At 38.3% G+C, this 72089-nt stretch overlaps 1 protein-coding gene across 2 annotated transcripts; it reads left to right on the top strand.

Annotated features, from left to right (window-relative positions):
- The first annotated feature begins 34713 nt into the window (after positions 1-34713).
- Positions 34714-37734, top strand: LOC122005608. Of its 2 annotated transcripts, none has more exons than XM_042560715.1 (9): positions 34714-35006; positions 35111-35177; positions 35342-35752; positions 35838-36241; positions 36335-36434; positions 36511-36570; positions 36645-36731; positions 36919-37047; positions 37255-37734. In XM_042560715.1, the coding sequence occupies exons 1-9, from the start codon at positions 34729-34731 to the stop codon at positions 37537-37539; spliced, it is 1821 nt and encodes a 606-aa protein (XP_042416649.1). In that variant the 5' UTR covers positions 34714-34728; the 3' UTR covers positions 37540-37734. The 2 variants fall into 2 exon arrangements, with proteins under 2 accessions (XP_042416649.1, XP_042416650.1); XM_042560716.1 differs by having other exon boundaries at positions 34880-35019.
- Positions 37735-72089: the final 34355 nt, after the last annotated feature.

Raw genomic sequence — 72089 nt, 5'->3', positions numbered from 1 at the left:
TGCACTGTAAGCCGTTAATATTAAGTTTTAACATAACATTCTGTACGCCATAGAAAAGTTTATTAACAGTATATTTTTTTCTACATGTTGTCATTTGTATAAACATTATACTATTCACAGTGCAATTAATTAGACGCACCATAAAAAACTATTATTAATAGTGCACCCTAATTGTGCGCTGCTGATAACATGCTGTAGAAAGTCATGTTTGTTGTAGTGCGGAGTGAGCATTCATCCACTGAAGTTTGAGGGGGATTTCAGGAGTCCCCAGGGCGTAACATAGCTGGGGGTGCATGATTTCGTGGTCGAAGGTCTATGGTTCGATTCTCGGAGTGTCATTGCTTGGGGTTAGCTGTTAGAGTGTATATTAAAAGTCTAGCTTTTTGTATAAGCATATAAGAATCACATTGGTCAAATGTCTACATTTATGCTAAGTGTAGTTGTCCATTTAATTTATATTGTAGATAACATGGTGTGAGGAGATACACAGAACATCATGTTATCAGATCCTTATAAATTATAAATAGTTGCTCACAACCAGGATGGAATGGGACAAACCATTGGAGTGGTTGTAGTGTAATTAGGTATTAGTTTATCTTGACTAATAAATTACACTAGTACACTATGAATGCATTAAGCAGGATCAATTGAGGTAGTATCTTTTTATACTGACTATATAAAAGAACAATACCTCTGTTATTATGGAAGTGTGTACTCTTAATCATGATATAATAACAAGCACATATACTTAATATTTATTTTTTTGATTTATCAAAGGGTGCGATTTAGCTCGTTAAATCAATAGGCCCGATAAGTTGGGAAATGATACTATTTATATGGTGTGTTGTTGATTATAGAATGAAACTGTGCCCTAGTAATCTAGGTTGATGATGTCCCCTTGAGGAGCTCATAAGGATTGTCATGTAAACCCTGCAGGTGGACTTAGTCCGACATGATAATAAGGTTGAGTGACACTACTCTTGGAGCAAGATATTAATTAAGTGAGTTGTCAGTGACTCATTTAATTAGTGGGTATTCAATATCTTAAACACAGGGAGACTAACACACTCATGATAAGAAGGAGCCTATATAGTAATATGGGATTGGTGCGGTGGTGCAATAATAACTCTTTAGTGGAATGAGATATTATTGATAAACTTGAGTTGGGTGTTCGGGGCGAACATGAGAAGCTCAAGCTCATCGGGAGACCAAAACCAATTCCTTCTCTCGGTCCCTATTATAGCCTCTTATTTATAAAGTCGTATATCCACCCAAACCCAATTTCTTACCCACCTTAAGGTGGTCGGCCAAGCCAAGCTTGGAGCCCAAGCTAGGGTCGACCAAACCAAGGTTAGATGGGTTTAAGTTGTGGTCGGCCCTAGCTTGGAGCCCAAGCAAGGGTGGTCGGCCACATTGAATTCAAAAGGAAGTTTTATTTTGTAAAATCTTTCCTTTTATAGAGATCCATTAAAAGGATTTAAAAGGATGATTTTAATATAAAACTTTCCTTTTTTAGATCGGTCATAAAAGGAAATAAAATGAAGTTTTTATTTTGAAAACTTTCCTTTTATGTTGGTTTTAAAAGAGATTTGTAAATTTTAAAATCTTTCCTTTTATAGCTTTCTATAAAGGAATAAAAGAAAGATTTGAAATCTTTCCTTATTTGTAGTTATCTATAATGTGAAAGAAATATTTTAATTTTTTGATAAAACTTTCCTTTCTTGAAACCATGTTTTATTTTAAATCTTATCTTTTATAGATATCCATAAAAGGATTTAAAAGAGAGAGATTTTAATTTATAAAACATTCCTTTTAGAACTATCTACAAAAGGGATTTTTAAAAGAGAGATTTTAATTTTTGTTTAAAATCTTTCCATGCTTGGAGAACAAGTTTGTGACTGACCATGATAAGAAGAAAAGGAAGTTTTAATTTTTTTGTTTTAAAACTTTCCTTTTTAGTCATTGGCCAGGAATATAATGAAGTTTTAATTATGTTTAAAACTTTTCTTATTTGCTAAAACCAAGGAATATAAAAGAGAGGGTAGAGGTGCCTCACCTCACAACAATACATCTTCTATTTCTCTCCTCTCTTCCTTGGTGGTGGTCGGCCCTTACACTTTCTCTCTTCTCCTTTGTTTTCCCTCTTGGTGGCTGGCGGCTTATTGGTGTGGAGATCCATTGATGGCTGGTTGCTTGAAGGAGAAGAAGAAGAGAAGGAGGTTCTCTTGTCTAGCATCCCTTGGAGGAAAGTTGGTGGCCGAACTTCATCATCTCTTGGAGAAAGTAGGTGGCCGAAACTTAAAAGGAAGAAGAAGGCTTGGGTGGATTCTCGTCTTGGTAGATCGTCGCCCACACGACACCCGAGATAAGAAGAGGAATACAATAGAAGATCAAGAGGTCTATAAGTTACAAGAGGTATAACTAGTTATTAGTTTTAGCATCATAACTAGTTCATCTTTTGTATAGATCTTGAAAAACCAGACACAAGAGGTTATCGATTTTAATTATCGTTTTTGTTTTCGATATTTATTTCGATTTCATGTTTCGATAATGTGTTTCTATTGAGGTCTCTATTATTAAACCTAGTTTACTGTGAGAAGTTTAAATATCTGATTTCTTTGAAAAGCTTTGTCTAGGCAGTGGTGGATGATCCCATACCCAAGAAGGCCTAGTGCCTCGCCACGTTTGACTTGGAAGTCGATCATTAAAATAGATATTTGATCAACTTCTGTAATATGGTTTAACTTAGGAAGATCACTGATAAGGCGAATCTGTCACATCCGCTAATCAAATTGTACAAATATATTTTCCACTGAACCCCTTAATTAAACAATAATGTTGTAGTAACGAGCCCAGGATCGATCCGAGGAACCAACGGTAGAATGTAATTTAGGATTGTATTTTTATTTTTATTTTTATGGTTTTAAACATATAAATGGAATTTGGGGAGTTTTGCAAATAAATGGGGGGTTTAAGCTTGAATCTAAATCTACAAAAGTAAAGCACATCAAATAAAAACTAATCTAATGCAAGAGTGAAACCTAACTATATGTCAATGAATACTTGTGTGCCAACAATCAAACTCAAACGCATTGCCACTCTACGTTTTGATTAAATTATTAACACACACTTAAACTAGAAATGAAATACAAAAACACAAGTAAATATGATCTACAGCAAAATGTAAACCCTAACTTAACACTTAAATACTAAACAATTAACCAAACATCAAATAAACACAAATTAAGCTTCAACTATGAAATGAAATGCTAGATTACTTGCTAAAACATAACAATCATTAAAAGAAACAAGTTCTAAGCTATAAAACAGTAGCAAAAAGAAATAAACCCTAACCAATCTAATCCCTCAACCAATCTCACCAAACTTCACACTCAAGTCGTCACACAAGAGTGCCAAAATCGAAACCACCCAATTTTGGACCTCAGTGGAGATTCTAAGCTACAAATCAATTCGAGGAATGCTCACAAGTGCCGACGGACCACCCCCAGCGAGCTAAGAACATCCCGGAACCCATAAATGCCTAAAATCTGGAAATCTGGTCTCTGGATCTGATGGGAAGCTGTGGAACGCGGATGAACGTCGGATGGAGTTCAGCAACGCCGGAGGACCACCGCCGAACGCTTCTGATGAGAATCGGAGCTCAGATTTGGAGGACCACCTCCAAATCTAAGGTGAAACGGGGAGATGCCGCGAGCCAAATTCCACCGGAGAGAACACCCGCCGATGGCTCCAGATGATCGGGATGTGCTGCCGTGAAGCTCTACAATGAAGGTTGAAGCTCGGGAGAATGATCGAAGAAGAGAAAGGGGTTGAAATCCGGAAGATTGCCGTGAGGACGAGGCTGCTGCGCGCTGTGGAGTCGACGAAGAAGAAAGGGAACTGTAGCTTCTGTTTTAAATCTTATCCAGATTTGAACGGACGGCTAGGAGCAATTTGGAGCTAAATCAATGGTGAAAGCTGCCCAAAATCCGATCCGAAGGTACTGATCTTGATCTAGAGTCTGGATCTACCCTCCCTTAGGTCGGATCGATCTGATCATCACTGGATGGCCCAGATCTGTCGATCTTCAATGAACGACCCAGATTAATTAAGCTGGATCAATGGCTGGATGAACTCAAATCTGGATCAAAAATTCTGGATCTTCATCAATGGCTTAGATCTGCTCCCCATTAAGTTGGATATCCATATCTTCAACGGATGGTCCAGATCTGTCCTATTCTTGATGAACGACCCATAATGCTTCAAAGCTTGATCTTCTTGTTTGAATTCCGATTCGAGCCCAATTTCGGTCCAAATAGATCCAAATCTAAGATTCTTTGATGCCTACAAAATAAGAATCAAATATTAGCATCAAATAATACCAAAAATAAGATAATTTATAATTAGATCCAAAAATACACACTATGTACAAAATGTGATGTAACCATGATTTAAACCTATAAAATCAACATCAAACCATGCATATGTGAATCAAAATAATGCAGTAAAATCATGGTTATCAATCACATTGGTTGAACTTAAAGTAAGAATGTTAAGTTTCGTTCCCAATTCAAGTTTAACTTCTAAAGGAAAATTTTTGATTAATAATGTTAAGCATCGTTTGCAATCCAAATTTAACTTTAGTAGAACACATGGGTAGCTAGGATAGTTCTATACTTGTACAAATTTTTATACAGGGGAACTAGGACAGTATTCTGAGTAGCAACCAACATTAGTGTCCTGGTCATACACTTTCAGCTGTGTACCTATATTTACCTCTCTCCATATCTGTGGGACCTGCTCTAGGGGGGCCGCTGATGTGGCGGTTCCACATTTTTTGAGGGGGATTTCAGGAACTGATGACCTGGGGTTTACCCCACCATACGCCTGACGCCTGTGTACCTGCATGTACCTCCCTCCATATTCGTGGGGTTGACACTAGAGGGCCATTAATGTAGCAGATATACATTTGAGGGGGTTTTTATGATCTGGAAAAAGAAAATGAAAGTATTCTTTAAAACAAATTTTGATATATTACCTACTATTAAATATGATTTTGTAGCACCCATAGATTATCACGGAATTGAAAAAGAAGAGCACTTGTGAAGCAAGAAGGAGAAAGTTGACTTCGTGGCATACAACAAAGCAGAGTTCCATTTATTGAGCATTCTTCCATCGCAAGAAGTCAATCAGATCGGCAGCTACAACTCAGGTAAAGAACTTTGAGAGAAGTTCCTAAAGTTGCACGAAGGGATCTTGGAGGTTAAACTAGCAAGATGAGACCTGCTTCGAAACCAACTCAACAACCTCCAGATGGAAAAGGAAGAGACATTGGCTCATCTACACACATGAATCAAAGAGTTGATTACCAGACTCATGAATCTCAAAGAAATGGTGACAAATCAATATTCCCTAAGGTATGCGTTAAATGCGTTCCAGAGAACACCAGAATGAATGTCTATAGTGGACTTCTTCTACATCTCCAAGGATCTTGAGGAATGTACTTTAGAGGATTTGTTTTCTACTTTTGAATAACACAAATCAAGATGCGCAGATCTAAGAAAAGAAAAACAGCCAAGTCAAAACCTAGCAATGAAAGCTAACTAGAAAGATGAATCGGATTCCGACACATCACTTGATGAAGACGAAGCAGCTTTTATAGTAAGGAAATTTTCAATGTTCTTTAAGTCTAATAACTTCAATAAGAGACAGGCCAACAAGACTCTATGGGCAAAGAGGAAAATTAGATGCTACAATTGCCAAGAAGAACACATTAAGTGTCACGCCCTGGGTAGTCCCTGCCAGAAGAAATTTCGACAGCATCTCCCCTGTACGGGTGACAATCTGAAACTTCTTACAACAATCCAGATACCTCGGCCAACACGACCGGAAATATATATATATATATATAATAGAAAAAAAAAACTAAACCTAAGCGGAAACAACGATAAGGAAAAACCATCTCAAAAATCCTACTCAACTACACCCATAAAGCTCAAAACACAACGACGCAAATAAAATCAACTCACCTTTTCTGCCGTCTAGGCAGGCATGTAGCAGAACATATCCAAATAAATATAAAAAGAAAACTTATCGACAAATAAAAGACCATACAGTAATCCATAGAACAAAACTAGTACAAATCTAAAACGTAGTCTATATAACATCATAAGAAAACCAAATGACCAAATAAATATCCTCGTGATCTACACGGGAACTAGCAATTGGAACTCTCCGGACAGCCTCAGCCTGAAAATAGTAATAACAATGAGGTGAGCCAACTCCTCACCGGGTAACTACTGACATGCATAGTAAAAATAACTAATAGCAATAATTATGCGTACAGTCTCCTGATATAGGAATGATAAATGCAAACTGAAATAAACAGGAGAAAAACAATACTAACCAGGACTTGGTGTACGGATAATAGACCGAGAGGTATCGAAATCCTGTATGCATGTCAAATATATGCATCCACCAAATATGCAGCATATAAGTGTAGCAAACACAAGCAATAAATGCATTAATGCGTATGATGCCAATGACATGTCCTGGTCACCCTAGTTGCCAGTCAGCCGTCTCACACACGATGGTGAGACCAAGTGGGTAGGGCTGTGATAACCGTGCACTCTGTCATCATTGCTCCTGAGTGATCGAGTGGACGGGATGATGTCGGAGTACACCTATCCTCCTTACCCCAAATCATAAGTGGGGGAGCTCAATGCTCTCATCTCCCTGAGCAAATCTAGAGAGGGATCTCTGTCGGCTACCACGCTGCATCACACTACCCATGAGTGGACCAACGAAGCTAAACAGAGCAAAACTATCTGCCGGCTACCACGCTGCGTCACCAGACCAGCGGAGCCTAACAGAGCAGAACTGTCTGCCGGCTACCACGCTAAGTCACCGGACCAGTGAAGCCTAACAGCAGAACTGCCACACACCTTGCCTAACATACCACTAACCCATGAGTGGTGGTGTGTGCAGATCTATGTAATTGGCGATGTAATCAACAATAATGGAGCCGACTATCGCACAACATGCAATCATGCGAGATGGTGCATGCCACTAAGCATGGAAATATTCTGATCCTGTCCATCTCTACATAATGTGTACCATAAGACAAATGGATCAAATCAATGGTCTAGGTACACAAGTCAGATAAGGTATAAAAACCTAAGTCCTGAACATAATAAGGTATGGTTATGTGACTACTTCTATAAGCATATAAAATCAGGTGGGTACTAACATAGATGGAATGCATAACAAGTAAGCAAAACAAGCATGTAATAGGTATTCGGTAGTGACAAACCGATGCAGATAAGAAACATAATTATTACTACTTGTTAAAAACTACTAAGCATATCAAATGACATATCAAAATAGATAAGTTAAGGTACCCGCCTCCAATAAGAGGATCCAATCCGATCCAAATCCGAAGTCGAGATACTCGTCTCGCGTCAAAGTCCTGTGTCACTAATATATATACATTTTTATTTAGCTACAACTCAAATGAATAGCTAAATAAAAATCCTTAAGAACAATTTAGGGAAACCCCCTAAACCATAAACATCAACCTACCTAAATTAAATCCAATAGTTAATTAGGGTTAGTTACTTAATCCCCAATCAACCCATTAGATTAATAATCCAAACCTAAATCAATTATACTAATCATGAAGTCTACCTCATACCTAATTCAACACATAAACCTAATTCATCAACATCATGTATCAAAATTACTACACCATACCTCAAGCTCAGCCAACAAGATTGCTGTCGGAAGGAGGTCCTGCCGAAACCAAGGTGAGCTGCTAGATCAAAGAGCAACCCACAACACAATTTCAAATCCACAGAACACTATACCTTATTGGAATCAATCGGATCAAGCAGGAGGTCACTGATCAAGCATCAACCCCTCTAGTCTCTGCCCGACAACCCAAGCACAACTCACTGATCCCCAACGTCTCCAATCCGTGACCTAATTTGGTCACAAAGAAAATGAGGATCAAAAATAGAGAAGGATCGGTGAACCGAGAAGAGGATTGAACAAAAACAGTGAAGACAAGGCTGTTACCTCACCACACCGCCGTCACTGGACAGATCCGACTAGGGCACAGCGCCGCTAGAGGAAGACAAGAAGGATCAGGAGAAAGGTTCGGCGCTGAGGCTTACGGGAACACCACTGGCTGAGGAGGACAACCCGGCAATCGTACCCCTAGTCGGCGGTGAAGACGCGACGGTGTGGATCGGCGCCGGTGACGAACGGAAAAGAAGTTTCGTCGAGTCGTCTGCGAGAACAGAGAGAAGAAGAAGGGAAGGAAGTTCTCATCGGGGCAGAGAGGAGAAAGAGGAAGGAGTGATCGGGCACGGGTTTTGTACGATCGGGAAGAAGAAATGGTCGTGTGCGGTTATGGCAGAGATCAGCGTGAGAGGAGGCTCAGCGCGAGGGAGGAGGGGGGACGACGTTAAGGACTAGGGTACGAGTTCAGGGAAGGAAAAATAAGAAAAATAAAAGGAAAATAAAAAGGAAAAAAATCAAACATTTCCTCGCTTAAATGGGGTAGCCTAAACAGGCTTTCCCGGGGCCCAATTTTTATTCCCGTAACCTAAGCCATATGGTCTCCGAAATTTTTTTAAAAAATTCTGGAAAATTCCCTTATGGCAATTCACCCTTTTTCGATATTTTACATTCTCCCCCACTAATAAAAATTTGGTCCCCAAATTTTCGTTATCTACCATAAGCAAATACTAACAACATATAAAAAATATAAATGTTGAACGGTAAATAACCCACATACCTCAAGTGAAATGGTGGGGGTATCGAGCTTGGATCGTATCCTTGAGCTCCCAGGTGGCCTCCTCGTCTGAATGATGCTGCCATCTGACTTTAACCAGTCGGATAGTCTTGTTCCACAACCGACGCTCTTTCTGGTCCAGAACCCGTATCGGAACTTCCTCGTAGGTAGCGTCAGGCTGAAGGGGAACTGGTATATCAGATAGCATATGTGCTAGGTCGGCAACGTATCTCCTTAGCATAGACATGTGGAATATGTCGTGAACGCCTGCCAGGGACGGTGGTAGTGCCAGACGATAAGCTACCGCTCCAATCCTTTCCAAGATCTGGAAAGGTCTAATGTATCACGAGCTAGTTTACCTCTGAGGCCAAATCTCTTCACCCTTTTCGTGAGTGAAACATGTAGAAAAATATGGTCGCTAGTAGAGAACTCCAGGGGTCTCCGTCTCCGATTAGCATAACTTTTTTGGCGGTCCTGCGCCTCTGACATCCTCCGTCTGATAGTATGAACCAACTCTGCCTCCTACTAAGCTCTATAAGGCCCTAGCAACTGGGCCTCCCCAATCTCATCCCAGAGGGTGGGTGTCCGACAAGGCCTACCATACAACATTTCAAACGGTACCATTTGGATAGCCGAATGAAAGCTGTTGTTGTAGGCGAACTCTACCAATAGCAAATGGTCCTCCCAATTGCCTTCGAAATCCAATACACAAGATCTCAGCAAGTCCTCTAGAGTCTGAATGGTCCGCTCTGACTGTCCATCAGTCTGTGGATGGAAAGTTGTACTGAAACGGAGCTGAGTGCCCAAGGCCTGCTGCAGACTCTACCAGAATCTGGACGTGAACCGAGGGTCTCTATCCGAAATAATACTCAAAGGAACTCTATGAAATCTGATGATCTCTCGGCAATACAGATTTGCCAATCGATCCAGGGAATCAGTCTTCCGGGTCGCTAAGAAGTGCACGGATTTGGTTAATCGATCAATGATTACCCAAATCGGGTCATGGCCTCGTCGTATCCTAGGCAAACCCACCATAAAATTCATGGTAATGTGTTCCCATTTCCACTCAGGAATAGGAATCCGCTGAAGTAATCCGGCAGGTCTCTGGTGCTCAGCCTTCACCTGCTGACAGACAAGACATCTAGCTACGAATTCTGCGATGTCTTTCTTCATGTCGTCCACCAGTAGGAACGCCTCAAATCTCGATACATGCGGGTCCCGCCTGGGTGGATAGCAAATCGGGAGAGATGAGACTCCTGAAGTAACTCCTCCCTGACCGAGTGAGATAGAGGTATGCATAATCGGCCTCGAAAATATATAATACCCGCATCATCTCAGGTGAACTCTGTCTGATGCCCGGAAGCTATCTGACTGGCAATGAACTGAAAATGCTGATCATCGGCCTGGGCCTCTCGGATCCTTGTCCTGATCAATGATTAAGCAACCATAGTAACCAAAACACCTCGCTCTGTCTGTCCCTGCTCCTCAAGGCCCAATTCGGAGAACCCCTGAATCAAGCCCATGACTGAAGCTTGGTCGCAAGACAAAGTCCCTCTGGACTTCCTGCTGAGTGCATCGGCAACCACATTAGTTTTCCCTGGGTGATAGCTAATGGTACAATCATAATCCTTTAGAAACTCCATCCATCTCCTCTATTGGAGATTAAGTTCCTTCTAAGTGAAAATATATTTGAGACTCTTATGATCCGTGAGAATCTCAAAGGTAATGTCGTACAGATGATGCCGCCAAATCTTCAAAGCAAAGATGATGGCGGCTAGCTCCAGATCATGTACTGGGTAGTTCTTCTCAAGTTCCTTCAACTAACGAGAAGCATAGGAGACTACCCTGCCGTGCTGCATCAGAATAACACCCAAACTCTGAAGAGATGTGTCGGTATAGAGCACGAATCCGTCCTCTTCAGAGGGTAAAACCAAAACCGGAGCTGACACTAATCTCCGCCTCAGCTCCTAGAAGCTGGTCTCACAATCTTCTGTCCAAGTGAACTTCACACCTTTCCTGGTCAGGCGTGTCAGCGGCATAACAATCCAGAAGAAACCCTTGACGAACCGTCTGTAATATCTAGCTAGTCCCAAAAAACTACGGATCTCCTGTACTGATTTCGGCTGCTCCCAACTGGTGACAGCCTTGATCTTCTAAGGGTCTACTGAAATACCTCGGCTAGAAACCACGTGACCCAGAAAATCGACTGAAGATAGCCAAAAGGCACACTTGCTGAACTTCGCATATAGCTGATGTCGTCGAAGAGTCTCCAAGACTGTGCGAAGATGCTGTGCATGTTCCTCCTTGGAACACGAGTAGACCAATATGTCATCGATGAAAACGATAACAAACTAATCAAGATACTCCAGGAAGACACGATTCATCAAATCCATAAATATCGCTGGAGCATTGGTAAGCCCAAATGACATTATCAAAAACTCATAATGGTCGTATCTGGTATGGAATGTTATCTTCTAAATATCAGATTCTTTAACTCTCAACTGATGATATTCAGACCGCAGATCAATCTTATAATACACTAAGGTACCTCTGAACTGATGATAAGGAGCTTTCGATGTCGGCGCGGTTCCCGGAATCAACTCAATAGCAAACTCCACTTGCCTTCTGGGAGACAAACCTGGTAGCTCCTCTAAAAATACATCCGGATACTCTTGGACTACTAGAACGTCGGAGAGTTGAGAACTACTGTCGTCTTCAGTATGAATCAAAGATAACAGAAAATCCTGACAACCATGTGACAGCTGCTTCTGAGTCTGAATCGCTGAAATAGTCGATATGTCGTTGTCTCTTATGCCAGTGAAATCTCACGAGGGTTGGTTCGAAGGTCGGAATGTGACCACCCTCGTCTGGCAATCAACAGTGTAATGATATGCTGACAAACAATCCATGCCAAGAATAATATCAAAGTCGACCATTTCTAATACTAAAAGATGTACCGTAAGTATCATGTTGCCAAAGTCTAACGGGCAACCTTTTACCTCCTAGGTGACATCTAGAGCATCACCGGGCGGTAGAGAGATTGTTAGTCGCTGCGGTCTAATAGTGGGTAATCTACCAATCTCCCTCATAAAGGTACGGGATATAAAAGAATACGAACTACCAGTATCTATTAGCATATCAGCAGATAAGGTATAAATGGAAATCGTACCATGGAAAATGAATCCGTCGGCCCGCTGCGCATCCTCTCTGGTGACCGCATGAATCTGTCAAGTCTCTAGTGGAGGTGGAGGTGGAGGTGGTAGCGCTGCCAGCGGCAGTTGCATCTGAGCAGGAGCCGGCCACTGAGGCAGTGTTGGATATGGGGCGAGAGGTGGAAGAGAGGACTGCGATTGATACTGTACTAGTGGCTGTGGCTGTGTCTAGTACTGAACCAGAGGCTAGGGCTGCCAATACTGGACTAAGCGCTGAGGCTGTAGTTGATATGGAGATCCCACAATAGAACTCTATGGTACTATAAAGGCACTGGGGTGCTCCTGTCCATGCATGCCATATGCAGCTGCTGCAGGGGGAGTCGCCCTTGGGCTCTGTGCCCGCCTCGCTGAGTCCCTGTTTGACTGAGTTGAACTCCATGACCAGAAACTTCAGAAGCAATATGCTGAGCCTTCAACAAACAATCTCGACTCAGGTGCCCAGGCAGTTTACAATAATAGCAAACTGAATGTCCCAGGGAGCAGGCTGAGGTGATGTGGTCTCTGGACCCATATCTGGTGCAGCGAATGTCACTGGCGGGTTATTTCCAGTTCTGCTGAGAAGATTGGAAACATCTTGATATAGATTGCCCTGACTTTTAAGGCTGACCTGATGCCCCAGAAGTACCCTGACCTGGTCAACCGCGACCACTCTACTGCTGTTCGGTAGCCTGTGGCAACTGAATCTGTCCTGATGCCCAATCAGTCTGTTTCTTTTTCTTGTCCGAGTACGCTCTCTGGTGAGCTGACTCTATCATCAGGGCTCTGTCCAGTGTCTCTATGTAAGATGAGTTCCCAAAATTGGCAAGCTTTGCTTGTAGATGTCCATCCAGACCCTAAATAAACTGTTGCATATGGGAACTGTCCTCAGCAACTAGTTCTGGACAAAATCTGGCTAACCGATTAAACTCGGCATTGTACTCTGTCACCGAGCGATTGTTCTGTCATAGACTCACAAAATCCTGACGGCGAGTAATCTGATATGCCCGTGGGAAGTAGTGGCTCTCAAAAGTCTCTCTGAATCTGGCCCAGGTGATGTTCTGCTCGCCTATGATGGAACGTTGTGTAACCCACCAGGTGTCGCCCATATCCCGTAAATGGAAAGCAGCTAGCTCTGCTTTCTCCCACTCGGAGCAAGCCATGTAGAAGAAAGTCCTGTCCATAATCTCAATCTAGGACTAGGCCACACTCGGATCAGTCTCTCCTCAGAATAGTGTGAATAGACTTTTCATCGACTCTGCCAATGCTAGAATCCGGGCTCGTGTCGTGACAATATTAGTGAGGTGGGTAGGGATCGTCGCGGGAACTGGCGGAATTCCTGGAGCTGGTGCTACAGGTAGTACCGCTGGATAGATCGAAGGAGGTACTCCCGGTGCTGCTGCATAAGCTGGGGCATATACCATTGGTGGTACTGCAGGGTCGATATGAGTGGCCACGACTGGAGGTACGGTAGGTGGTGGTACCGGAAATTGAGCAACCGGTACCGCTGGTGCGAGTGCTGGGTGTTAGGATCTCTTCGTACGGCTAGAGAGGGGGGGTGTGAATAGCCGCCCCAAATTGCTCGTTTCTTCCTACAATTCGTTAGCGCAGCGGAAAAATAAACTAGAAACGAAAAGAAGAATATCAAACCTTAACACAGCGATGTACGAGGTTCGGAGATGATGCTCCTACTCCTCGGCGTGTCCGTAAGGTGGACGAACCCAATCAATCCGTCGGTGGATGAGTCCCCAGAAAACCGGCTAATAAAAACACTCCTTATGGGTGGAGAAACCTCGCCACAGAAACTTCTTGCAACAGCAAGAAAAGAGTACAAGGAAAACAAGAAATAAAGTACAATACAAATGTAAACTTTCTTGCCTTCTCTTCGACTGGAAGAAACAGCAGCTTCCAAGCGCCTACAACAGCAGGTGACCCAGTCGAAGAAACCCACACGAAGCTTCGGAACTCAACAAAGCTCAAGAGCACAGCAGCAGCTCAGTAGCAAGAAGAGGAACAAGAAACAGGAGGCTCGCAGCAGCAGCCCTCCTTTTATAATCTGCGAAGAAAACGAAGAAACACAGAAGAAATCTAGCCGTTGGTACTGAATCGGATGCGTGGACCGATCAGTTTATGGATCGGTCCACGCACCGATCCATTCCTCCTCCTTTGCCATTCGTCCCGATCGGTCCATGGACCGATCAGAACTGGTCTCCCGATCGGTCAGTAGGCTGATCGGTCCCCGGACCGATCAGCCCCTCTTGCGCCCGCCTGTTCGCTTCGATCGACTCGATCGGTCACCGATCGATCGGTTAACACTGAGATGCTACTCGATGTGTTCGATCGGTCACCGCATCGATCAGAATATTCTATCACCGGATCGATCACCGATCGATCCAGCTCATGGTTTTCGCCCAAACCAAGTCCAAACCAACATCCGATCAATCTTGACCTGTTGGTACATTGCGCCTAGCATCCGGTCACTCCTTGACCTGCTAGGACTTCCCGCTAAGTGTCCGGTCAATCCTTTGACCCACTTAGACTTTTCTCTCCGTACCAAGTATCCGTCACTCCTATGACCTACTTGGACTTCCCATCACCGATATCCGATCACCCTTGATCCATCTGGATTTTCCTTGCCCGGCTTCACTTACCGTGACTTTCACCTAGCTTCACTCACTAGGTTTTCACCGCTTCACTCACCGTGATTTCCACAATCGGCTTCACTCACCGGGACTTTCCAACCGCCTAACATCCCAGTTAGGACTTTCTCATTCACCTAGCTTCACTCACTAGATTTTCACCGGCTTCACTCACGATTTTCCAATGCCCGGCTTCACTCACCAGGACTTTAACCTTCACCTAGCTTCACTCACTAGGATTTTTCCCGCCAAGCCTCCATACTTGAACTTTCCGCGTGCCTGCTTTGACTTTTCCCGTGCCAAGTCTCCGTACTTTGCCAAGACTCCATACTTGGACTTTTTCCCGAATTAGGTCAACCAGGTCAACCTTGACCTATGGTTGCCCCAATAATCTCCCAAACATCTATTCTTGTCCCATATCAAGAATACAACTCTTCCACGAGTGTCAAACATCAAAATACAACTCAACTAGGTCAACCTTGACCTAAGGTTGCACCAACAATCTTCCTAAGTCAAACATCAAAATACAACTCGAGTCAGGTCAACTCGAGTCGGGTCAACCAGGTCAACCTTGACCTAAGATTGCACCAACAATCTCCCCCTTTTTGATGTTTGACAAAACCCATAATCAAGTTAGGTTAACCCGATAACCTAACTTAGGTTTTCCAACCATCTTCCAATGTCCAATGTTCTTTCCTTGAACATTCTCGGTTCTCCCGTTAACCTAACCCTAACTTGGGTTCTCCAATAATTCTCCCCCTTTTTGACACACATCAAAAAGAATTCCAATGTTCTTCCTCGAACATTCCTTGACATTCTTCCCCTAGCTTAGGTTAACCCGATAACCTAACTTGGGTTTCTCCAATAATTCTCCAATGAACACTCTCCCCTTTTTGACATACATCAAAACGAAAAAGGAGTGTATCAAGGTCAAGAGTTTCTTCCTAATGAAAGTTCCATACCTTTCATTGAAACTCTTAATTTCCCCCTTGATACTAAACTCAACAATCAACTTAGTGATAATCCCATATCACTAATCCTCAAAAGTCTTAAGGAGTAAAAACTCCCCCTAAGAGTCAACTCCCCCTTGACAATTAGGTAAAACTCCCCCTAAAGGTCAACTCCCCCTTGACCATTGCACCAACAATGTCTTTGTGAGTTCCAAACCTTTAGAAATCCAAAACACCATTTCCATAACTGAAATTTCAGACAACAGCTGAAAATCAGAAATTGGCACGCCCGATCGGTCCCCAGACCGATCGAAACCCCATGGATCGGTCCCCAGACCGATCAGCCTTCACCGGATCGCACCAGACGCTCCACGGTTTCCTGGATCGGTCCTGCGACCGATCCACACTTTCCTGGACCGATCAGAATCCTCTCTGATCGGTCCCCAAGACTGATAGCAAATTTCAAATTTCCTTCCGAAATTCAGAAACTCCTAGAAAATTCCAGAAAATTCGAAAAATTGTGAAATTTTGAGGATACATTCCTCATAACATATACTATCATGGAAAAATAGTTTTCTATGAAAATAACTTCCATTTTTCAATCTTGATACAAAGTTCAAAAACTTTGAAATAGTTCAAGTTTAACTCAACTTTGTATCACAATGTTCAATGATGAATGCTATCACTAGGAAAGCTTCATCAAGGTTTTTCAAATCAATTTTAAAATGCTTTTAAAACCATTTGAATTTGGGACCATAATCTTAGGGCTAGATGTACATGACTTGTATACAAGCTTTCCCTATGATCCTCAATTTCTTGAATTAGGGTCATCTAGGTACAAGGACAATGCACCTTGATCCTAACTCATGATCCTAATATCTCACACACATCTAAGGTGTATCAAACCACATTCAAGTCAATTTGATGTGAGATATGGGTTAAGGTCAACTTAGGCTAAGTTCTCATGCATTTTCTAAACACCAATTTGATCTCAATATCAAATTATATGTTTGTCCTTAAATCAATTTCATTGATTATAATGCAAGAGATGATGACATGGCATATAATGATATCATAAGTAAAAACATGTGCCAATGTCATGATGTCATGGCATAAAGTTTGAAAACTTAAATAAAGCATGACATATAAACTAGCCTAAGCATTATCATGACATTTCAAATGATAATAAAATAAATATGATGTCATGGCATGGCATATGGCAACCAATCATGGCAAGTTAGCACAAATAAAATACCTAAATTCCCTATCTAAGTATCCTTAGCCTTAGCTAACTTAAAATCTAACCCTAGATTGCCCATATATCCCTAAGAGAAAACCAAAATCCCAATTATGGTATTTCTCTAGGTTTTCTTAAATTGTGCCAAATAAGATTAAAATTGATATTTTTCAAATATGGCACAATTTACTCTTCAAGGAGTCAATACTAATTCCTTCTAATTTTCAAAGGTTATCAAAACCTTGAAAATGCTCCTTGAGTGTCAATTTCCTCAAAGTTGGGTTAACTACCCTTCTAATTGGAGTTGACACTCTCTAACCCATCTATGGGATAGAGAAGATGCTCCTAGGAACCCAATATCTATGTGAGCTCATTGGGTTCACTAAATATTCACTAGGGATGACTTCCCTAGCAACCCTCCTAATGACCCTCTTAGGCTTTGAAGCCTTGGTCATTTGGGACTCATCAAGATCAACTCTAGGGGTGACTCCCCTTGTGACCTTGGTGGTGGTCTTCCTAGCCCTAGGTTTTGTTCCATAATTGAATGGAACACTATGATAAGTGGGCTTGACCACTTGGGACTTAGGTTTGTGACCCAAACCTTTCTTGTCCTTGGACTTGGGTTTTTGACTCTTAAACCCTAGAGTCAAATCCTCAAGAGCCTTTTCTAGAGAGTCAAGTCTTGACCTCAAGACTTGATTTTCTTTCTCTAATATCTCAAGCTTTAATTTATCATTTTTCTTTGAGGTATTCCTAGGCATGTGTCTAGTTGATTTGGGATTTCTACCTAGATTCTCCTTAGCCTTAGATGAGTTAATTCTAGGGTTAACATTTCTAGAATTGTCCTTATCTAGGCTAACATGTTTAGCACCTAAGCATGTGTATCGATTTCTAATGTTATCATGCTTATCATTCTTGACAATAGCAATAAGGCTACTAGCATGCATCCTACTAGAATTGCAAGAATGTGCCTTAGAGATTACCTTAGGGTTTGCCCTAGCTCCCCCTATACATGTGCTCGATCTCTTGTCCTTGTGAGATTGCCTCCCCCTCGGACATTGATTCCTATAGTGTCCCCTTCGCTTGCATTGGAAGCACACCACGTGCTCCTTGCCCTTGCGTATCGGGACTCCGGCTTCCTTGATCTTTGGCGCCGGTGGAGTCTTCCTAACCCTCTTTGGACACTTACTCTTGTAATGTCCAAATTCCCTACACTCAAAGCATAATATATGCAATTTATTTGAAATTGAAATGCTTGAGTTACCTAGGTTTGAGGGTGGATGAGAGCTCTCTTCTTCATCCCTTCCGGAGGTAGACGCTTCTTCTTCTTGTTCCGAACTTGAAGAAGAGCTCTTCTCCTCTTCTTCTTTAGATGTTGAGTAGCCCTCAACTTCTAATTCCTCTTCTCCATGATGTGAGCTACTTGGCTCACTTGACTCCTCTTCATGACTTGAAGTGGAGCTCTCCTCATGAAACTTGGCCAAGTTATTCCACAACTCCTTGGCGTTGTTGTATCCTCCTATCTTACACAAGATATCACTAGGTAATGAAAATTCAAGGATTTTCGTTACCTCGTCGTAGATTGTGGATTGTTGGATTTGTTCTTTCGTCCACTTCTCCTTCTTGATAGATTTTCCTTCCTCATCCATCGGAGAAATAAAACCTTCTTGTACACAAAACCAATTCATTATGTTAGTCATAAGAAAGTACTTCATCCTTACCTTCCAATACGCGAAGTCGCCGCATTCGTAGAAGGGTGGAATGGTGATGTCTTCTCCATAGAGATCCATTCTCTAGCTTTGCTCCCACGGGTGTTGATCCGATGAAGAGCGACCTCGCTCTGATACCACTTGTTAGGATCTCTTCGTACGGCTAGAGAGGGGGGTGTGAATAGCCGCCCCAAATTGCTCGTTTCTTCCTACAATTCGTTAGCGCAGCGGAAAAATAAACTAGAAACGAAAGGAAGAATATCAAACCTTAACACAGCGATGTACGAGGTTCGGAGATGATGCTCCTACTCCTCGGCGTGTCCGTAAGGTGGACGAACCCAATCAATCCGTCGGTGGATGAGTCCCCGGAAAACCGGCTAATAAAAACACTCCTTATGGGTGGAGAAACCTCGCCACAGAAACTTCTTGCAACAGCAAGAAAAGAGTACAAGGAAAACAAGAAATAAAGTACAATACAAATGTAAACTTTCTTGCCTTCTCTTCGACTGGAAGAAACAGCAGCTTCCAAGCGCCTACAACAGCAGGTGACCCAGTCGAAGAAACCCACACGAAGCTTCGGAACTCAACAAAGCTCAAGAGCACAGCAGCAGCTCAGTAGCAAGAAGAGGAACAAGAAACAGGAGGCTCGCAGCAGCAGCCCTCCTTTTATAATCTGCGAAGAAAACGAAGAAACACAGAAGAAATCTAGCCGTTGCGTCGCAACGGCTAGTGCCTGGATCGGTCTGTGGACCGATCAGGCTCCATGTGGATCGGTCCACAGACCGATCCATTCCCTCCTCCTTTGCTTCTGTTCCGTCCCTGATCGGTCCATGGACCGATCAGGGAACCTCCTGATCGGTCCGGGGACCGATCAGACTTTGTGCTGATCGGTCCCCAGATCGATCAGTCCCTCTTGCGCCTCGCTCCTGTTCGGCTTCTGATCGACTCCTGATCGGTCACCAGACCGATCAGTTAACACACAGTATGCTACTGATCGGTCACCAGACCGATCAGAATATTCTCGGTATCACTGGATCGATCACCAGATCGATCCAGCTCATGGTTTTCGCCCAAACCAAGTCCAAACCAACATCCGGTCAATCTTGACCTGTTGGTACATTGCGCCTAGCATCCGGTCACTCCCTTGACCTGCTAGGACTCCCCGCTAAGTGTCCGGTCAATCCCTTTGACCCACTTAGACTTTTCTCTCCGTACCAAGTATCCGGTCACTCCTATGACCTACTTGGACTTCCCATCACCAGATATCCGATCACCCTTGATCCATCTGGATTTTCCCTTGCCCGGCTTCACTTACCAGGACTTTCACCTAGCTTCACTCACTAGGGTTTTCACCTGGCTTCACTCACCAGGATTTCCACAACTGTCTGGCTTCACTCACCAGGACTTTCCAACTGCCTAACATCCCAGTTAGGACTTTCTCATTCACCTAGCTTCACTCACTAGGATTTTCACCTGGCTTCACTCACCAGGATTTTCCCGAATGCCTGGCTTCACTCACCAGGACTTTCACCTTCACCTAGCTTCACTCACTAGGATTTTTCCCCGTGCCAAGCCTCCATACTTGGACTTTCCGCGTGCCAAGCTCCTGCTTGGACTTTTCCCCGTGCCAAGTCTCCGTACTTGGACTTTTCCAGTGCCAAGACTCCATACTTGGACTTTTTCCCGAATTAGGTCAACCAGGTCAACCTTGACCTATGGTTGCCCCAATAATCTCCCAAACATCTATTCTTGTCCCATATCAAGAATACAACTCTTCCACGAGTGTCAAACATCAAAATACAACTCAACTAGGTCAACCTTGACCTAAGGTTGCACCAACAATCTTCCTAAGTCAAACATCAAAATACAACTCGAGTCAGGTCAACTCGAGTCGGGTTAACCAGGTCAACCTTGACCTAAGATTGCACCAACACTGGGTACACGGTAGGTCCAAGTGGCGGTGGTGTCGGGTACGCCACAGGCTCTACTGGTGGAGGTATCAGGTTTGCCACGGGTGGTTCAATGTGTTGGTGCGGGTAGCACTAACGGTCTAACTCAAGTTTTGATGAATGACAAATCAGGTTAAGTTAGTTTGTTGTTGTCTAACACTTTGATCGAGTGTCCAGGAGAAGTCCAGACAGGTCGACGGGCTGACCAGATGTCTGGCACGAAGCCCAGCTAGGTCGACAGGCTGACCGGATAGCTGGCACGAAGTCCAAGCGGGTCGACGGGCTGACCGGACGCTTAGGCACGAAGTCCAGCTAGGTCGATGGGCTGACCAGATAGCTGGCACGAAGTCCAGACGGGTCGACGGGTCGACGGGCTGACCGGACGTCTGGCAGGTAAGTGAGGTAAGTCACTGGAGGGGAGTGACTGTGAGGACGCGTTCCCGAGAAGGGAACATTAGGCGTCGATCCGGCTTAGATCCATTTCAGATATCTAAGTCAAGATCGTGACTAGATTCCGGTCTCGGAAAGACGGAATCTAAGTCATACTCTTTTTGCTAATTCATACTCACTTTGCTTATTTATAAGACTGTGCTAACAATCTGTGTTGCAGGGTATATTTGCCTTGGACTAACCTTTTCTTGCAAGAGAAGGAGTTTCTGGAGAAGAGGGGTCCAGGCTCCCGGAGGGGATCCGAGCGCCCAGAGGTCCGAGCGCCTGGAGGCAAGTTTTATCCAAGCCGAGTCGTCGCCACGTGGAGTTCGCTGATTAGCCTTGGGCGCCCGAAAGGGATCCAGGTGCCCAGAGCAGCATATAAAAGAAGCCCCAGGGGTGGAGCTTCATATATCAATTCATAACTGAGAATCTACTGCTTGCTCTGCTGCTCTACGCTTCTGCGACACCAAGAGACTATTCCGACAAAGCGCTTTCTTAAGTCTAATTCTTCTTCTCTTGTCGGTATTTTATTTCTGTCAATTCTTGTACTTAATTATTTTGTAATCATCATTCGAATTGATAGTGATTGCCCAACGAAAGTACTCACGGAGTACGGGCCTTCGAGTAGGAGTCGTCACAGGCTCCGAACAAAGTAAAATTACTGTGTCTGTTCTCTTAAAAATTCCGCTGCGCTTAACTCTTTTCAACGCTGTTTTTCGAATCGATATTCACCCCCCCCCCTCTATCGAACTCTCACGATCCAACAAGTGGTATCAGAGCAGGTACCGCTCTGATTTGGTGCAACCACCAATCAAGCAAAGGGGGGTCGTTTTTCCCTCCAAAACGGTTTTTGAAAAATACATCGCCATCTTTTCATCATTGTTTAGTATTTAAAAAATATTACATTTTCAAAATTTTGAAATAATATTTTTTTAAAATATTTTATTTTATTAATATTTTAATAATATTTTATTATTTTTTTCGAAAATAGTGAAATATTATTTTTTTTAGCACTGCTAATCCAAGACCAAGTCTTGGGATTTTTTTTCTGTTTCTCTGAGAATAATGACTCTTCAAGAAGGACGGAACTCCCACGAACCACCACCATACGATCAAGATTTCAACTATTGGAAGCGATTAATGGAATGCTTCTTAGGAAGCGTACACTTTGATTATTGGCTGATATTGAGAAAACCTTCTCAGAACTCAGAACTAAACACAAATGTAAGTAAAATCATTTGTAATGTTTTACCTAATAGTGTTTTATGCAGAGTAAAAAAGTACAAAGATGCACATGAACTTTGGACCCAATTGATCAAACTTCACAAGGAGCCGATGGAGCTCGAGGATCAAGTAAAAATCGAATCCAAACTCGGGTTATATCCAATCGAAAAGCCTACTGAATTAGGGGTTGCGCTCAAGGTTAGTAATATTTATCAAAATACCCCTGATAATAGTAGTTTAAAAATTGTGCATTTGGATATTTCTGAAAGTATATGTGAAAATAGTGTACATGACAATACTTGCAAAAATACCCTTAGGATATTTTCTGATAAAACAGATATAATTAATTTAGATTATACAAAAAATCTAAAAATTAATAAACCTAAAAATTTAAATTTAAATCTAAACAAATTTGAAAATTCAAACAAAAAGGATGACAAGATCAATATTGATCTAGATAAAATTAATAAGTTATTTAATAATCTAGACAATATTAATCTAGAAAATCCTATCCAAACTCGAGATAATCTAATTAATAAATTAAATATTAAAGATAAAACTTATCTAATAAATTTTACTGATTATATCAACTTAAAAGGTAAAAAAAATATAAGGATAAAATCAAACACACTGATAAAATCAAAGCTACATTTTACGGACTTAAAACTAAATGCTAAAGATAACATATTAAACAAAGATAATATAGAAAATTCAAAATTAACAATTAATAAAAAGCTAAAAGATATACCTTTAAAGAAATATAATTCAAAGAATTTAATTAATTCAAATTTAAAAATAAATAAAAACTTAAACTTTAAAACTAAACTATTAAAGAAAGATAATTCTATTAACTCAATAAAATTAAAATTGAAAGAAAATTTAAATATTAAATATACTCTTTTAAAGAAAGATAATTTGATCAATTTAATTAATTCAAAATTAAAAATTTAAATTCAAATTACAAATTAAACATTAAAATTTAACTCTAAAAGAAATAAACATAAACCAAGAAATAAAAATTAAAGACCAATAATTCAGGGGAGGCTCCAGAATAGCTGGCACCTCCAAAACTAACGTACCCGACAGGGTAACCCAAACAAACAAACTCGATAGGGTAATTAGGACTAGTTAAAAAGGGTTCAAGTTTAACTTGAAAAATGGTACTGGTGAAATTTTGGATAATAGTAAGTTAGGGAAGCTTAGTCTATGCATGTCTAGGAAGATATGACTTCGACCTGATACATTTGGCTAAGTGGAATTGACCGAAGCTACCCTTTATGGATCCTAACCAGTTAGACCAAGGTTTTGTACTAAGTCTAGTGGATAGGACTATTTGGAAAACCTCGAAGGCATGGTTACTTTAATGATGTCCAAGTGACTCACCATAGCCCAGAAGTTTATCCAAAGAACGCCTATTTGTTGAACCCAAAGCTAAACCTGAATCTAACACAAGTTAAAAACATACCCTAAAATTGAACCTAATTCATCTCACAAAATTATAGGATTCCCTGATTGAAAACACAGATCGGGTGAGATGAATAAGGACCTAAATGAAATTAATTAAATTGACTAAATTAAAGTAAATTTAATTAAATCAATTAAATTAAATTAACATTTTAAAATTAAAATTAAAATTCTTTTTAACTTAAAAATTTTACATTAAAATTAATTTAACTTAAAAATAAATTTTAACTTAAAAATTTATTTTAACTTAAAAACACTTTTAAAAACTCTTTTAAATTTTTTTTAAAAAAACTATTTTGAAAATTCTTTAAAAATTATTTTAAAAATTCTTTAAAAACACGATTTTAAAAATTCTTTAAAACTTTATCTTAAAAATTACATTAAAAATTCCTTAATAAATTATTTTAAGAATTCATTAAAAAAACTATTTTAAAAATTATTTTAGAAATACTATAAAAACTTTTAAAAATTCTTTTAATTTTTTTTTTTAAAAAAAAATATTTTACAAACCTTTTAAAAATCCTTTTAAAAACTATTTTAAAAATTATTTTAAAAATCTTTTTAAAAAACTATTTTAAAAATCCTTTTAAAAACTATTTTAAAAATCCTTTAAAAACTTTGAAAATTATTTTAAAAATTATTTATAAAAATCATTTTAAAAACTCTTAAAAATCATTTTAATTTTTTTTAAAAAAAATTATTTTAAAACTCTTTTAAAAATTATTATTTTAAAAATTATTTAAAAACTCTTTTAAAAAACCTTTGAAAAAATATTTTAAAAATTGTTTCTAAAAATTATTTAAAAACTCTTTTAAAAATTATTTTATTTTTTTAAAAAAAAATTTTAGAACTCTTTTAAAAATTCTTTTAAAAATTATTTAAAAACTCTTTTAAAAATCATTTTAAAAATTATTTTGAAACTTATTTTAGAAATTATTTAAAAAACTCTTTGAAAAATCATTTTAAAAATTATTTTAAATTTTTTTTCATTTAAAAAATATTTTAGAAATTATTTTTAAAAAATATATTTAAAAATTCTTTTAAAAAACCATTTTAAAAATTATTTAAAAATTACTTTTAAACTCTTTCAAAAATCAGTTTAAAAAAAAAAGTCTTTTAAAAATTAAATCTTTTATAAATCATTTTGAAAAATTCTTCTTAATATTATTTTTCACTTTAATAAAATTTTGTTAACTTAAAAAAAATATTCTTATTGATTATTTAAACTTTAAAAAGTATTATTTAGATTTTAAATTTTTTTTTAAACATTATTTTAATCTTAAAATTATTTTTAATTTAACCTAACTGAAAATTAAAACTTAAATTAAAACTTAATATTGAAATTACAATTAAAATTTTAAAAAAAATTAACTTAAAACTTAAAACTTAAACCTAAATTAATCACTGATATTAATTTAAATCTAAAATCAAAACTGAATTGAACGTATTTTAATTGCCATTAAATAATTATAAAAATCATTTTAAAATCCTTTTAAACACTATTTTAGAAATCCTGTTAGAAATCCCTTAAAAATAATAATAATTCTTTTAAATTCATTTAAAACTTAGACATCTAACTTAAAAACTTAAATTTCGTTAACTTTAACTTTAAACTTAATTATGTAATTAATAAGAAGAACTTAATTGTTTAAGTTGAACTTCATTTGAGAACTAAAATTGATTTGAATTAAACCTTACTTAACTGTGTCTAATAATTTTAACTTCATGCTAACTTCAAACTAAATTAATCCCACTTAAAAGGAAGTAAATAAAAATAATAATAATTATAACTAACACTTTCATTGACCAACTCAATCAATTAATATGAAATTTAAATTATTTTATTAAGTATTAAATTATTAAATCAATCAATAAATTATTGATAATGGCCAACTGTTTTTTAATAAAGTTTATCTTATTAAACCTTAAACTGAAGCTTAAGTGCCTGAATCTAATATTAATTATTGATTAATCAAACTCAAATAAATAATTATATCAAGGATACAGAGATAAATTTGTAAATAATATTTTAATTAATGTCAGGCTCAGGGGGAGGAATTAATTAAAATTTTCTCTTTATTTAAAATATTTTAAAATTTGTGTTTGAAAAATGTGTTCTTAAAAATTTCTTAAACCTATTTTTGAAAACTAACTCTTATACAACTAAGTAAACAAAGTTGTCTTTAAGAATTGGGTTTTATTTTTTATTGAAAATTGATTTTGAAAATTAGATTTAACTTAGTTTTGAAAATTGAATTTAAAAATCTAGCTCTTAAAATTTGATTTTACTTGAAAGTGTTGTTTGCAAACTTAAATTTTTTTTTCAAAGTTACTAAGTTATAAATCAGCTATTCTTTAAAACTATCTTTTAATTTTAAAACTCCCCTAGGTTAACTTGACATTATTTTTACTTGACGTTAGTTCTTTTGATGAATGACAAAGGGGGCTAGGTTAGGTGGCTAAGTTAGCTAAACCAATTTGAAAACACAAAACTTAACTTAAAAACCATTTACTCATTTTTTTTACTTGCTTTTTCTTGCATCTGTTTCACTAACTTATCCAGGTTGTCATTCCATCAAAAAGGGGGAGATTGTTGGTGCGGGTAGAACTGACGGTCTAACTCAGGTTTTGATAAATGATAAATCATGTTAAGTTAACTTGTTATTGTCTAACACTTTGATCGAGTGTGCAGGAGAAGTCCAGACAGGTCGACGGGCTGACCAGATGTCTGGCACAAAGCCCAGCTAGGTCGACGGACTGACCGGATAGCTGGCACGAAGTCCAAGCAGGTCGACGGGCTGACTGGACTCTTAGGCACGAAGTCCAGCTAGGTCGACGGGCTGACCGGATAGCTGGCACGAACTCCAGACGGGTCGACGGGTTGACCGGACGTCTGGCAGGTAAGTGAGGTAAGTCACTGGAGGGGAGTGACTGCGAGGACGCATTCCCGGGAAGGGAACATTAGGCGTCGATCCGGCTTAGATCCATTTTGGATATCTAAGTCAAGATCGTGACTAGATTCCGGTCTCGGAAAGACGGAATCTAAGTCATACTCTTTTTGCTAATTCATACTCACTTTGCTTATCTATAAGACTGTGCTAACAATCTGTGTTGCAGGGTATATTTGCCTTGAACTAACCTTTTCTTGCAGGAGAAGGAGTTTCTGGAGAAGAGGGGTCCGGGCGCCCGGAAGGGATCTAGGCGCTCGGAGGCAAGTTTTATCCAAGCCGAGTCGTTGCCACGTGGAGTTCGTTGATTAGACTTGCCACGTCGCACCAGGGCGCCCGAAAGGGATCCAAACGCCCGGAGCAGCATATAAAAGAATCCCCAGGGGTGGAGCTTCATATATCAATTCAGAACTGAGAATATACTGCTTGCTCTGCTACTCTACGCTTCTGCGATGCCAAGAGGCTATTCCGACAAAGCGCTTTCTTAAGTCTAATTCTTCTTCTCTTGTCGGTATTTTATTTCTGTCAATTCTTGTACTTAATTATTTTGTAATCATCATTCGAATTGATAGTGATTGCCCAACGAAAGTACTCACGGAGTACGGGCCTTCGAGTAGGAGTCGTCACAAGCTCCGAACGAAGTAAAATTACTGTGTCTGTTCTCTTAAAAATTTCGCTGCACTTAACTCTTTTCAACGCTATTTTTCGAATCGATATTCACCCCCCCTCTATCAAACTCTCACGATCCAACACAATGTGTATAGTATGGGTGGGTACCTCCAACGAAGCCACCGGAGTCTGAAAGCCCGACGCACCGGTAGTATCTTGAGTCTGTCCCTGACCGACAGGCTCAACCCTAGTAGGCATCTTTGACAAGTCTAGAGATTCCAAAGTCCTCTTACGTGGTTGTCCAGCACCACGTCTCGACGCAGTTGCACGTGTAGATCTCCTCATATCTGTTAAGTTATAACTTAGATATTACTACAAGTATAAAAATTATAAAATTACCTTTATACCTATTTGTCGTCTGGAGATGTTCCGTCGCTGTCGAGTCCCCATATATAACCTCACAATCCCGTATGAGAAAATTGATGGAAATCCGTACAAATCCAAAACGAAATTCCGAAACATGATCATAACGAAAATCCGTACAAATCCGAAAGTACCCAGTTTGAATTGCAAACCTGGCTCTGATAAATAAATTGGTATCAGATTAACACGCAAAACCAAAATACGAAAACCAAGCATCCGAAACTTGGCTCTGATACCAAATAAATTGTCACACCCCTGGGATAGTCCCTGCCAGAAGAAATTTTGGCAACATCTCCCTTGTACGGGTGACAATCTGAAACTTCCTACAATAATTCAGATATCTCGGCCAACACGGCCGGAAACATATATATATATATATATATATATATATATATATATATATATATATAAAATAATAAGAAAACACCCACACAGTTTAATAGAAAAAAAAACTACCTCCTAAGTGGAAACAACGATAAGGAAAAACAATCTCAAAAATCCTACTCAACTACACCCATAAAGCTCAAAACTTATATCCTACTCAACTACACCCATAAAGCTCAAAACACAACGACGTAAATAAAATCAACTCACCTCTTCTACCTTCCAGGCAGACATGTAGTAGAACATATCCAAATAAATATAAAAAAGAAATCCATCGACAAATAAAAGACCATACAGTAATCCATAGAACAAAACTAGTACAAGTCTAAAACGTAGTCTATATAACATCATAAGAAAACCAAATGACCAAATAAATATCCTCGCGATCTGCAGGGGGACTAGCGATTGGAACTCTCCGGACAGCCTCAACCTGAAAATAGCAATAACAACGGGGTAAGTCAACTCCTCAGCGGGTAACTACTGACATGCATAGTAAAAATAACTAATAGCAATAATTATGCATACAGTCTCCTGATATAGGAATGATAAATGTAAACTGAAATAAATAGGAGAAAAACTGTACTAACTAGGACCTGGTGTAAGGATAATAGACCGAGAGGTATAGAAATCCTGTATGCATGTCAAACATATGCATCCACCAAATATGCAACATATAAGTGCAGCAAACACAAGCAATAAATGCATCAATGCTTATGATGCCAATGACATTTCCTGGTCACCCCTACTGTCAGTCAGCTGTCTCACATACGATGGTGAGACCAAGTGGGTAGGGCTGTAACAACCGTGCACTCTGTCATCACTGCTCCTAAGTGACCGAGTGGACGGGATGCTGTTGGAGTACACCTATCCTCCTTACCCCAAATCATAAGTGGGGGAGCTCAATGCTCTCATCTCCCTGAGCAAGTCCAGAGAGGGATCCCTGCCGGCTACCACGCTGCGTCACACTACCCATGAGCGGACCAACGGAGCCAAACAGAGTAAAATTGTCCGTCGGCTACCACGCTGCGTCACCAGGCCAGCGGAGCCTAACAGAGCAGAACTGTCTGCCGGCTACCACGCTGAGTCACCGGACCAGCGGAGCCTAACAACAGAACTGCCACACACCCTACCTGACATACTACTAACCCATGAGTGGTGGTATGTGCAGATCTATGTAACTGGTGATGCGCTCAACAATAATGGAGTTGACTATCGCACAACATGCAATCATGCGAGATGGTGCATGACACAAAGCATGGAAATATCCTGATCCTATCCATCTCTACATAAGGTGTATCATAGGGCAAATGGATTAAATCAATGGTCTACGTACACAGGTCAAATAAGGTATAAAAACCTAGGTCCTAAACATAATAAGACATGGTTATGTTACTACCTCTATAAGCATATAAAATCATGTGGGTACTAACATGGAATGCATAACAAGTAAGCAAAATAAGCATGTAATATGTATCCAGTAGTGACAAACCAATGCAGATAAGAAACATAATTATTACTACTTGTTAAAAACTACTAAGCATATCAAATGACATATCAAAATAGATAAGTCAAGGTACCCGCCTCCAATAAGAGGATCCAATCCGGTCCAAATCCAACGTCAAGATACTCATCTCGTGTCAAAGTCCTGTGTCACCAATATATATACATTTTTATTTAGCTACAATTCAAATGAATAGCTAAATAAAAATCCTCAAGAACAATTTAGGGAAAACCCCTAAACCATAAACCTCAACCTACCTAAATTAAATTTAACGGTTAATTAGGGTTAGTTACCTAATCCCCAATCAACTCGTTAGATTAATAATCCAAACCTAAATCAATTATACTAATCATGAAGTCTACCTCATACCTAATTCAACACATAAACCTAATTCATCAACATCATGTATCAAAATTACTACACCATACCTCAAGCTCAGCCAATAAGATTGCTACCGAAAGGAGGTCCTGCCGAAACCAAGGTGAGCTGTTGGATCAAAGAGCAACCCACATCACAATTTCAAATCCACAGAACACTATACCTCACTGGAATCAATCGGATCAAGCAGGAGGTCACTGATCAAGCATCAACCCCTCTAGTCTCTACCCGATAGCCCAAGCACAACTCACTGATCCCCAACGTCTCCAATTCGTGACCTAATTCAGCCACAAATAAATTGAGGATCAAGAACAGAGAAGGATCGGTGAACCGAGAAGAGGATTGAAGAAAAACAGTGAAGACAAGGCTGTTACCTCACCACACAGTCGTCACTAGACAGATCCAACTAGGGCACAACGCCGCCAGAGGAAGAGGAGAAGGATCAGGAGAAAGGTTTGGCGCTGAGGCTTACGGGAACACCACCGACTGAGGAGGACAACCCGACAACCGTACCCCTGGTCGGCGGTGAAGACGCAACGGTGTGGATTGGCGTCGACGACGAACGGAAAAGAAGTTTCGTCGAGTCGTCCGTGAGAACAAAGAGAAGAAGAAGGGAAGGAAGTTCTCATCGGGGCAGAGAGGAGAAAGAGGAAGGAGTGATCGGGCACGGGTTTTGTACGCTTGGGAAGAAGAAACCGCCGTGTGTGGTTAGGGTAGAGATCGACGTGAGAGGAGGCTTGGTGCGAGGGAGGAGGGGGGCGACGTCAAGGTCTAGGGCATGGGTTCGGGGAAGGAAAAATAAGAAAAAGAAAAGGAAAATAAAAAAGAAATAATCCAACATTTCCTCGCTTAAATGGGGTATAGCCTAAACAGATTTTCCCGAAGCTCAATTTTTATCCCTGTAACCGAAGTCATACGGTCTCCGAAAATTTTCAAAAAAATTTCTAAAAATTTTGAAAAATTCCCTTATGGTGATTCGCTCTTTTACGATATTTTACATTAAGGATAACTGTCCAAAACTCAAAAGCAAGAAATAAGATAAATGACCAAGATGATTGAAGCACAAGAACCTTAAAGCTACGTGGGATAAAATGTCATCAGAATCTAAAGTTGAAGCATACGCCGGACTTACACTAATGGCAAGTCACCAAAAAGAAGAAGAAGATGAAACCTTATCCGAGATGAGCATCAAGAGCATGGATGAAAGGAAAGCTTCAAATTACGAGTCTGACACAGTAAGTGAGATACGACTCTTACCTCCTGATCAATTTTATGAAGCAATACCGATGTTATCTAAATCTCTATGTAAGTTACGAACTAAATGTATGAATTTTTAAAATGACAATAATGAATTAAAAATAAACTTAGCTAAAACATGTCCATTAGAACATTTTGATAAAATTCAAATGAAAAATTCAAATTTGAAAGAACAAATAAAATTATTGAAAATGAATGATGCATGCACAAATTCTTTATCAATTCCAAATTTTAGAAATAATATAGGGCTTATTAATATTTAAAAAATCATCGGGGTTAAATTATAATTTTTTTTAGAAATTATATTCCAAGAAAATTTCGGATAAATTTAGTAGGTAGAAATTTATTTTGCATTTGTAAATCTATTATAAACTATAGCCTAAAATTTTTTATCCCTGTAATTATTATAATAATTATTATATTCATACTTAAATTTTTTTAATAAATTGCTTCATACACCTATTTTGGTTTTAATTTTTATCTCATGCACAAATGGATTATCTATTTTCATAAATATTTTTAAAATTTTCTGATTGATATAGTATTTGTAAAATTCTTATATTAAAAAATAAATTTTAATGATTAAACGTGTCTTGAAAATTAATTTTTCAAAAACATAATTTTTTATGTGATAATAAATTATGTCTTCATTAGAAAACAAAACTTTTCAAGATTTTTAGACAAATATATATTTTTTGTAAATTTTGATCGAAAAATATAATTTAAAAATTTTTAGAATTTAATTTTGAAAAACTTGATTTTTAAAAAATATATTATCGTATTAGAAATATGTAGAAAAATCAGACAAATTTTTAGAACTCTTAAATATTTTTAAAAATTTAGTTTAAAAAATAACTATAATTTTTTAAAAATATTTATTACAATTAAAATAAAAATATTCTGTACTTGAAATTTTTATAATATTTTCAAATCATTATTATTATAATTGATAAAAAAATTAGAATTTTTTGACACTTTAAAATAATTTTTAAATTTTTTTTTAAAATATTTGAATTAATCAATTAAAAATTATTTCTTTGAAAATTATTTCTTAGAAAATTATTTTTTTAAAAAAAGATATATTACTAAAAAATTATATTTCAAACCCCTAGAAAAATTATCAATATTTTTCTAATTTTTTTATTTTCCTATTGTTTTTGATGTGATAAAGGAGAGAAAAATAGGGATTAAGTTACCAGGAATGTATATAATTTAATATTCTTTAATTGAATTGATTGCAATTTTTTCTTATAATAATTGAATAGTTATTTGATTAAATTGTTTTATTATTTGTTTTAACCTTAACTAAATTTGGGTTGATGTATATCAAAAGGGAGAAATTGTAAGTACCTTGGGTTTGTTTTGATGTGATCAGCCGAGTTAAGTTAGACTATGCAGTTTGATACCTTGTGTCTAAGTATGCAGAGATTTAGAAGCACAAGAAGTTGAGCAGAAGACGTAGCGAGCGAGAAGGATGACACGAGAAGTGAGTTAACGAGCTCAGTGCATTCGAGGGACGATGAGCTGAGAAGAGTACATCGGCATAGTGCTTTTGAGGGACGAGAAGCCAGAAAGAAGATTGCTTGAGGAGAAGGCTAGAGTAAGGTTCGGGTGAGCTCAACTCTGGATGGCTAGAAGATCACCCAAGCAACTAGATAAGTCAACTTGAGTTGACTCTAGTGCCTGGACCAGGTCCAAGCGCGCGGACTCTAAGCGCCCGGACCAGGTCCAAGTACTAGGGATGTCCCAACCATGTCAGTGATCCATTGCGAAGAGGATCAGAGCTAGAGTCCACATTAGCAGACTCCAGGCGCTCAGACCGGGTCCAGACATCCGGAAGCCGATAAGTCATTGACGAAGAGTCATTGCGGAATGGATTGAGATGACCACATCCAGGTACCCGGACCAATTCCAGATGTCTGGGATTTACTACATTAGCAAACTGCTAGTTCAACCAGTGAGATATAAAAAGAGTCCTAGTTCTCATGGAGTTTTTCATCACCTTGGATTAGCAATTTTCTTAGTTGCAAACCAAGTAAATGTTTTCCTCTTCTTTTTAGTTAACATTTTTATTGTCTTTAACTAATGAAATGTGTTCTTGCTAAGATCAACAGTAACAAAAGTTTTAATTCTAGCTTGCAAGCTATTCACTCTTCTCTTGTCGGTTAACCGAGACCAACAATTGGTATTACTTTAGAAGGAATAACTACCAACTAAAATAACAAGATGGCCAGAGTGAGCATTCATCCATTGAAGTTCGAGGGGGATTTCGTGATATGAAAAAAAGATAATGGAGCTATTCTTTAAAACATATATCGATATATTGCTTACTATTAAATATAGTTTTGTAACACCCATAGATTAACACAGAGCTGAAAAAGAAGAACATTTATGGAGTAAGAAGAAATAAGTCGACTTCGTGACAAATAACAAAATAGAATTTCATCTACTTTGTATTCTTTCATCCCAAAAAATCAATTGGATCGACAACTATAACTATCTTTGTAGTAACTTGAGCTTCCAAATTATGTTTTAAGTAAAAGCATAGCATGCCCCCGCGCCATGGTGAGATAGTAAAAGGTGAGATGAATTTTTTAGGTAACAAGAATTTAAATCACATCCAGAGCATATTACACCCTAGGCCGTCAATTAGAATCTATCTATACTTCACGATTTCCTAATCTCTAGAATTAATCCGATCATAAAAGCTAAAGCATAGCAGTGTTTCATGGAGCAGGCGAGTTGACTGGCCAGTGGGCGACATGGAGCAGTGCTCAAACTAAAAGCATTTGACCTCTTTGCCTAACTCCCGGCCTTTAGAAAGCTCCCTTGTGATTCACGAGATTTTAATTGGTGGCTTTGCCTTTGCCTTTTTATGAATAAAAAAAACTTGTGTTTTTGTTGGAAAGGTGGTGAAAACAGGGCTTTTGCTGGACGTGTTTTGCTGCGAATGCTAAACGCTTTCACTTTTTATTTTCTTCATAATTTTCCTCCTCTTTCTTTGCTCTCCTTTCTCCTGTTGTCTATTATCTTCTTCTTCGTTCATGCCATTCTTCTGCAGTGCTATTATTTGCAAAATATCATTATTTTGCATGAAATATTGGACCATTATTCATTGCCATTATGGTGCCTCATAATGCGTTATCTATCATTCATTGAATCAATAATGGAACAAAAACAGGAATTCCTCTGTTTGATTCCAGAATTCATTGTTCATGCTTGTTGGTTCATGAGCTGTGTATCCAAAATGAACTATAGTACTTGAATATCCTTGTAAAAAAAAATATTCTAACCAGCTTGAATGGCTTAATCATACTAATCCACTTGACCAAGTGAACCTATCTGAACAAGTTGATTAGGCGAACTCTATTCCATAAAGAAAGCTACTAATTTAAGCACTACACAACCTTGCTCCAATGAACTTGCCAATCAATTCGACTAGGCAATTGGCCATATCAAGCTACTTAAAAGGAATCATACATTTAGTTTTCCTTTTGACACCAATTTTCTGGTGGTTCAATCTCACAAAAAAAAACATCATAAAAGTGTTTCTCCTCATCGATTCCATTTGAATGCTGGTTCAAAGGTCCATGATTCTCTTCAGATCTCAAGAACAGTGCAAGAAGAAGTAAACACATTATGCCATTAGAGTGTTGTCAGTTACTGAATGATATGTGGCTTTTCCTATTTGTTCTCTGTCCTACCTTCTCTCATCCTGATCTTCACACTCTCTGGCAATTAAATCCACGGACCAGGTTTCTTAATCCCACAATTTTCACTCCTGCGTCAGATGAGTTTGCTCAGTGGTCCTGTCAGTCTAGTACCATCTTTCCCTTTACATCCAAAGCCAGAAAAGCTTTAGGTGGCAATCGCAGTGTTTGCCTGCAGCATTGCATGGCGATGAAGACTGAGGGAAGGCAAGTCACCCAAGTTCAGATTCTCAAACACTCTCATCGTCTCTCCTTGAGTTAATCCACTGTTCACTGGTACATATTTATCTCCTTGTGTTCCTTTATTACAGTGATTCTGACAAGACAAACATGGAGCTGCAGTTTGGTTCCACAGCCAGATCAGTTAGTTCTTCGCAGGTATTTTACTTAGTTTTTTCTTGGAATTTTGATTTTAATAGTGTTTCTGTTCAGTTCTTCTATAGTTCTTGGTTCATAATCTGTTTGTGATAATTCTGCTTCAAGTAGGAGATGTAACTTTTCCACTTCAGATCTACCTTAACTAGAGTTTTTATTTTAACTAGGACATCATGAGTATAGCAGAACCAGACACTGAGGAATTGGTTAGGGAGATTGCCTTATTGGAATTAGAGGTTATGTATCTGGAGCAGTATCTGTTATCACTTTATCGAAGGGCTTTCGATCACCAAGTGCTCACTTTGTCTAGCTCGAGTGTGCGGAATTATGACTCCAAGGTGATTCAACATGACTCAACACTAAGGGCATCATCAAGGAAAGAAGGAACAAAGCATCTATCGTTTCGTGAAACGATGAATCAGAATTCAACTATAAAACTAGTACCTCAAGATGATGATCAATGCAGCAGCGTGTTGTTCTCACAAAGGGCAACTTGTTCGTCATGGATGTCATCTTCCAATGAAAGTTTGGCAACAGCTGCTTACTCGTGCCATTCGCCACCGCTATCGTTTCACAAGGCAAAAAGATGTCAATCTTTGTTCTTCAGCAGATAACACTATTTTGGGTTTCAAGTTTTTTTACTTCCCTGTTTTGTTTGATCAGGAAGAGAAGAATCATGCTTCAAGGGCGATAAGCTTAGCAGAATATCTTGGTGCCAATATTGATGATCATGTCCCGGAGACACCGAATAGGCTTTCAGAACAAATGGTGAGATGCATGAGTGTCATGCTCTGCAAACTTGCTGATCCTCCTATGGTTTGTCATGGTCCACCATCATCTCCTGTTTCCTTGCCTTCATCGGTCAGTGTTCTTTCTCCGATACAACAGAAAAATAGTCCGATCCATAAGCACCGGGCCTTCGATTCCTGGTTGATCAATGCTTTCCAAGCCAAGGGACTCACAGAACTCAGTGGAGCACAAACTGATTCTTGCATTGTGGAGGTGCCTTCAATTAGTAGGGATCCATGGAGACTGAGGGGTGTTGAAGACATGCTACAGAATTATAAGTTAGTTCACTTGAATTCAGCACCGATACACCACAAACTAGAACACTAGTCTTGAATATTTTAGATTGTCATTGAAATTATTGTCATTTTCAGGTCAGTTCTTGGCCGACTAAAAATGGTAGATCCAATGAAGATGAAGCATGAGGATAAGCTAGCCTTTTGGGTTAATATACACAATGCCTTGGTGATGCATGTAAGCATAAACCTCGGTCCACTTACGAAATAGTTATACGATATACTTTCCTCACATGTTCATGTTCTTTATAAAGGCATATGTAGAATGTGGAATTCCACAAGATAACAGGAGTAAGGCTTCCCTTCTTGTCAAGGTACCATGGTCGTATTAGCTAAGTAATTTCGACTCGTTGATGTTAAGCATTCATCTTGTTCTTGTTTTCTCTAGGCGAGTTGCACAATTGGTAATTGTGTAGTGAATGCAGCCGTCATACGAGGTTCCATTCTTTGTTGCCGCACACATTGTCCTCGACAAGTATGCCACATAGTTTCTTTTTTCCCCCTTACTGTTGTCACTTGGAACAAAACTATGGCATTGCATACTTTTGAATTACAGTACTGAACATCTAATCTTGTTTAAAATATGAAGAGTAACAACTTTCTTGACCACAATTTTGATATGCACTCCAATAATCTCACAAGTTACCCTTCTATGATGTCAGGGGCTTCAATCACTGTTCCACTCAAGATTCAAAAACAAGGTTGGAGATCGTTGGCACGGATATGCCATCGAACAACAAGAGCCTCTTCTTCATTTCGCACTGTGTTCTGGCAGTTACTCCGATCCTCCAGTAAACATTCCACACCCCATCAATATTGGTTTTCATTGTAGTAATTACTGATGGTGAACTTGGACATCCTCTTGCATTTTCCATGTTAATTTTTGACTAATTGCTGATATTAAGTAGTAGCAAGAGTTCACTGAGACTTTGCAAATTAGCTCTGTCATTCTGCGATTTGAATTCAAAACCCTCTTGATACGTGATCCTTCTCTTTAGGTCCGAGTATATAGCCCCAAGAGAGTGTTTCAACAATTGGAAGCTGCAAAAGAAGAGTATATTCAAGCAACCGCCAGGATTTGCAAGGAAGAGAAGATCATTGTTCCAAAGATTGTGGATTTGTATGCCAAGGAGATGGCACTAAGCACACAAGCTTTGGTCGACATGGTTCATCATCATCTCTCCGGGAATTTTCCGAAATCCAGATCATCCAGCAAAGTTTTTGAATGGCAGCCATATAACTCCAACTTCAGATACCTTCTGTCAAGAGAAGTTGCATGGTAGGAATTGCTGGTGAATTGGTTTGAAGAGTTTGATTTGTTCTTTCTTCTTTATTTTGCTCTTTAATTCTTGACATTTTTTATTAATTGTAAGAAGGTAAGAGCTGGAGTTGTCCATCTTTGAGAACATTCAATTGAGCTTGTAGAAATTTGGTATATAAATCTCTTGCCCCTAGCTAGAAGTAAAGGGTTTACCTAATTGTGGATTTGTCGACCTAATTAACCTTGATATAAGCATTAGAATGGCCTAATATGGTTTAGTTGGGGTTTAACTTAATCTTTTGTTTGGGACTGAACTAGCTCAATTTTTGCAAATTAATGAATCAATGTTCGTTGGTTATATGGTATCACTTTAATTTAATTTCATACAATAAATTATGAATCGATAGAGGAGTTTTATGCTTTAGGTTAGTTGATTATTATAGACTTGAGGTTAAGTATTTTAATCTCTCTTAAGTGTAATGCTATCTTTTTAAGTTTAAGTTTTAGATTATTTGACTTTGAGTTTAAGAGGGTATTTGCCTGAGCTTATAAGCTCTCCAAAATAGCTTTGGAACTTATAAGTTCTTTAAATTTATTTGGTAAAATTTTTTTTTCAAGTAGCTTATAAATGGTCAAAATAAGCTGTTTTAGAATTTATAAGTTGCTTTCTATCCCCCACCGACTTCTTTTCTAGTGCTGTGTCATCTTCTCCGTTGGCACCCCTTTCCAATTTTTCTCTCTACGGTGCAGAAATTCTCCGACGCATAGTTACAATTTGATTTTTCTATCAAATTTCTTTCTATATCCTTATTTTCTCGTAGTAGTTGCAAAAATAGTAATCCCTGATTGAATATGCTTTGGTTCAATTTTTTCTCGGATTTCAATATTATTTTTGTCTTCAAATCGGTTTGGTAAATTGTGAAAGTACCAGTTTTCGATCTTATGATTCATGCCTTGAAGGTCTATTATAGTTTATGGTTAAGTGCCTTTATGTATGGATAAAAACCTAAAGTCTCCTGGAACTTGGATAGGTGAGTGCATAGGGAAGACTTACCTCTTCGAGAGGAGTAGTATATATCATTGATAAATAGGAACAACGAAGCTAGAAATACGATGAAATCTATAAGGTGAAATTCTTGTTGGATTTTTGCAAAGCCTACTTTCATGGTACATCACCAAATTAGAAAAGTATCCATGGTTCAATCAATTTGAAAATTTTCAATTAGATGACTTTGAATTCTTCACTAAGCAAGAAGGGTGGCTCCTAAGAGATAATTGAGTCTATCTAAATTATTTTTCCATGGTCTTTAGTTTCCAAAACATACTAGTGTGTTGAGAGGATTCTCGTTGGGATGAGGAAAGTTGTGTGATCACCAATTGTAGCTTTATCTTAGTTTCAAGAAGACTCTTGGCTTGCCCCGACCTTCTTGCTTCTGTAAGTTATAAATTTCTTGGCTTCAAAAACATTTTGACTACTATGAGAAGATAATTTTCATTGTAAAATATTTTAGAATTTTGATTGAGTATGCTTTAGCATCCTTAAATGAGAAGATATCATGTAAGAAATGATAATTTCCTATAAACATTTTTGATACTATGCTGCCAAGGGAAATGCTGCAAATTCTCATCAACAATAAAATTTTGATTAAATATGCTTAATTTGGACCAACACATAGAAACAACTCATACACTATATTGTGGCATAGAAACATGAATTGTAAATCAGCAAAAATTAGCAATATCATCTTGTTAGTTTTATCATTCCCCTATCCAAGCTCTTGATTTTAATACTATTCCTCATTTATTTTTTTGGTTTTTGGTATATTTTTTTAATTTGGAAATGGAAAATCAAGATAATAGAAACAAAGGAGCCACGTCAAATCCAACTTTGAGTAAGAATACAAGTAAAAATTCAACTAAAACAAATCAACAAAGTGAAGGACGTTCAAATGTAAAGTGGACTATATTTCTATCCCTGAAATTTGTTGATTTGTGTGAAGAAGAAATTTTACTAGGCAATCGATCAAATAATCAGTTTAATATGAATGGATGGAAAAACTAAGTGAGAAAGTTTAATGATGCAATTGGAAAAACATTATGTGTACAAGCAGCTTCGAAACCATTGGAATTCCATGAAAAATGATTGATTATTATTCAAGAAGCTGATGCACATGGAAACCATAGTTAGTTGGAATCTTACAAATAATTCACTTGATGCCTCCGATGAATGGTGGGAGAGAAAACTTAGTGTAATTTTTCTAATTTTATTTGCATAAAATTGTTTATTCTTTCATTGATAATAATATACTTTATTATTGCAGGAAAATGGAGAGTATATCAAATTTAGAAATAAAGATTTATCACTTGTGTGGTTTTGATATGATAAATTATTTTTTAGTGTTGCTACCACGGGAAAAGGGCAAGGGCACCAAGCCAATAAACTGTGCATTGCGTTGATGACAATAATGAGGTTATGAAGGAAAATGATGATTTTCTTGATTTTGAAGGGCATGTTGGCTTCGATGATAGTGAATATAATGAGGATAGGGAAATTGAGAATGATGTAAGCTTTGGAATCAAAGGAACAAGTAATATGGGTAATGATATTTGTTTCCATCTTTGTCACCGCTAAAGAGAAAATCTAATGGAGAAGATGGTAAAGAAAAGAAGAAAATTTCTGAAACGGCCTCACTAAGAAGATATTCACTCTCTTTTAGAGTATCTGGAAAATAAGAGCACCACAACTTCCACTCTTTCGATAGAAAAAGACATTGAATTTGCAATGGTGATATTAAAGAATGTTCCTGGAATAGAACATAAAACTAAGCTTTGATGTTACACTTGTAACTTGTTGAGCAAAAAAAAATATGAGTGATTTTTCTCAATCAACTTGATAATGATTGTCGTTTGGAGTGGCTAAAGTATAATCATGACATGAGCAAAAAAAAAAAAATTAATGCCATTGATAGTGGTTTGTATCCGTGATATGAGGAATTCAATAGTTGAAGTTGATGATTTGTTTTCCAATTTTGTGACATTATTAGTAGTTTTGCTACGTTTTTAATCTTTAATCTTATTTGACTGGTAAAGATGATACAATTTTTATCGAAGTTAATCAATATTTTTTTTTTTGGTATCTCATACATGCTTTTTGTTCATGACTTATATAGCTTAATGGAGCCTTGGGATGTTTGGTAGTGTGCTTTAACGGATTCAAATACATTTTGTGAGAAGGAACCAATTGAAGATGAAGATGGATTCCAAGATGATCTAGAATGGTTGATTGTATGCAAAATAATAACACTTAGCATTTTAACATATTTTGAGGCTTATATTCATAAAGTTCCATGTCGTACATTTGAGTGAACGGGTAATAAATTCATAGAAGAAGTATTAAATGACCATAGAATAAGGTGTTATCAAGGTTTTTCGTCTGACAAAACCTATATTCTTGGATTTATGTCATGAGTTAACCTAAAACTGATTTGATCCCTATTAGGGGAATATCTATCTATGAGGAAGTAGGGATTTTTTTTTAATGATTTGTGCTCATGGTACAAATAATATGCTATTGCAAGAGATATTCAATCATGCAGGTGAAATCATTTCAAGACATTTTCATAGAGTTCTAAAAGTTGTTGGGAAGCTAGTTGAAGATATAATTAAACCTCATCCTAAGTATAACGAGGGAAAAGGATACCACATGCCTCAACATCAACAATATAAGCCATTTTTTTTTACGTATGTTATATTATTTTGAAGATAATAAATATCACATGTTCATATATTAAACTTATTTAGTATGTATTCTACTAAATTGTTTGTTTTTAAATGATTAATAGAATTGTGTCAAGGCAATTGATCGCACATATGTTAAAGTGTGTTTACCACAAGGAAAAATAATCCCATATATTGGACACAAAGGTTTTCCCATGCAAAATATTCTAACAGTTGTAGACTTTAATACGTATTTTACATTTGTCTGGGCTAGATGGGAAGGAGCTGCTCATGATAATAGAATATTTGGAGAAGCTATTTGTAGGCCAGAACTTAATTTTCCTCACCCAAAAGGAAAAATGTATTACTTGGTTGATGCTAGATATTCACATAAGTCAGGATATATGGGTCCTTATAAAGGTGAAAATATAAGGTATCATCTTGAAGACTTTTGCCAAGCTAGGACCTTGCAACTACGCGCACCAAGAAATTTGAAAGAAAATTTTAACTTGTACCACTTTTCATGTAGGAATTGTGTTGAACGGACATTTGGAATTTGGAAAGCAAGATGGAATATTTTGGCTGTTATGTCTTATTATCATATTGATTGTAAAATACCGGAAAATAGGCGAATATTAATAAGGGAATTTTCCAGAATTTTTGAAAATTTTTTGAGAATTTTTCGGAGCTCGTACGGACGAGTTAACGGGGATAAAAAAACGGGGTTCCGGGAAAGCCTATTTAGACTACCCATTTAAACAAGGAAAAGTCAAAATTTTCCTTTTATTTTCTTTTTCTATTTCTTCTTTTCCTCTCCCGTGCCCATTTCCTTTCCCCGACGTCGTTCCTCTCCACTCCGACGGTTTCTTCTTCCCCAACGCCTGCGCCGACGCCGGCGCTTCTTCTTCCTCTTCTCTGGCCAACGCGACGCCACTGCCTTCTTCTTCTTTACCTGGCACCGGTCGCGAGTTCCTCTGCCGACGATGACACCCGCGCCCTAGATATTCCTCTCTCGGCGCCGATATTCTGATTCCTCTTCCTCCTCTCTTCTGCCCGACGCCGACGCCGACGCTGGCATTACCAAGAAGCTTATCACGCCGAGCCCTAGTTTCCCGATGCCGGCCTTAGGCCTTACTCCCGATCTTGTGACGCTGTGCTTTAATTCCCGATTCCAGACTTCACTGGTCTCACGCCTCAACGCTGGTTGTTGATCATCGGAGAGGACCAAGTTGTGCCCTAGATTTTCTTGTTCTGCTTGATTCAAACCAGACAGCGGTGAGGTGAGCAGCTTATCTTTGTTGTTTCTATGTATTAGATCACTGGTTGTATTACTCTTTCGAGTTGAGGTTGGGTTACAGATTCAATCAGTAGCACTTGAACCTCTTGGATTACGGCAAGTGCTAATTTTTGGGTATTTTGATTTAGGGATCAGTGATCAGTGGCTGAGGGAAAACGATTGGCACCATTGTAGGTACGGCAGATTTGGGTATGTACGGTTCATATCATATTTCATGCTAGTTTGACCATTTTAGCTTCGGACAGCACTGATTTCGGGTGATCCACAGTTCCGATGATCCAGCTTCGGCGGTGAAGCCCTCGGGCTGTATCCCACCAGCGGTCACTTGGTTGTGAATTGAGGTAAGAAGTTGGTAATTGGTTTTGGATGTAGATCAAAATGAATTTGGATTATTTGATTAGTTGATATATGTGTCGAATTAGGACTAAATCGGGTAAGATGCTATGATTAACCATGTTTATTGCAAGTCCTAATTCGAATGGATTAGAAACGATTGAGGAGTTAAATGATTCAATTAGGGTTTATAATTAGATCTAAATTTATATTAGCTTATTGAGGATTTTATTTAGCTAATTTATTTATATGTAATTAGCTAAATTTGGATATCATGTGTTACAGGACTTTGACGCGAGACGAGTATCTCGACGTCGTATTTGGACCAGATTGAACTTTCCTATTGGAGGCGGGTACTTTGACTTATGTCTTTTGATATGCATAATAATGTGTTTAACATATAGCCTGATTGTGTTTTCCATTTGTTTCGGTTGGTCACTACATGATCTATTACATGTTTGCTTGTTTACTCGTTATGTACTGCATGTTATTATTTACCTGATCATACCTGCTTTATAGGTAGTGACACAATCATATGATACATTATGTTCAGGACCTAGGGTTTATTTGATACCCTATCTGTTTGTGTTCCTTCCATCTAATACATTGACTTGTGGTACACCTTTTATTTATATATGGATCTTGCTATGCTATTCATGATATTGCCATGTTTAGTGTCATGCATCATCTTGCATGATTGCATGCTGTGCGATTGTCTGCTCCATTATTGTTGAGCACATCGCCAGTTACATGTATCTGTACACACCACCACTCATGGGTTAGTGGTATATCAGACAGGTGCGTGGCAGTTCTGCTGTTTGGCTCCGTTGGTCTGGTGACTCAGCGTGGTAGACGGCAGACAGTTCCGCTCTGTTTGACTCCGTTGGTTTAGTGTAGCAGCGTTGTAGCCGGCAGACAGTTGGACTTTGTTTAGCTCTGTTGGTCCGCTCATGGGTAGTGTGACTCAGCGTGGTAGCCGGCAGATATTCCTCCCCGTCATCGTGTACCGGGAGATGAGAGCATTGCGCTCCCCTATTTATGATTTGGGGTAGGAGTATGTGTGTACTCCGACAACATCCCGTCCACTCGGTCACTCATCAGGGGCAGTGATGTCAGAGTGCACGGTTGTCACAGCCCTACCCACTCGGACTCACCATTGTGGGTGAGATGGCTGACTGCGTCAGGGGAGACCATGTCATTGCATCATATGCATGATGCATTTATTGCTTGTGTTTGCTGCATTTATATGGATGCATATGATTGACATGCATACATGATTATGACACCCTCAGTCTGACGACCTTGTTACCCTTATACCTTGGTCCGGGTTAGTACAACTTTTCTCCTGCATTCCACAGTTGCATTTACCTTTCTTGTATCATGAGACTGTACGCATGATTAGTGCTAGTTGTTATATTCTTTATTATGCATATCAGTTGTTACCCGCTGAGAGTTGGACTCACCCCCGCCTCCGTTGTTATTTTCAGGTTGATGCTGTCAGGAGGCAGTTCCAGTCGCTAGTTCCCACTGCACGTAGTGCTAGTCCTCTACAAACCACGAGTTGTTATTTTAGTTTTCTCTATCGGACTATGTCTTAGTCTTGTATTGATTTTACTTATGGATCTTGTATGGATTCTTATCGTTGATGGACTTTTGTATGGTTTGGATATGTTTTACTCCATGCTTGCCTGGACGGCAGAAGAGGTGAGTTTGTCGGATTTAAGCTTTACGAGTGTAGTTGAGTAGGGTTGTTTTCGAGTCATCGTATTATTGTTCTATTTGTTTACTACTTAACTGCATGGTTGTGTCAGCCAGAGGCTGAAATTGATATTAACTGCGTGGTGATTGTTTTATTATTGTTATTATTCCAGTCGCATGTGGCTGAGGTATATAATGCTGTAGAAAAGTTTCATATTGTCCGCCGTACAGGGGAGATGTTGCCGAAATTTCTTCGGACAGAGACTCCTTCGGGGCGTGACATTGATACACAAAGAGAAATTTTGTTGACAACAATGACCATTTACAACTATATAAGAAAGAAGAATGTTTCAGATGAGGCATTTCGAATAGCTGAGTACTAAAGTTATCAACCATCTATGAATACAATATATTTATGACAAACTCTATGGTGGAGAATGAAGATAATCCTGACAATATATATTGGATGATAGTGTGTGGTTCAATTGCTATGGAAATTACAAGAAGTGGACAATAATTTTAGTGTTGGATTTTTTACGTTTTTTTAGTCATGTATTTGATATTCAATTGCTTAAATTTTTCTATCATATTTCACTTTGTTGTTTTCATTAATATCACTTTGCTTTATATTGAAATAAGATTTTGTTCTAACAATGAATATTAAAAATGCCGCTTTTATTTTAGATACAACAAAGGGGAAATGAATAATTAAAATAAGCCAAGCCGTAAAATACACAGTGGCACGAGTAATAAATTAAAGGGAATAGGGAGCTTAGGCATCGTAATCTTCGATTGCATCAACTCAATTTTCAAGTCTTCCAAAATTTATGGTCAACTGGTTATCCTTTATGATCAACTCATATGATTAGCAAGTGTTTGAGCTGATGAGATCGATGAAGTTGACCATGGAGATCGTGAAAGCTAACGATTTGAAGCTCAAAACCCTCTATTAATATTATTATACCCTTTTTTAGTAATTTTATTAATAAAAAAATTTTATAATATCAAACACATCAATATCTTTAAATTGATTATAATAAGTTCACTCAAAAACTTTAACTACTTATCTTTAAAAAAAATCTAATATCTTATAAGCTCCTAAAATAGTTTATAAGCTGCACAAATTTATAAGTTATTTTTAATAAGCTTGTCCCATACCCTCTACGTTGAAGATTAGGAAATTGTACTTCTTATTTAGAACTTAGTCATATACTCCTTTTATTTGAAACATTAAATTAAATTATGATCTTATTTTTGACAATTTGTTGTCAACGTTTTAGTGGATCTATCTTTTTTTAAGATTTTGTTTTAGGGAGAAAAACCCCCAAATTATGTAAATCTTTAAAAAGTGTCTTTTTTGTTTTTTGTTTTTAAAATTAAAGATGCCCCATGATATTGTTTATACTTAAAATACCTTTACTTTCATGTTATTCTAGCCGTTAAAACTTACTACTATAATAATGTGTGCAATACTACTCTGCAGCTACTAAAATGATATAACAGTTAATGGAATACTATTGTATATTTAAAATAATTTTAATAAAATTTTAATAATTTTTAACATTAAAATATTTTAAATATAGTAATATTATACGTATAAAATTTTTGATTAAAATAAAATAGTTAAAATTTCATTTTATAAAAAAAATGATTAAGTAGACTGGATAGCGTCAAGTCTGGGATGATTGTCTCGGTTTCATATAAATTTTCAATTGATCATCAACATAAATAGAAAAGTACTTGTGACGGACGATCCAGAAATCTAGTATTTTTTAATTACAAATTTCATTTAAAAGAAAAATTCTACAAATTACTATTGCAAAATTTCATATTATAACGTGGCAATGTGATAAACAAAGATGATTTACTGTCCCAAATTTTCATATTATAGTAATTACTACTAATTGCTATAATAATACTAAATTAAAAAAAGGTATTTTTGATATCAAATATGGTAGGAAGTCATTTGACTTTTTTTTTTGAAAATAGGAATATTCTTGTTACGGTTTACATGGATTTTAGTGTAACATCTACGTACCAAAAGTATTTAAATGGACATGACATTTTAATTTATTATTATTATTATTATTTCAAGTTGATCTTTTTTTCTTGTAATAAAAGTTAATTTCTCGTTAATCCAAAGTTTAATTTAAAACTGAAATTCGTAACTAATAGTTTGACATCGATTTATTTATTTTAAAAAAACTCAAACATAAATTACTTTTGTTTAACATCAAATTTTTAGAAAAATGTTCTTGATTTCCAATAAAATTAGTTCTTGAGTTTTAGGTGACGTTAAAATTAGAATAATCGATCGAGAGAATATTATGGTCGGTTTTTTAAAATTGTCTTTTTATTTAGCTAATTAGCAAAGATAAACCAAGAGTTTTAATTAACTAATAGCAAAGATGATAAATTTGGTATTATTTTTTCATAATTTTTTAAATTCATCCCTAACATTTTAAATAACATCAAGCTACTCTATTTTTTTTTTAAATTTATAATTTTCTCCCTAGTTTTTTCAATTTAGTCTTTAAATTTAACACATGTTAAAGTTTTCATATTTTCAAAATTTATCAAAAATATTTTAATGTATTATTTCGCCTTAGCATTTTTTAAATCAAATTATAAGCCTTTAACTTTTTTATTTCACCGTATAAATTTCATTTTAACTCCCACAATCTTATAATTTTGCCATTTAATATCATTATTGATATAAATTATAATTTAATCTTTTATATTTATATTATTTTTAAAAAAATCACACTACTCTTATTGTTATAGATTTTTTAATTTTCCCTTATATTTTTATTATGATTTCACCCATAAATATTTTTACATAAAATTGCATTTTATATTTCGTCATAATCTAAATATTAATAATAAATCATTCAATGATGATAATTATTTAGTAAAAAATATAACTATTTTATCTAATTAATATAATTTATTATCTTGATAATTGTTTAATCAATCACTAGTATTATTTTATTGTAACGACCCGCCTTCTACTAACTAGGCTGTAAGACCGATCGCTACAGTTATGTTATGCTAATTATTCCAAGACCATTACTAAAGACATGATGCGAAAGCTGTACTAATTGAAATTTTTGCTAAACTATCATCATTTCTTGGTTCTACATGTGCTAAGGTAGGTAAACTAACTATTCATGACTTGTTTTACCTTTTCCATGGTCAAGGAACTGAACTTAGACATTTTCCCGCTGATAACAGACCTCCCGATCGATCCATTGATCGATTGGAACGTCGGATCGATCCAGTGATCGATCCAGCCGGCTACTGCACGCGGAGCATGGGTTGGATCGATCCAGTGATCGATCCAGCACGCTACTGTGCTCGGGGCAATAATTTGGATCGATCGGCTGATCGATCCAGGCTGGTCAATCGATCCAGTGATCGATCCCAGAGCTCTCTGTTCGCGACAGAAATTACTGGATCGATCGGCTGATCGATCCAGAAGCCTACTGTTCGCGGTACGAACTCCCCAATCGATCCTTCGGTCGATCAGAAACCCTCGAATCGATCAGCTGATCGATTCGAGTTTCTGATTTCGTGCCAAAGGTCTGATTTCAGCACTTGGGCGTGCCGAAATTTCACATATGAGTTATACACTACATGAGGAACATTCTAATGACATAGAACTAGTATTCTAACAAAATTACTAACAACTTAAACCAATCTTCCATGAGTTAAACATGCTAACGTTTAAAAGTGCATAAAAACACGAAAGTTGAAACTAATGAACTGTATAATGCTATAGTAGGTGCAACATCCCTAGAGGATCTTTTGATTCCAGTTCCGGCCACACACACCATCCTTTGCATTGTCCTCCAGCTCCCTCTGCTAGTCCATCTTTCCTTTACCTTTATCTGCAGTATAAGGAAAAATAGTATCTGTAAGCTTAAAGCTTAATAAGAAACCATCTACCTCACTAAATCATGCATACGATGCAAATATGCTTTTAAATCATGCTGTTTGAGAAAACATACTGAATATGCAAGCATGACATGGCATGGTATCATACAAAGCATGGCATAACATAAGCTGAGCATAAAATAAACTGATCATAACATGTCTATAACTGTATATGAAGCTATCATATTTAACAACTGAAATAAGCTGAGTTGATACAAAGGTGAGCTAAGCTGAAGCTGAGCTAATACTGAATTCCATTGTGTTTCAAAACTGATTTGGAAAACTATTATATATATATAGTAGATAAAAATACTAAACATGCTGCCGTAGGGCCCTGTCAACTGTACTTGCTGTGCGTGCATCCCTAACTAGACCCGGGATTGCAAGTTCCGAATTTATAGGGTTTACTAGGTTAGCTAAACCTAGGGACGACTATGGGAGTCCAGCCCAGTGGATATCTAATCCAGTACAGTGCCGCTGCTGAAAGTAAAATACTGAAATGCTAATTAGCTGAATCTAGGTTATCTGAACCTAGAACTAGGTTGTCTGAACCTAGAGGCGACTGTGGGAGCCCACCCATTGGACTGTAGTCCTACATAAGTTGAAATAAAACTAATTTGCTGTTTTAAATGCTTCTAGTGCATTTAATAGGTTAATTAAACTGTCTATTACTGAGCTAGACCTTTAATCGAGCACCTAGGATGTTCTAACTCTTCTCCCTATTAGGGTGACCACCTCTAGGCACCCGACAATGTCTAACCTCCTATCTGAAGAGGGAAAACGTGCCCGGCCCATCTAGAGGTGCTCATCTAAATCCCTAATCTTCGAAGAGAGTTAAATACACCCTAGATATCGATAAAAATCTGCATACATCATAACTAAATCATAAAAATTCAAACGGGAGCTATTTTACTGCAGGTGAGGGGTCTCTTACCTCGTATGCTAGATTTCTTACAAATCTAATCGCTAAAAATTCCGGTGGAGACGACTTCTCGACGATTCGCTCGCGTCCACGTGCTCTACTCGCGGAGGGGAACGTCCTTGTGCCCGAGATGTCACCGGAAGGCACTCCTATGGCCCTAGGGATGAAACCCTAGGCTTGCTTGGGTGTTGGCGCCGAGAGAAGGAAGGAGGAGAGGGGGTCGGCGTGAGTTAGGGTGAGGAGAGGAAGGTTGCCGAACCAATATAAAATAACCCAAACCAACTTAAGTTTTCCTATTTATATTAAGGAGTTAATTCGCCCAATACCAATATAAATTTTATTGGTTCCCTTTCCTTTCAGCACGGCCCTGCTGGGTTCAACTGGTTACTAGTATTATCCCCAAGCCATAGGTCTCGGGTTCAATCCCCGCTTAGGCCGTTTTCGTTTTCTAATTATTTTTGCCACTTCCGCTACTCGGAAAATTCCGGAAAAATATCTAAAAATTCCAGAAAAATCATAGAATAATTCTAATGCAAGTTTGAGAATTTTCGGGCGTTACATAACATACCTAACCTAAGTTGGTTGATCACACTTAGAACAACTTGGGCTGGCTTCTGTCACCCAAGTTGCCTCTTCTGCTGTGTGACTGTGCCAAATGACTTTGACTAATGGTACTTCCTTGTTTCGCAATTTCTTAACTGCTCGGTCTATTATCTGAATAGGCCGACTATCATAGCTGAGGTCTTCGCGGATCTGTACCGACTGGGGCTCAATCACCTGGGTGGCATCTGGGGTATGTTTCTTCAGCATAGAGACATGAAATACGTTGTGGACAGCTGACATTTCCTGGGGTAGCTCTAGCTCATATGCTGCCTTGCCCAATCTTCTGCTGATAAGATATGGTCCCACATATCTGGGACTTAGCTTGCCCTTCTTCCCAAAACGCATTACTCCCTTCATGGGAGCCACTCTGAGGAACACTGAATCCCCAACTGAAAACTCTAAGGGTCTGCGCCGCGTATCAGCTCTGAGCTGTCCCTATCCTCTGGCGGATCTGCTGTATGGCTGCTCTGGTATCTGCGACTAGATCTGTCTGAAGCTCTAGTTCCTTCTGTTCACCACTCTCATACCAGCAGATTGGAGATCTACACCTCCGCCCATAGAGAGCCTCGTAAGGTGCCATGCCGATAGTGGCCTGATAGCTGTTGTTGTATGCAAATTCTGCTAGACTCAGATATTTGCACCAACTTCCTTTGAAATCTAGGGCACATGCTCGGAGCATATCTTCGAGTACCTGGTTTACTCGCTCTGTCTGACCATCTGTCTGTGGATGGAACTTTAACTTAGTGCCCAACGCTGACTGTACACACTCCCAGAAGTGTGATGTGAATCTGCTGTCTCTGTCTGAAATGATGGTTCGTGGGACTCCATGTAGTCTGACGATCTCCTGGAGATACAACTGAGCTAGCTTCTCCATGGAGTAGGATATCTTGATAGCTAAGAAGTGGGCTGATTTAGTCAACCTGTCGACTATTACCCAGATGGCGTCAAAACCATTCGTGGTTCTGGGCAGTCCCACTATGAAATCCATAGAGATATCCTCCCACTTCCATTCTGGAATCTGTATAGGCTGCAGAACTCCTCCTGGTCGCTGATGTTCTGCCTTGACCCTCTGACAGGTGAGGCAGATGCTAACATATCTGGCGATGTCTCGCTTCATCCCGGGCCACCAAAAATGGTTCTTCAGGTCTTGGTACATTTTGGTGGAACCTGGATGCATCGCATAGGGAGTCTTGTGAGCCTCATCTAAAATCTGTCTCCGTAGCTCCTCCTGATCTGGAACACAGAGTCTGTCACCAAAATACAACACCCCGCTATTGGACACTCTGAATTCTCTACTTTCTGATTCTGCTAGCCCTTGCTTGATTTTCTGAATTTCAGGGTCCTGCTCCTGAGCTGACTGAATATCACCAAGCAAGGTAGACTCTAAGGTCATAGTAGAGAGCTGTCCAACGATGAGTTCGAGACCGAAATCTACGATCTCCTTCTGTAGGGGTGGTGACATGGCCGTAAGAGATAACAAGGTAGCACTGGATTTTCTGCTAAGTGCGTCGGCTACCTTATTGGCTTTCCCTGGATGGTAGAGGATGTCTATATCATAGTCTTTGACCAGCTCAAGCTATCTGCGCTGTCACATATTCAGATCCTTCTGAGTGAAGAAGTACTTCAAACTCTGATGATCTGTATACACTCTGCACTAAGCTCCATATAAGTAATGTCTCCAAATTTTGAGAGCGAACACTACTGCTGCAAGCTCAAGGTCATGAGTAGGGTAATTCTTCTCATAATCCTTGAGTTGTCTGGAGGCATAGGCGATCACCTTGCCATTTTGCATCAGCACTGCTCCTAGTCCCAACTTAGAGGCATCACTATAAACGTCAAAGCTGCTGGTGTTGTCTGGTAGAGCCAAAATGGGAGCACTGGTCAATCTCCTTCTTAGCTCGCTGAAGCTGTTCTCACAGTCCTCTGTCCACTGAAATTTCCTGTTCTTTCTGGTAACAGCTGTCAATGGGGAGGCTACCCTGGAGAAGTCCTCTACAAACTTTCTGTAATATCCTGCTAATCCCAGAAATCTCCTGATTTCGCTGGTGTTCTTAGGTCTCTTCCAGTTACTTACTGCTTCTATCTTGCTGGGATCTACCATAATACCATCCTTGGAGATGATGTGACCCAGGAAGGACACCTGATCTAGCTAAAATTCACATTTCGTGAACTTGGCATATAGCTGGTTCTGCTGAAGTGTCTGTAGTACTGTCTTCAGGTGCTCTGCATGTTCTTCCTGAGTTCCTGAGTAGATAAGAATGTCATCGATAAACACAATAACAAACTTATCTAAATACTCCCTGAATACTCTGTTCATGAGATCCATGAATGTAGCTGGAGCATTGGTCACGCCAAAGGGCATGACTACGAACTCGTAGTGTCCGTATCTGGTTCTGAATGCTGTCTTGGGTATATCCTCTTCTTTAACCTTGACCTGATGATAACCTGATCTGAGATCTATCTTGGAGAACACTGCTGCTCCCTTCAGCTGGTCGAACAGGTCATCGATTCTGGGGAGGGGATACCTGCTCTTGATCGTGACCTGATTCAGTGCCCTGTAGTCTATGCATAGCCGCATGCTTCCATCCTTCTTCTTCACGAACAGTACAGGCGCTCCCCATGGTGAGTGACTAGGGCGTATGAAGCCCTTGTCAAGCAGCTCCTGTAGTTGCTCCTGAAGTTCCTTCAGTTTTGCTGGAGCCATGCGATATGGCGCTTTGGAAATAGGGTTGGTGCCGGGGAAAAGCTCTATCTCAAATTCAATCTCCCTGACTGGTGCTAGGCCTGGTAACTCCTCAGGGAAGACTGCTGGGTAGTCACATACAACTCGGACTCCTGCTAGCTGTTGGTCCTTGTCCTGGCTGGTATTGACTACATGTGCTAGGTACCCCGTACAACCCGAATCCATCAACTTCTGTGCCTTCATAGCTGAGAGAAATTTTCTTGCTTTTCTCTTTGGTTCTCCGATGTACTCGAACTGTGCTTCTGCTTCAGGTTGGAATACGACCTTCTGTTTACGGCACTCTATGGAAGCACCATATTTGATCAGAAAGTCCATTCCAAGGATGACGTCGTAGTCAGTCATTTCCAGCAGGATCAGATCACAGAAGAGTTCCCTGTCTGCTATAATGACCGGTACTGCTCTGAGCCAGTGTGTGGATGCCATGATCTCTCCTGAAGGTAGTGCCGTCAAAAACTGACCACTGAGTACCTCTGAGGGTATTTCTAATTTTTCGGAGAACACCCTGACTATATATGAATGGGTTGCCCCAGTATCAAATAGAACAGTAGCACTATACTGAAAAATGCTAATCTGACCTGTGACAACTGTCGAGGTATTGGCTACGTCCTCTCTGGTGAGTGAGTAGATCCTCGCATTCGCCGTAGCTGGAGGGACTTCTAATCTGCCCTGGCTGATAAGTGGACCTTCTAGAGCGGCCTGCATCTGATATAGCTGGGCTGGCTGGCCTACATACTGCATCTGCTGTGGCTGAGGGAGACCGGTCTTGTTCGGGCACTACTTGGCCATGTGCCCTTCTTGTCCACATTCAAAGCATCCTCGTGTGCCCTTGCGACAAACCCCTGGATGGAATTTCCCACAAGTAGCACACTTTGGATAACTAGGTCGCTTGCTAGATGGTCCTCCTTTTTTGTCACTCCCTGATTTGCGCTTGCTGTTGGAGTTCCCTTTCCAGTTAGAGTTGCGACCTTGCTGTTTCTGAGTGTGAGAGTTTCCTTGGCCTTTGGACTCTGAGGAGACTTGTTTCTGCTGCTTTATGCTGTTCTGGTAATGCTCTGTGGTCAAGACACTGTTCACTAACTCCTCTGTGGTTTGTGGCCTATGTATGCCACCAGCCACGTTCACGGCTATCTCTGGCCTCAGCATCTTGAGCATCAACCGGATTCGTTCCTTCTTTGTGCTGACTAGCTCTGGGCATAGACGAGCCAACCCGTTGAATTTCTTCACGGCTTCCTCAACTGAAAGGTTGCCCTGACGAAACTCAGTAAACTCGTCGTAGTGGCGGTTTGTGACCCGTATGTGAAAGAACTCCTCAAAGAATTCCTTCTCGAAGTCAGCCCATAACATCTGGTTCACTGGACGCTTCGTTCTGATCCTTTCCCACCACATGCGTGCGTCTCCTGTCAGGCAGAAGGAAGCACACTTCACCTTCTCATGTTCTGTCCAGTCCAGAAGCTCCATCGTGCTCTCCAGTGTTTTGAACCAGGCTTGTGCATCCCATGGTTCACTAGTGTCTGAGAAGTTCTCTGGCTTGACTCGCTGCCACTGGATCAGATAGGCTTCCTTTCTTGGCTCAGCTGTTGGGGCTGCTGGTGCTGGTATTGGTGCTGGCATTGGCGCTGTAGGCTGAGCTGGTGGAACCTCTAAGACTTCTGGAGTCGTCAGATTCGGTTCCGGGGTGACTGTGGGGGTATTCTGCTGATTAGCCTTTAAGGTGGCTATTTCCTGATGCTGTAACTGAGCCACTAATGCTGTAAGGTCTGGAGGAGGCACTGAACTGCCTGCCTCTTGCTGGGGCTCAGTAGCTAATGCCCTTCTAGCTGGGCGTCCTCGTGTCATTTCTAAAGACATAGAGAACATAACATAACTAATGTAATCGCAGTTATATAACTACTGATATCATGTTTAAAAACTATCACATACTAACAAGCAATAGGCATATAAACATGAACTGTAATAACAAACAAGGAGCATAAATAAAGTAGAGGTATTCTTACTTGGAAGCTGCAAGTACAATGCTGATGTGTGTGTAGGAAGTATGGAACACTGCTCTGATACCACTCTGTAACGACCCGCCTTCTACTAACTAGGCTGTAAGGTCGATCGCTACAGTTATGCTATGCTAACTATTCCAAGACCATTACTAAAGACATGATGCGGAAGCTGTACTAATTGAAATTTTTGCTAAACTATCATCATTTCTTGGTTCTACATGTGCTAAGGTAGGTAAACTAACTATTCATGACTTGTTTTACCTTTTCCATGGTCAAGGAACTGAACTTAGACATTTTCCCGCTGATAATAGACCTCCCGATCGATCCATTGATCGATTGGAACGTCGGATCGATCCAGTGATCGATCCAGCCGGCTACTGCACGCGGAGCATGGGTTGGATCGATCCAGTGATCGATCCAGCACGCTACTGTGCTCGGGGCAATAATTTGGATCGATCGGCTGATCGATCCAGGCTGGTCAATCGATCCAGTGATCGATCCCAGAGCTCTCTGTTCGCGACAGAAATTACTGGATCGATCGACTGATCGATCCAGAAGCCTACTGTTCGCGGTACGAACTCCCCAATCGATCCTTCGATCGATCAGAAACCCTCGAATCGATCAGCTGATCGATTCGAGTTTCTGATTTCGTGCCAAAGGTCTGATTTCAGCACTTGGACGTGCCGAAATTTCACATATGAGTTATACACTACATGAGGAACATTCTAATGACATAGAACTAGTATTCTAACATAATTACTAACAACTTAAACCAATCTTCCATGAGTTAAACATGCTAACGTTTAAAAGTGCATAAAAACACGAAAGTTGAAACTAATGAACTGTATAATGCTATAGTAGGTGCTACATCCCTAGAGGATCTTTTGATTCCAGTTCCGGCCACACACACCATCCTTTGCATTGTCCTCCAGCTCCCTCTGCTAGTCCATCTTTCCTTTACCTTTATCTGCAGTATAAGGAAAAATAGTATCTGTAAGCTTAAAGCTTAGTAAGAAACCATCTACCTCACTAAATCATACATACGATGCAAATATGCTTTTAAATCATGCTGTTTGAGAAAACATACTGAATATGCAAGCATGGCATGACATGGTATCATACAAAGCATGGCATAACATAAGCTGAGCATAAAATAAACTGATCATAACATGTCTATAACTATATATGAAGCTATCATATTTAACAACTGAAATAAGCTGAGTTGATACAAAGGTGAGCTAAGCTGAAGCTGAGCTAATACTGAATTCCATTGTGTTTCAAAACTGATTTGGAAAACTATTATATATATATAGTAGATAAAAATACTAAACATGCTGCCGTAGGGCCCTGTCAACTGTACTTGCTGTGCACGCATCCCTAACTAGACCCGGGATTGCAAGTTCCGAATTTAGTAGGGTTTACTAGGTTAGCTAAACTATGGGAGTCCAGCCCAGTGGATATCTAATCCAGTACAGTGCCGCTGCTGAAAGTAAAATACTGAAATGCTAATTAGCTGAATCTAGGTTATCTGAACCTAGAACTAGGTTGTCTGAACCTAGAGGCGACTGTGGGAGCCCACCCATTGGACTGTAGTCCTACATAAGTTGAAATAAAACTAATTTGCTGTTTTAAATGCTTCTAGTGCATTTAATAGGTTAATTAAACTGTCTATTACTGAGCTAGACCTTTAATCGAGCACCTAGGATGTTCTAACTCTTCTCCCTATTAGGGTGACCACCTCTAGGCACCCGACAATGTCTAACCTCCTATCTGAAGAGGGAAAACGTGCCCGGCCCATCTAGAGGTGCTCATCTAAATCCCTAATCTTCGAAGAGAGTTAAATACACCCTAGATATCGATAAAAATCTGCATACATCATAACTAAAGCATAAAAATTCAAACGGAAGCTATTTTACTGCAGGTGAGGGGTCTCTTACCTCGTATGCTAGATTTCTTACAAATCTAATTGCTAAAAATTCCGGTGGAGACGACTTCTCGACGATTCGCTCGCGTCCACGTGCTCTACTCGTGGAGGGGAACGCCCTTGTGCCCGAGATGTCACCAGAAGGCACTCCTATGGCCCTAGGGATGAAACCCTAGGCTTGCTTGGGTGTTGGCGCCGAGAGAAGGAAGGAGGAGAGGGGGTCGGCGTGAGTTAGGGTGAGGAGAGGAAGGTTGCCGAACCAATATAAAATAACCCAAACCAACTTAAGTTTTCCTATTTATATTAAGGAGTTAATTCGCCCAATACCAATATAAATTTTATTGGTTCCCTTTCCTTTCAGCACGGTCCTGCTGGGTTCAACTGGTTACTAGTATTATCCCCAAGCCATAGGTCTCGGGTTCAATCCCCGCTTAGGCCGTTTCCGTTTTCTAATTATTTTTGCCACTTTCGCTATTCGGAAAATTCTGGAAAAATATCTAAAAATTCCAGAAAAATCATAGAATAATTCTAATGCAAGTTTGAGAATTTTCGGGTGTTACATTTATTCTATAATAAATCACTAGTATAATAAATCAATTAAGTTTTTTTTATCATTGACATTATTTTTTATAAAAGATGAATATACAAAATGGGAGTTTATTTTCCAAGTAAAATTATATAATTTTCTTATTTTTGAAAAAAAAGTTTAATTTTACTAATAAAATTCTATTTATTTAAAATGCAAACTATTTAAAACTTCTCATTTAATTAAATAAATAAGAAGTTTTGAATTCCCTAAAACAAAGTTTGAGGACTTAAACAAATGTTTAACTCAATCCAATTCTTATTTTTAAAATTGTATGATGTTATAAAATGTTTTCCATGATGAATGATTTTTTGTTTAAGGTGATTCAATCTCTTTGGTATGAAGGTGCAACTGAGTTATGATGATTGATTCTCTAGTGTCATAGTGCAAGTCTTCATCTCCCACAACGCGAATGGACCGGCTTATGAATAAGGATATAGCTTCAACCTATATAGGGATGGATCCAAGAAAAGGATTCTTGGAGATGGGCTGGAATTTGAGTGTGAAAGGGGTGAGTTAAGTAAAAAAAAATGCAAAAAGAATTAATAGATTTAATATTTTTTTATAATAAGTAATAACAAAATGGATTGGCAGGACAACCCTTAAAAAAGATCCATCCTTTTAGAGTAGAAGTCGATAACCCTACTTTGGAAGCGTCTCCAAGATGGTCTCATAGGATCTAGAAGGGAATTAAATCATGAGATTTTGTTCAACACAGTAACATTTTGCATGGATAGAATCGAGTGACCCATGATGTATTTTACATACATTGGAAATTGACTCCATGACCTATTAGGTCAGCATCATAAATAAATACCAACTGCACGTGAAGTTTTAAAAATATCTATTTTTGAACCTTTGTGTATGTGTCATTGTGTAGTGATTTTGTTGCTTGTTCTATCGATTGTGATACACATGAGAAAATATTGGTTTTTCTGTGGCTCTTTCTCCATATTTGTGAGTCTGTCAAAATGAAACAAACATCAGAACTCACATACGAATAACATTCTGATTTATATTCATTTTTTTACAACACTCACATCCAAACAATGACGGAGCCAAGTGATGTGATACCTGGGTTGTAGCCCGGGGACCAACGATAGTCAAAAGAAAAAAAATATTTGATTTTTCTATGGAAAAAAGTAAAAAGAGAGAACAATAATGAAAAGTAGCTCGGGCAAGATATAACTCACAGCCCGGATAAATCATCCGGCTGACTCCATCAGTGCATCCAAAGGACTTAGTTCTTGACTACTGCATCCCTAAACTTATGCCATAGCCATAGCCATAGCCATGCATGCAGACCTTTTTGTGAGCCATTGCAGGTTGGGTGGGGCTCCGAACCAATTGTAAAAGTGTCAATTATTTATTATTATTATTTTTTCATTTGTATTATATATCCTACTTACATTGATTTATTTTAAAGATCAAATCGTATAAAAATTTTCTTTTAACCATTAAAAATTAAATTGAAAAATGATCATAATAGTCAATCAACTTAGTATTCTTAAGTCGATCATTAAAAAAATTTATTCATTAATTTATTGAAATTATAACTCAAGTCTGAAAGGCATTTACCGCTATGCTATTACCCTGGCCTCCATTGAGTGAACTTATTGCAAAAGTGGTGAAGCTTTTTAGGTCGATTATTGAATCTTGATACTGGGCCTTCACACAAAGCTTATTGGTTGCATTTGAGTCCTTGTCCTCTTCCTTGCCTTTTTCACAGCAAACTTTAGCTTTCTTCTCTGTCATTGACAACTCAATAGTGTCTTGCAACGTGCTTTATCGCTTCACCTTGATGAATAAAGGACGTGAAACTTCTAGGGGACATATAGATGGATGGTGCAACAGTGGTTGAATTTGGAAGAATGAGTACATTTAGGCAGTAGAGTCTAGGCTTAGGATCAGCGACAAATGATTCTTGAGTAAGCTATGCAAGTCCTCTAAGATACATGAACTTTTATGTGTCGAGGATATAGTTAGTGTCGGTGAAATGAAAAGGAAAAGGATAGGAGCTAGGTATAGCATGAAAGGGGTTTAGGTTTTAGAGGTTCATGTTCAAGACAACAAACATTAGTCATTGTCAATCATAGGGCGTTACGACATCCACATTGGAACAACAGATGGGTTGAAGTCAGTCTCTGAGGTGATTGGATCGTAGAATGTGGTTCGCAAAGAAAGGTTGTTATGGGATGGAAACCACTTTCTTCGTGAATGAAACATAAATTCATATATGTATGGAGAAGTAGGCAAACACTAATTTATGGTCTATAAATTTTTTTATATAGTTGATGTATTCAGTTCATTGGTGTTCGATGCAATCATGGAATGATGGTTTGCTAACAACAAAAGAGAGGATGTTGTGGGGTGGGAGACATTTTAATTTGTTCATAAGAAAACGATAACTCATGTGGGAGAGAAAAAGAAGCATACATTAGTTCATGATCAATATATTTTTTTTCAATTGGCCAATAGAAAAATATAGGCATTTTGGAAGAGAATAACTTCCTCTCAAACTAGGTGAAATTCAATTTTTTTCTCTCTCAATCATCCACAAGCCTTTCACAATTTTATGAGAATTACATTCTTCAATTCATCTATTTGTTTCAAAATAGTGTAACTCTTTGATCTTTCTAGCTCTAAAAATAGAAAGGAAAATTGTTTTATTCATCCTTTAATTTAATGGAGATATTTAAGTGGATTTTCTTTTTCACACGATCTTTTGTAGTACTTGTATTACTCTATCTCAACTCCCATTGATCATTTCATAACTTCAAATATATCTTCAATAACTTCTATTAAATATTAGGTTCTCATGGATTTATTTTTGAACTCTACCTAAAAGACATCATACTAATAGAAATATTTTCATCTTTTAAACTCATGATCTTTTTCATAAATTTCTAATGTGGGACTTTGATTGTATTCCCAACAATCCTCCCCACAAATGAAGGATCACTATTACTTTCATGATCCAACCCTTCCCACTGGCATCAGTCACTCTTGACCTGGTTCAGGTCTCCCGCAAGCATTTGGTCACTCTTGACTTGTTACAGGCCTTCTCTCAACTTCGTTCAAGGTTGTCCTACATGGCATCCAGTCTGGACCATAACTTTGGCTTGTGCTTCTTCCGGCAGTTAGTTCAGTGAAGAACAATTTTTCTCTAATACCACTTATTGGGGGTCAAAAGAATTCACATATCTCCATAATAGCATAATATTGTTCACTTTGGATCTAAACTCTCATAAATTTATTTTTAGACTATACTCAAAAGGTCTCATACCGATAGAGATATCTTCATCTTTTATGTTAGGACCAAAAGAATTCAGATATCTCCACAATGGTATAATATTATCCACTTTGGGCATAAGCCCTTGTGATTTTATTTTTGGGCTCTATTCAAAAGACCTCATATAAATAGAGATATCTTTCCCTTATAAGTCTATAGTCCTTTCCCTATGTTTTTAATGTGGGACTTTGTTTACAACCATTGTAACCTAACAATCCCCCCTCAAAAGAAGGATCACCCCTTAAGCCTATCCGCTTAATGCCATCTGATATTTGACCCACTATAACTTTCCCGCCCCTCGGTCCAACCGATTTATTAGGACTTCCTTGCCCCTCGGTCCAATTGACCTACTAGGACTTCCTTGCCACTCGATCCACCCAACCTATTAGAACTTCCTTGCCCTTTAATCCAATCGACTTACTAGGTCTTCCTTACCTAGCCGCAACTACGACTTTTCTACCTGGTGTCTGGTCATCTTGATCTAGATATGGGAGCACCCACTTCTTTTATTAAAGGTCAATATTCTACCCACATGGCTCGATTGGATTATGACTCTTATGCACAGTTGTCGACGTCTAGTCTTTCTGGTAGTCCGAGCTCTGATACTAATTGTTAGGATAAAAAAAATTCAGATATCTTCATAATGGTTTTATTTATGGGCTTTACCCAAAAGGCTTTATACCAATAGAGATATTTGTTCCTTATAAGTCTATGATCCTTTCCTTATGTTTTCAATGTGGGACTTTGTTTACAACTATTGTAACATAACATTTTAAATCGATGATCTTTTTCATTAATTTCTAATGTAGGATTTTGATTGTATTCCCAACATGATCATCCTCGAGTCAAGGTTAACCAATTTAACTAAGTTCGAGTTGGTTCAAGCTTGAGTTTCGATATTTGACAATGTGTGAGAGAAAAGTCAAGTAAGTCAAGGGATAACCGGATACTTGACTGGGAAAGTCTTAATTGAAGGTTAGGTAATGGAAAGTCCTAACTAGAAGTTAGACAAGTCTATGGAAGTCCTAGTTGGGCTAGGCAATAGAATACGTAGTTGGAAACTAGGCAATGGAAGTCCTAGCGGGGTTAGATAGTGGAAGACCTAGTTGGCAACTAGATAATAAAAGTCCTAGTGGGGCTAGGAAACAGAAAAGTTTAAGTGGGTCACTAAGGATGAGACACTTGATACGATGTTAGGATCAAACGGGATTTAGATATCTCCACAATAGCATGATATTGTCCACTTTGGGCCTAATCCCTCTTAGTTTTATTTTTTTGGCTCTACTCAAAAGGCCTCATACCAATGGAGATATCTTCCCTTACAAACCTATGATTTTTCCCATGTATTTTCAATGTGAGACTTTGTTTACAATCTTGCAACCCAACAATCCCCCCTCAAATGAAGGACCACAGACTTCCCACGTCTGATCTTCAACCCACTAGGTCTTCCTGCCCCTCGGTCCACCCGACCTACTAGGACTTCTTTGTCTAGCTGCAACTAGGACTTCCTACCTGATGTCTGGTCCTCTTTATCCGAACATGGCAGCCCCCACTTCCTTTGTTCGAGGTCAATATTCTACTCACATGACTCAATTAAATCATAGCTCTTGTGCACAGTCGGCAGTTAGACCTTCTGGAAGTCCGGGCTCTGATACCAATGGAGATATCTTTCCCTTATAAATCCATGATTTTTCCCATATATTTTCAATGTGAAACTTTATTTGCAACCTTGCAACACAACACACAGGGCCGTAAGTTTAAGTGGGTCATAGAGGTTAGAGTGTATACTAAAAGTCTAGCTTTTTGTATAAATATTTAAGAATCACATTGGCCAAATGTCTACATTTATGCGAAGTGTAGTTGTCCATTGAATTTATATTGGATATAACATGGTGTGAGGAGACACACAGAAGTTCATGTTATCAGTTCCTTATAAATTATAAACAGTTGTTCACAACCAAGATAGAATGAGACAAACCATTGGAGTGGTTGTAGTGTAATTAGGTATTAGTTTATCTTGACTAATAAATTACATTAGTACACTACGAGTGTATTGAGCAGGACCATTTGAGGTAGTATCTTTTTATACTGACTATATAAAAGAACAATACCTCTGTTATTATGGAAGTGTGTACTCTTAATCATGATATAATAACAAGCACGTATACTTAATATTTATTTCTTTGATATATTAAAAGGTGTGATTTAGCTCGTTAAATCAATATGCTCGATAAGTTGGGAAATGATATTATTTATATGGTGTGTTGTTGATTATAGAATGAAACTGTGTCTTAGTAATCTAGGTTGATGATGCCTCCTTGAGGAGCTCATAAGGATTGTCATGTAAATCCTGCAGGTGGACCTAGTCCGACATGACAATGAAGTTGAGTGGTACTACTCTTGGAGCTAGATATTAATTAAGTGAGTTGTCAGTAACTCATTTAATTAATGGACATTCGATATCTTAAACACAGGGAGACTAACACACTCATGATAAGAAGGAGCCCATATAGTAATATGGGATTGGTGTGGTAGTGCAATAATAACTCTTTAGTGGTATGAGTTATTATTGATGAACTTGAGTTGAGTGTTCGGGGCGAATACGGGAAGCTCAAGCTCATTGGGAGACCAAAACCAATTCCTCCTCTTGGTCCCTATTGTAGCCTCTTATTTATAAAGTCTTATATTCACCAAACTCAACTTCTTACCCACCTTAAGGTGGTCGGCCAAGCCAAGCTTGGAGCCCAAGCTAGGGCCGGCCAAACCAAGGTTAGAGGGGTTCAAGTTGTGGCCGACCCTAGCTTGGAGCCCAAGCAAGGGTGGCCGACCACATTCACATTGAAAGAGAGTTTTAAAATTATAAATCTTTCCTTTTATAGCTTTCTATAAAGGATTAAGAGAAAGGTTTGATATCTTTCCTTATTTGTAGTTAAAAGGAAGATTTTAATTTTTTGATAAATTTTAAATCTTTCCTTACGTGGAAGCCATGGTTTTAAAAGAGAGTTTTAAAATTATAAATCTTTCCTTTTATAGCTTTCTACAAAGGATTAAGAGAAAGATTTGATATCTTTCCTTATTTGTAGTTTAAAGGAAGATTTTAATTTTTAATAAAACTTTCCTTTTTGTAACCATCCACATGTTTTAAAAGAGAGATTTTAATTTATAAAATTTTCCTTTTATAACCAACCATGAAGGGATTTAAAGAAAGAAATTTTTTAATTAAAATTTCTTACCGGAAACAATTAAGGAAGATTTAATTTTTTATTTAAAACTTTCCTTGTTTGGAGAACAAGGTAGGGGTCGACCATTAAAGGTTTATAAGGAAGTTTTAATTAAATTTTCCTGCTTAGACATTGGCAAAGAATATAAGGAGGTTTTAATTATGTTTAAAACTTTCCTTATTTGCCAAGATCAAGGAATATAAAAGAGAGGGTAGAGGTGCCTCACCTCAGAACAACACATCTATTATTCCTCTCCTCTCTTCCTTGGTGGTGGCCGACCCTCTTCTTCCCCTATTCTTCTTCCTCGGTGGCCGGCGACATCTCATCTCTAGGAGTTGTTGGTGGCCGGATCTTGTTAGAGGAAGAAGGAGAAATAGGAGGCATTATTTCTTAGCATCCTTTGGAGCTTGGTTGGTGGCCAAAGTTCTTCATCTCTAGGAGATTGTTGGTGGCCGAAACTTGGAAGGAAGAATAAGGTTTTGGTGGAGTCTCGTCTTGGTAGATCATCACTCACACGACGTCCGAGATAAGAAGAGGAATACAATAGAAGATCGTGAGGTCTATAAGCTACAAAAGGTATAACTAGTTATTTAATTCCGCATCATAACTAGTTCATCTTTTGTATAGATCTTGAAAAACCAAACACAATAGGCTATCAATTTTTTAGTTATCATTTTTGTAATCGATTTTTCGTTTCGATTTCATGTTTCGATATTGTACTTCTATTGAGGTCTTCATAGTTAAACCTAGGTTACTTAAGAAGTTTAAATATCCGATTTCTTTGAAAGGCTTTATCTAGGCAGTGGTGGATGCTCTCATACCCAAGAAGGTCGTGTGCTTTGCCACATTTGACCTGGAAGCCGATCCTTGAAATGGATATTTGATCAACTTCTGTAATATGGTTTAACTAAAGAAGAAAACATCGGTTAAATTTGGAGTAAGAATGTTAAGCATCGTTCCCAATCCAAATTTAAATTCTGAAGGACAACTTGGATTAATAATATTAAGTTCTGTTTGTAATCCAAGTTGAATTTCAGTAGAGCACAAAGGTAGCTAGGAAAGTTCTATGCTTGTACAAAATTTTTGTACAGGGGAACTAGAGCAGTCTCCAGGTATAGCAACCAACAATTGGTATCAGAGCTAGGGTTAGCCTCTATGTGTTTGGTTTTAGTTTAATTATGCACATGCCATACATATTTTAGGCAGGATAATAGTAGGATGTGTAAATAGATTAACTCTGTGGTTGCAGGCTCCAACTATTATGGCCTATTGTGATTGGACCCTCGGACATGTCGAGGGCATTTTATATGTGTTTATGATTGTACTTATTAAATATAGCAGGAGCTGTATTAGTTTTAAGATTTTACATTTTTGTTCGATCTAGACTTTATATACATTCCTTTGAGGAATATAGGATCGATATATGTAAAATTCTATTTTGTCGCGGATCGTATCATTGCGAGGTGTGGTGCTATTTGAGGACTAGAGGCATAGTGGAAAAGGAAGCTCGATGGACGCGACGACATGAGTCCTAGGGCTGGCGGCTAGTTTTGACGACTGCTAGGGCTGGCAGCACACAGAGGACAGTGATGAAAGAGGCCATAATAGTTGGAAAATTATTTTTCCATATTTATTGCTTTTTATTTACTGTGATGTGTGTGTGAGCATGTGATGTGTGCTTGCATGATAAAATCCTCATTTTAAAAAACTAAGTGGGAGAGAGATTAGTAAATAAATTCCACGGTCTCCATTACTGGTTTGTAAGTGATGCAAACAAACTTACGTGTTGGCTCTGAGTGTCTCCCTCCACAACGGATGAGTTTGTTTGCAGATCACTAGATCAAACTTCCTAAATGGATGATTATAGGAAATTATTTAGGAGCATGTGATCTTCTCCAATTGAAGGGGCACAATCCTATTTAATGGACTAAGTATCATGTAATGGTATACACTTAGGCGCATTTAATAGTATCCTCCCCAACGGAGTCACTGCTATTATTTGTGTGACCAAAGCAATATCAACTATTAATTTGTCATAAAGCTAGGTAAACCCCCCTCTTACAAATGTCTGAATTTGTATACGTCCACACTAACGTGACATACAAAATTTACGGTGTTTGACGTAATTTTATTTGTCACAAAAGGTTGACAAAATAAAATAGGTAAAACATCCTCTTACAAACAATTGAATTTGTATACGTCCACACTAACGTGACATACAGAATTCATGGTGTTTGAAGTAATTTAAAGTTGACAAGATAATTAATGGGTAAGACCCTCCTCTTACAAATGTCTGAATTTGTATACGTCCACACTAACGTGGCATATAAAATTCACGGTGTTTGAGGTGTTGGTGAATTTAAATGATATTATTTTGAGAAATCAATATTATTTTAAATTCTAAAGTTTTGACCAAATATTTGATCGAAGACATACCAACTATTAATTTTATTTTTCATAAAGATAGGTTGACAAGATAATAAAATTAATGGATAAAATCTCCTCTTACAAATGTTTGAATTTGTATACGTCCACACTAACGTGGCATACAAAATTCACGGGGATTTTGTGGTGTTGGTCTTGACCAAATATTTTTGTGATTCTTAGGCTTTCAAATGTTTTTCAATCCCCTAGCTGTTATATTATAGAATAGACTTAGTAGTCTCAATTATAATGATTGGAAACAAAACTTGGATATTAAGGTGGAATGCCCTCTCAGAACTGAGAACAACAAAGGTGTATTTTATTCATTAGTTGTTGAAACATGTCTAGTGGTGTTATCTACGGGTACCTGGTGTGTAGATACGGGAGTCACTGATCATGTCTGCAATTCATTGCAGGAGTTCCAGGAAACCCGACAACTATATGAAGGGGAAATCACCGTCTACATGGGCACAGCTGTAAAAGTAGCAACTGTTGCATTGAGAGATGTTTATCCTCTGATAGGAATAAAACATGGATTTTGAGAAATTGTCTTTACGTACCAAGTTTTAGAAAGACCTTGATTTCAATTTCTAAACTATTCAAAGAACTTGATATTCTGTCTCTTTTGATAACAAAGTTGTTATCAAGAAAAATAGGGAAGTTATCTGTTCGGGTACGTTGGTTGGCAATTTATATATTCTAAATCCAAAAACTCCCACGATGCAACAAATGGAAATTAATAACACATCTTCTAACTCTAATAAGAGAAAGCAACCTTCGGAAATAAACCAATCATATCTTTGGCATCTAAGGCTAGGTCATATTAACTTGAGTAGGATTAGAAGGATAATAGCAGATGAACTTTTGGATTCATTGGTGGTGGAAAACTTTCCAACCTGCGAGTCTTACTTGAAAGAAAAAATGATCAAGAGGACTTTTAAGTCTAAGGGGTATAGAGCCAAAGATGTGTTGGAATTGGTTCATTCTGATTTGTGTGGACCTATGACTATCCAGGCAAGAGGTGGTTTCGAATATTCTATCTCTTTTATAGATGACTATTCGAGATATGGGTACAATTATTCGATGCGCCGTAAGTCTAAGTGCTTTGATAAGTTCAAAGAGTACAAGCTGATGTGGAGAAACGTCAAGGTAAAAGTATCAAGACACTACGGTGAGATCATAGTGGCGAGTACCTCTTAGGAGAGTTTAGGAGTCACTTATTAGAAGTCGGGATTCAATCCCAAATGACTGCACCTGGTACACCCCAATAGAATGATGTGGCAGAACGAAGGTATAAGACTCTTATGGAAATGATTAGATCGATGATGAGTTATTCAGAATTACCAAATTCAGTTTGGGGATATACTCTAGAAACGGCAATGAACATAGTACCTTCTAAAGTCAGAATCCTCTACTCCCATAGAATTGTAGAATGTGCGTAAGCCTAGTCTGAAGCATATTCGGATTTGTGGTAGACCAGCACATGTGCTGAAGGGAGACACTGATAAGTTAGACAGGAGTTCACTTATTTGTGGGTTATCCTAGAGAAACAAAAGAAAGGTTTATAGTCCTAAAAATTAGAAGGTCATTATTGGCACCAATGCCCGATTTTTAGAAGAGAACTATGTTATGAACCACAAGCCCATGAGTAAAATTATTCTTAAAGAAATTAGAGAAGACATGTTTAAACTAGTGCCAATTGTACAAGATGTGATACCACAAGAAACTGCAACACATGTCACAAATGATGCACAATTGCAGACAGTGTCTCGTCGTAGTGGGAGGGTTGTTAGGCAACCTAAAATATTCATGTTTTGGGATAGTCTTTGGACTTGATCCCTGGTGAACATGAACTTGATCCCCGGACATATGATGAAGCACTCCATGATAAAGATGCAGCATCTTGGCAAAGAGCAATGAATACAAAAATAGAATCTATGTATTCTAATAAAGTCTGGGAGCTTGTAGAACCACCAAATAGTGTAAAAGCCATTGGGTGTAAATAGGTCTACAATAGAAAAAGAGGGACAGACGGGAAGGTGGAAACTTTCAAAGCAAGACTTGTTTAAAAAGAGTATCAATTATGAGGAAACCTTTTCACTAGTAGCCATGCTTAAGTCTATCCGGATTCTTTTATCTTTTGTTGCTCATAAGGATTATAAGATTTGACAAGTGGATGTCAAGACAGCTTTCCTTAATGGAAGTCTTGAAGAAAGCATCCATATGAAGCAACCAGAGGGGTTCATTGCAAAGGGCAAAGAACATCTAGTATGTAAGCTCAATCGGTCTATTTATGGACTGAAGCAAAGCTTCAAGGTCTTGGAACATCCGGTTTAATGAAATAATCCAGACCTATGGATTTATTCAGTGTCTAGATGAGTCTTGTATATACAAGAAGTGTGATGAAAACGTGGTGGTATTTCTTATACTATACGGAAATGACATTTTTGTTAGTTGGAAACAATATCAAAGTGTTGTCGGAAGTAAGGGTATGGCTGTCCAAGTAATTTGATATGAAGGACTTGGGAGAATGCACACATATTCTCGGGATCAAAGCAATAAGAGATTACAAGAAAAGAATGTTGTGCTTATCCCGAGCTTATCCCGAGTTCGGTGTTCGGGTTGAACATAGGAAGCTCAAGTCCATTAGGAGGCCAAAGCCAATTCCTCATCTAGGTCCTATTGTAGCCTCTTATTAAAAGCCTTTTTATCCACCCAAAGCCCAGCTTCTTAACCAAGCTAGGGGCCGGTTGTTAGAGTGTATACTAAAAGCCTAGCTTTTTGTAAACATTTATTTTTGAAATAAAAGAATCACATTGGTAAAATGCCTATATTTATATGCTAAGTGTAATTGATCAATTAATTTATATTGTAGATGACATGGTATGTGGTGTCACACATAGAAGATCATGTTATCAGTTCCTTATAAATTATAAACAGTAGTTCATGACTAAGATGGATAGGAACAAACCATTGGAAAGGTCGTAGCGTAATTTGGTATTAGTTTATCTTGACCATAAAATTACACTAGTACACTATGAGTGTATTGAGCAAGACCATTTGAGGTAGCTTCTTTTTATACTGACTAAATAAAAGAACAAGACCTCCGTTATTATGGAAGTGTGCGCTCTTAATCCTAATATAATAACAAGCACATATACTTAATATTTATTTCTTTAATTTATCAAAGGGTGTCATTTAGTTTGATAAATCAATAGGCCTGATAAGTTGGAAAATAATATTATTTATAGTGTGTGTTGTTGATTATAGAAGGAAACTGTGTCTAAGGAATCTAGGTTGATGATATCCCCAAGAGGAGCTTATAAGGATTGTCATGTAAACCCTGCAGGTGGACTTAGTCCGACATGACAATGATGTTGAGTGATACTACTCTTAGAGCTAGATATTAATTATGTGAGTTGTCAGTAACTCATTTAATTAGTGGACATTCTATATCTTAAACATAGGGAGATTAACACACTCATGATAAGAAGGAGCCCAAAATGTAATTTGGGATTGGTGCAGTAGTTCAATAATAGCTCTTTAGTGGTATGAGTTATTATTGATGACCTTGAGTTGGGTGTTCGGGGAGAACACGGGAAGCTAAAGTTCATCGAGAGACCATAACCAATTCCTCCTCTCGGTCCCTATTGTAGCCTCTTATATATAGCCTTATATCCACCCAAAGTCTAGCCTCCTAGCCCATGCTAGGGGTCGACCCCTATCCTTGCTTGGAGCCCAAGCAAGGGGCCGGCCAAGCCAAGCTTAGTGCTTGAGCTAGGGTCGGCCAAGCCTTGCTTGGTTTCATACACATGATTTTAAAAGAGAGTTTTAAATTTTAAAATCTTTCCTTTTATAGATTTTCTACAAAGGATTAAAAGAGAGATTAGATATCTTTCCTTATTTGTAGTTATCTATAATGTGAAAGAAAGATTTTAATTTTTTGACAAAACTTTCCTTTTTGTAACCATGATATAAAATGAGTTTTATTTTTATCTCTTATCTTTTATAGATATCCATAAAAGGATTTAAAAGAGAGAGATTTTAATTTATAAAGCGTTCCTTTTATAGCCAACCACAAAAGGGATTTATAAAAGAGATATTTTAATTTTTATTTAAAATCTTTCCTTGTTTGGTTTTACAAGAGGCGACCAGCCGATATAAAGGAATAAAAGGAAGTTTTATTTTTGTTATAAAACTTTCCTTTTTTGGATTCACCAAGGAATATAAAAGAGGGGGAGAGGGTGCCTTCATGAGACACACAACCTATTCTATTGTTCCTCTCCTCCATCCTTGGTGGCCAACCCTACCTCTTCTCCTTCTCTTCTTCATTGTGGCCGACGACATCTTCCTTGGTGGAGCACTTGGTGGCCGGTAGCTTGGAGGTGAAGAAGTAGAGGAAGGAGACATTGTTTTCTAGCATCCCTTGGAGCATTGTTGTGGTGGCCGAAACTTGGAAGGAAGGAGGGCTTTGGTGGTTTTCTTCTTGGTAGATCATCGCCCACACGATGTCCAAGAAAAGAAGAGGAATACAATAGAAGATCAAGAGGTTATTGCTTACAAAGAAAGGTATAACTAGTAGTTTTATTCTGCATCATACTAGTTTTCTTTATATGATTTTGATATACCAAACACAAGAGGCTTACGATTCTAGGTTATCGAATTTATGTTTTCGATTTTGTGTTTCTTTTGTTTTTCGAACTTGTGATTCGATTGTTTCTTTTGGTTAAACCTAGGGTTACTATAAGGAAATTAAATATTAAATTTCGTTGAAAGGCTTTGTCTAGGAAGTGGTGGATGCTCCCATACCCAAGAAGGCTTCGTGCCTCACTATGTTTAACCTGGAAGCCAATATCTGAAATTAATATTTAATTAAATTTGTAACATAGGTGGATTTGTATCAATAATGTTAAGCATCATTTACAATCCAAGTCTAAACCATTAAGAACAGATAAATTGAATTTGGAATCGATAATGTTAAGTTCTGTTTGTGATTCCAAATTTTATTTCTAAAGAACACAATAGGTTGTTAGGAAAGGTTCAGGACTTGTACAAAATTTTTGTACAGGGGAACCAGTACGATATTCCGAGTAGCAACCAACAAGGCGACATCCTTGCTTGGTGCCCAAGCAAGGGGTCGGCCAAGCCCATCTTGGTGTCCAAGATGTGGCCGACCAAGTCTTGCTTGGTGACCAAGCAAGGGGCCGAACACTAAAGAAATAAAAAGAGATATTTTAATTTTTTAAAATCTTTCCTTTTATAGCAATCTACAAAGGATTAAAAGAGAGATTTTAATTTTAAAATCTTTCCTTTTTGAAGCCATCCACATGGTTTTAAAAGAGGGTTTTAAATTTTAAAATCTTTCCTTTTTTGTTGTCATCTATAATGGTTTAAAAAGAGAGATCTTAATTTTGATAAAACTTTCCTTTTTTATAATCATGATTTAGAAGAAAAGTTTAATTTTAAAATCATTCCTTTTTGTAGACATCTACAATGTTTAAAAGAAAGAGATTTTAATTTTTTTAAACTTTCCTTTTGTAGCCATCACAATAGGAAATTTAAAAGAGAGAGATTTTAATTATTATTAAAATTTCCTTTTATGCCATGACCAAGGATTATAAAAGAGAGGTAGAGGGTGACTTATGGGAATAACACATCTCCATATTTCTCTTGTTCCCTTAGGGCCGAAACCTATGCTTTCCCTCTTCTCTTTTCCTTGGTGGACGACCCTTCTCTCTTTCTCTTCTCCCTTTGCTTTCTTCTCTTAAGGCCGACGGCACATCAAGCTCCATCTTCTTGTGGCAGGTTTGCTTGGAGGGGAAGAAGAAGAGAAGGAAATTTCCTATTTTGGCATTCCTTGGGTGGTCGAAACTTGTAGGCAAAGA

The sequence above is a fragment of the Zingiber officinale genome, chromosome 7B, assembly GCF_018446385.1.
Source record: "Zingiber officinale cultivar Zhangliang chromosome 7B, Zo_v1.1, whole genome shotgun sequence".
Taxonomy (NCBI): domain Eukaryota; kingdom Viridiplantae; phylum Streptophyta; class Magnoliopsida; order Zingiberales; family Zingiberaceae; genus Zingiber; species Zingiber officinale.
Note: the sequence above shows the minus strand (reverse complement) of the source record. Positions and strands in the feature narration are given on the sequence as shown.

What these genes read in the sequence shown, in the direction of transcription:
- LOC122005608 (XM_042560715.1), top strand. Translation starts at nt 34,729, where the DNA reads ATGCCATTAGAGTGTTGTCAGTTACTGAATGATATGTGGCTTTTCCTA. An exon ending in GACATGCTACAGAATTATAA is followed by an intron (nt 36,242 to 36,334) that starts GTTAGTTCACTT and finishes TGTCATTTTCAG; the next exon opens with GTCAGTTCTTGGCCGACTAA. An exon ending in GCAGTTACTCCGATCCTCCA is followed by an intron (nt 37,048 to 37,254) that starts GTAAACATTCCA and finishes CCTTCTCTTTAG; the next exon opens with GTCCGAGTATATAGCCCCAA.